At 39.4% G+C, this 64,822-nt stretch overlaps 5 protein-coding genes across 8 annotated transcripts in view; 4 read left to right on the top strand and 1 right to left on the bottom strand.

The window, feature by feature from the left end:
• The first annotated feature begins 4,568 nt into the window (after positions 1-4,568).
• On the top strand, positions 4,569-26,878 carry LOC116330050 (extracellular calcium-sensing receptor-like). 4 transcript variants are annotated; one of them, XM_039622216.1, is made up of 15 exons: positions 4,569-4,600; positions 5,146-5,185; positions 5,326-5,372; positions 5,669-5,713; positions 6,563-6,592; positions 7,038-7,106; positions 7,314-7,388; positions 7,784-7,890; positions 15,054-15,144; positions 16,158-16,283; positions 16,428-16,713; positions 16,884-17,708; positions 17,804-18,025; positions 18,156-18,279; positions 18,511-20,924. In XM_039622216.1, exons 10-15 carry the CDS (start codon positions 16,165-16,167, stop codon positions 19,413-19,415), a joined length of 2,481 nt encoding a protein of 826 aa, XP_039478150.1. In that variant the 5' UTR covers positions 4,569-4,600; positions 5,146-5,185; positions 5,326-5,372; positions 5,669-5,713; positions 6,563-6,592; positions 7,038-7,106; positions 7,314-7,388; positions 7,784-7,890; positions 15,054-15,144; positions 16,158-16,164; the 3' UTR covers positions 19,416-20,924. The 4 variants fall into 4 exon arrangements, with proteins under 4 accessions (XP_039478150.1, XP_039478149.1, XP_039478151.1 ...); XM_039622215.1 differs by lacking the exons at positions 4,569-4,600; positions 15,054-15,144; positions 16,158-16,283; ... (3 more) ...; positions 18,156-18,279; positions 18,511-20,924 and adding exons at positions 23,485-23,537; positions 23,673-23,958; positions 24,069-24,893; ... (1 more) ...; positions 25,338-25,461; positions 25,692-26,878 and having other exon boundaries at positions 5,072-5,185; XM_039622217.1 differs by lacking the exons at positions 4,569-4,600; positions 5,146-5,185; positions 5,326-5,372; ... (3 more) ...; positions 7,314-7,388; positions 15,054-15,144 and having other exon boundaries at positions 7,870-7,890.
• Positions 26,879-31,816: 4,938 nt separating this feature from the next.
• Positions 31,817-35,141, top strand: LOC116330095 (extracellular calcium-sensing receptor-like). The gene is made up of 6 exons (XM_031752291.2): positions 31,817-31,950; positions 32,090-32,375; positions 32,478-33,050; positions 33,408-33,530; positions 33,742-33,865; positions 34,073-35,141. The coding sequence occupies exons 1-6, from the start codon at positions 31,832-31,834 to the stop codon at positions 34,975-34,977; spliced, it is 2,130 nt and encodes a 709-aa protein (XP_031608151.2). The 5' UTR covers positions 31,817-31,831; the 3' UTR covers positions 34,978-35,141.
• A 5,312-nt stretch (positions 35,142-40,453) lies between these two features.
• LOC116330073 (extracellular calcium-sensing receptor-like) lies at positions 40,454-44,972 on the bottom strand. The gene is made up of 8 exons (XM_039622367.1): positions 44,878-44,972; positions 44,393-44,738; positions 43,846-44,133; positions 43,085-43,636; positions 42,770-42,988; positions 41,537-41,660; positions 40,960-41,432; positions 40,454-40,876 (listed from the first exon to the last, which is right to left on the bottom strand). Exons 1-8 carry the CDS (start codon positions 44,886-44,888, stop codon positions 40,454-40,456), a joined length of 2,436 nt encoding a protein of 811 aa, XP_039478301.1. The 5' UTR covers positions 44,889-44,972.
• Positions 44,973-47,100: 2,128 nt separating this feature from the next.
• Positions 47,101-52,321, top strand: LOC116330094 (extracellular calcium-sensing receptor-like). Its single transcript, XM_039598226.1, has 9 exons — positions 47,101-47,469; positions 47,805-48,093; positions 48,187-48,273; positions 48,660-48,851; positions 49,577-49,846; positions 49,907-50,110; positions 50,208-50,427; positions 51,195-51,311; positions 51,420-52,321. Exons 1-9 carry the CDS (start codon positions 47,210-47,212, stop codon positions 52,319-52,321), a joined length of 2,541 nt encoding a protein of 846 aa, XP_039454160.1. The 5' UTR covers positions 47,101-47,209.
• An 11,607-nt stretch (positions 52,322-63,928) lies between these two features.
• LOC120432879 (extracellular calcium-sensing receptor-like) overlaps positions 63,929-64,822 on the top strand; it is a 4,895-nt gene continuing 4,001 nt past the window's right edge. The window contains exons 1-4 of the mRNA XM_039598217.1: positions 63,929-63,984; positions 64,319-64,373; positions 64,458-64,607; positions 64,696-64,782. Of these exons, the coding sequence (XP_039454151.1) occupies positions 63,935-63,984; positions 64,319-64,373; positions 64,458-64,607; positions 64,696-64,782 (342 nt within the window). The 5' untranslated portion in view covers positions 63,929-63,934. The remainder of the gene's footprint in view (positions 63,985-64,318; positions 64,374-64,457; positions 64,608-64,695; positions 64,783-64,822) is intronic.

The following is a 64,822-nucleotide window of genomic DNA, read 5'->3' as shown; positions in this document are numbered from 1 at the left end:
TTATCCATGAATTTTAAAAATTTCCTGTTTTACAAAAAAAACATAGTAGAAAACAGTTTCATTCCGAGCAGAAAAAGTAGTTGACTAACTCTTTCCTGACTTCTCAGGGAAGTTCAGTGTGCTATCTCTGATTTGCATATAAGAAATTATGAATTCAGCTTGTTATTTGCCTACATTATGATTTTTACTTTTAAACAAGTTTTTGAAAGACTTCTAAAATATTTATGTTTTCTTGTTGTTATGATAGGTGGTCTAATTAATTTCTAAAGCACTGTATATATAGAAGCAAAAGCAAACTGTAGCCTGCCCCAAATAGCTATAAAACGACGGTGGGCAAGGTAAAGCATTCGGAGTAAAGGTGGGCAGTGTTGGGAAGGTTACTTTTAAAATGTATTCCATTACAGAATACTGAATACATGCCCCAAAATGTATTCTGTAACGTATTCCGTTACGTTACTCAATGAGAGTAACGTATTCTGAATACTTTGGATTACTTAATATATTATCATGTTGTTTACAACTACGTGAATGTACTATTGCTGTGATTTATTACTGTTACTGAAGGTCCGCGGCTCCGAACCGTAGTAAAGGGACCTCTGGCTAATACGGTGGGTTCCGTGTCGGGCTGGTAGCCGAAAAATAGCTTTACTTTGTTGTCTTGGTCAACTTTGCTTGCCAGAGACAGAGAGAGGCGTTGAAAGGCTGCTCCAACGGAACTTATTTTTTCCGGAGGAAAACACGAACACAGTGTACAGTCCAGTCTTAATAGCTTACTTACAAATGGGCTCGTCAGGCACTCTTCTTGGCTGCAGTGGTTATTATTATATTTACATGCTTCCAGCTCCCGTTTTTGCTCCGTGACAGCTCGGACTTTTCCTTTCTCTCCCTCCCTCGCTCACAGACACATAACGTGTATGGCAGTCCATTCTCGCTGCAGCACGGACTACACTGCCCATGAGGCTACATTCTTTAGGGCCATGCCTGTAGTATTCTGCCTTTTAGCTTAGCACAACAACAACAACAACAACAACAAAAAAGCGCTCTCTCACCCAGGAAACACGCAGAGAGAGAGAGCGCGTCACCCTGTAACCATGGCAACCCATACGGTAAAAAATACATTTTTCCTGGCCAAAATATATTTCAAATATATGGTAAATATATTTTGTATTTGTGATGCTCCACAAAAATATATTTTTGAAATTGAAAATATATTTCTTTCAAACCAAAATACATTTCAAAACATATTTTAGGGTGAAGAAAATACATTTCCAACCTTACAGTAGAATGTATATCAAAGTATCCTTTATTTAAAATGTATTTAGTGCAATAATGATTATAATGATAATAATACTAAAAGTAACATGTTTTATGCACATCTGCAAAAAACAGTTGGATTCAAACAAAACAGAGTCAAAGGTCTATCACGAATTAGGTTGTTTATTCATTTGCTTACAGTATTTCACATTACACAATATCTCACTATAATGTAGCGCTCATTGACTTTGAAATTATCTGTCAGTGATACAGTAAACAAGATACAACAACTGCTATGTACACTTTAGTTTTTGACAATATATACAGTATAGTACTTAAATGAACACACTCCACTTTTTTTGGAAATAGGCTCATTCTCCATCTCCCTCAGAGTTAAAAATGCAGCATCTTCTTTCTAGATCCGTACGTTATTAGGACTCTGGAGCGTGATCTTACGGGATGGGGCGTAGCCAGGATTTTTGGTCGAGGTGCCATATTAGCAGGCCAAACAAATGCTTGCTGTGTGGTCGGTTGTAATGTTAGATTGCACTACCGGCAAAGGAATAAGCTTGAAAACAGGCTCTCTTTTCATTGTTTCCTCACCTGGAAGCATCATGAGGGAGCTTATGTGTTGGATGTTACCAAAAGAAGGCGTCTAGCCTGGATAGCAGCTGTGAGACGAGCTGATATTCAGTTCTCTACCATCCCCAGATATCTGTTGGTGTGCTTCAGTATTTTCATTCAGGTAAGTTCTGAATAAGTTCATATTATTCTTTATAGCCTGTTAGTTTTATTTTCAATGCGCTCTAAGATCATAGCACAAACTTAGAACAAACATGCAGAACTACCTTCTATTTATAGAGTTGCTAATTATTTGGCATTATTGCAGCAAACCAGCCTATGAAATGAAAGAAACAAATCCTGACTGGGTTCCAACACTACACGTGGGGCACTACGAAATCCCTGCTTCAAACTACATGCTACATACCACCATACCAATCAGATTACTTCTTCCATGTGTGGGTAAAAAGGTAACCCTCCTGGATAAAATGGCAAAGGTTTGCTGCGTTTTGGTGAACATGTGCCCCAGTGTGGTAGTAAAACCAGGGAAAAATGCTCTTGTTAAATACTCTTAAGTCTTGTGCTGTTTATGTAGTGATAAGTTTTCAAAAGAGACATTAAATTACAGAATGGTAGTAGTGGGTGATATTATTTAAATGCTGTCATGATTTTATGTAAACATTTTGTCATTTGTAAACTATACATGACATTGATTCTACATGGTAACTGATTTGATGTTCTACAAAGTGCTTTTAATTAAAAATAGGCAAACATTTCTTTGTTTCTTTATTCAACTTTTGAACAGTGGTACTTAGTAAGTACATATTCAGTAAATGCAAAGTATTTACATGGCCCCCTAAATTAAAACATTTTGGGTTATTCAGAACAGAACTATGCTTGGAAAAATATTGTCCCATCAGTTGATCCAACTCCTCCACAGTAGCAGGTGGAACCTTTCTTTTCTGAGGATGGCTTCTTTTACCTGTCACAACGAATGGTCTGTTTATGTTTTGATCAAGAACCTTTTTTTGGGCAGCTGAAGAGGAGAAGTCTATCTTATGGCCAACCTCTGGCTGTATCTTGGTCATATTACCCAGCAAAACCCAGTATGCAGGTTCATCTGTAAAAGTCCTTGTACCACAGAGCCGCACTGTTGCTTCTACATTAAACAGAAGAGCAGCGACATGGCTGCAGGTCTCCACGACTCCGGCCATACAGGTGCAGTGGGCGGCTTCAACCTTCCCTGTGATGCTCACAATGACCTGTGGCTGCAATGCTGCAATTCAGTCTTTAAGAGTGCAGTACCTGAAACACACACAGACAAAGTTCATTTAAAGACAAGAACTTTAATAAGCCAAGGCCGACACAAATGTGTTTTATCTACTTTCAAATCCATTTATAATAAATGTAACAAATAAAGTGTTTTTATGTATCCATCTATAGAACGCTGCATGTTATATTCTAAATCTGCCTGTTTCTTTTTAGAAACCTAGCAGCAAAAAATGAACCTAAAGTATGTAATGCAAGGATGTAATCACTTTCAAGAGGGAAAAAGCATAAAGTTTGACTTTAAGTGACAATTATGGACACCTAATATGATAAGGAGATTCTGCAGGTCATTAATCAATGTATAAAACTAAAGCAGAATGTATTTTTAGTGACACAGGACACAAACAAGGAAGCAAGATGTGTAATTAGGATTAGTTATAATAAATATGAATTAATTAGGGCAATTTCTTTAACCATAAAGAATAACTAAATCCTTCAGGACAATATCACATCAGTGCACTGAACTCACTATGTTATCGCTCTAACAGAGCCTCTACATGTTCTCACTGTAATTTCCCCTCATGAATGAATTTATGCTTGCACTAATCTGAATGTTCGGGGGAATCAAACGCATTTTACTCGCAGTACTCAAGCTGACTTACCTTTGCTTGAATGACAGCGTACTCACAACGTGGAGGCTTAAAAATAGCCAAATCTTATACCCAGTCCTTGGTGAATTGGATGTGCGCCTCCAGAGATTTATAATTGCGAAATTGGTGCGCCGTGTATGCGCTGACTCCACAGACAAGGTACCAGAGTAGATCATGCTAAGTCAATAGCGGTTTGGTCTTCAGGGTTTCTACTCCACGGCTATATTTCATACGGGTCCACATTTCAACAATCAAGTACCGTCTCTTTGCATCTGGACACAATCTGTCTCTATACCGTCATTTTTTTTGAGCTACGTTTCAGAATGGTTCTAGCAATCTTGTTTCGATTCGTGGCCTGCCAAGATGGTGCTGCGCTCCCACAATGCATTGCGACATTACGTCAACTCCAAAGCCCTTTGCGTGCAGGAGAGTATGCGCATGCGCATTGCCATGGTGGTTTAAAAAATAAAGATATAATGAAAAGTAATTAATAAAAATTTAATATTTAAACATTCCCACAAATGTGCAATGAACGTGCACAAACACTGTTTATTAGTTGTTGCGGTTTCTTTCTTTGTTCCTTTTTTTTTTTTTTTTGAAAAATACGACGTCTCTGAGGCGCCGAATTCCGACAGTGAGAGGAATGGCGGATACGGGAGACGGAAGAAACAAGCCGATTATGTTCGCGTTAATTCTGTGGTTGGAAGATGTAAAATTCTCAATTCTGCCAACTGAACATATACGAGATTTTAATGAGTATGAATAATTAGCCGGCATGGAGGAAACGGACCTTTATTTGGTGGAGTGGCGACAAGAAGCCAAAAGGCGGGTGGCGGTCTATGAAGCCTCCATCATCAAGCTAGCAGGTGCCTTTTCTCATATAATATTACTTTAATCTCGCTTTTTGGCACGGAGCGTGAGAGCTGCCGCCCAGGCAAAAGAAAATATAAGTATATCACGTTATAACGTGAAAGGTTTATCGTTCTAACAATATACTATCATGTTAGTACAATATACTTTTCATGTTTGAACAACATGTTTGAACAACATTGTACGAGCAATGTACATAATTATCACGTCCGTACAATATTGTGCGAACGTGATAATTATGTATATTGTAATAACGTGATATTATATTATACAAACATGAAAAGCATAATGTTAGAACAATAAACTTTTCACGTTATAACGTGATATAGCTCTATTTTTCTTTTGCCTGGGTGGCAGCTCCACGCTTCCATAATTTGGTAATCAAAATATGTAACTTAATTAATTATATTGTGACATACTTTTGCCTTTTCCTATTATTCTGCCTTCTCAGAAAGGGAAAAAAAATACAAATAAAACTGTTTTACACTTGTTATATACAATAACTATCAAAACCTATTCACATTTAATTTGGCTTTCACAGAAATCCCACCTGTCCTTCTGGCTACAGAGTACTTACCAAGGTTAGAAACAAAGCACAGTTATGCTTTATTAATGTTCGCTAATTACAATGTTCCACATTTCCTTGCTTTTTAAGTCATTTTTAGGCTTTTTAGAGTTTTTGTTTTTTTTTAGCAGTAATGTTTCTGCCTATTTATTTCAGCCCATGAAATCGAATGCAGATCTTCATGATGTGAGATTTACATAAATGTAAGTAATTTTGTTTGTCATTGTCTTTAATGTTGTTGCTTTTGTTGTTTTTGTGCAGTTTGCAATCATATAAACCTAGCAAGCACCAGTCAGCACAGTGACTAACCTAAACTGATTCTTGCTTTATTCACATATATTATATGTAATTATATATACCTGCACATTGTACCTAGGGTTGCAGCCACTTGGCCCCACCCCATTGTTGTGACAGCCCTGATTGTACTTATACACTGCATCTGCCACATTAATGTATTTTTAAGTGATTTGTTTGTAATACATGAATTTGTTTCTTACAGATGTCAAAGTCTCAACCTCATGCTGCCCTCCCCCATCCTTCTAAAGTAAGTATTTGTTGTTGTAGTTTTTATGCAGTGTCTGTGTCACATGCTAATCATAATTATTGAAATAACTGTTTTTTCTAACAGATTTTCCAAAACACTAGTTATGTTTGTTGTCATTCAGACTAATACTACTGCTTAGACATTGCTTAGTGGTCATGCATGTTTGACAAGCTTGTTATGATACCAAAACAGTAGGCCTGTCACAATAACCGATATATCGACTTAACACACAATACATGTACATGACCTCAATAATTGTTAATGATGCAATTTATCTGCCATTATATTTACAAAAATAAAATATAATAATAACAACACAATAACATTAAATAACATTGTTTTCTATTTGTTAGAAAATTTACTATTTATTCAAGTTTTTATGGTATCTAATATTTTGATACCTAATTTCCATGATCTAAATATTTTTAGAACTAGATGTTGGTTTGTCAATTGAAAATGTGTAGATCTTGCATTATTATGGTGTTATATTATGATTATACATTCAAAGACATAAAATGGTCTTAAAATGACAATGACATAACTTGTCGCAATTGTTTATGGGGCAATATACCGACCAACAAAAAGTTGTTATCGTAACAGGCCTTCAAAACAGACGGTTTTATGATTGATAAATTCAAAAATAAATACATTTAATTTCTCTGAGATTCTCTAATATTCAGTTACAGTTCACAACACAGCTACCTGTACATGCAGTATTATACTGTCAATATAAATCTCTGCATTTAGCATCCGACTAGAAGAGTCACAGTTACTGCCTCTTTTTTTTTTTTTTTTTTTTTTTTACAAATACCTGTACTATTACTAACACATTTACTGTTTTACTTTTAGCCTGTGGATACAAATGCAAATTTCCTTAATGTAAGTTGTGCATTTTAATTACATCATGTTATTTTTATTATTATTTATTTATTTATTTATCTATTTTATTTTACATTCAAATATGATTGCTAGTAGGTAAAGAATAGTTCACCTATAATTGATATTCCCAATTAATTTCTCACCTCTGATTGAATGCCTTTGTTTGTTTGCCTTTTTTGACTATAACAAAACATTTTTGCAGGATATATATGGTGAATTTATATGCATAGATACAGTCATAGTGCTTGACACATGCACACAGCAGTAGATGTACTAAAAAGGAAATAATTACAATCATGATGATGATTGCTGATGTCAGTATATATATTTTAGGGGAATGTTTTGTTTTTCACCCAAAATAAACTATATTGCTTCGGAAGAGATTTATTATCCTACCTGACTCTTATATATTGTTCTGTTTTTTGTTTGATTTTGTTATTTTCAGGTTCAATGGTGCGCGTTCTTCTAATGGCCGCCTTCCCACTGGAGGTTTTGATCCACAGCAATTTAAAAGGTAAACAGCGTTGAAAGTCAGTTCAAATGGTTAGCTAATAGTATTCTAAAAAGCCTACAACTCTGTCACCAGTTTCTTTACCAAAAAGTACCCATAAAAGTATCTCTCAATAGCATATCATTGTAGCTCAAATGTTTAGTTGTACAAATGTCAGATTTTTGGAAATCTAAAACTAGTCAAACACTCAAATGTTCATGCTTTTTATAGGAGGACAAATCAAAACGGACATCGGCGCAGAGTGAAGAACTGCCCTTCATAAGGACACTATGACAGCCATATATAGTAAGTGAAGACTTTCTGTGTATCTAAAATTGCATACAGCACAAGTAACTTACTTTGCAACCATTAAAATAGGTTGTAAAGTAAGTTACCAATACAAATAGGTGATGATGCATTGTAGTGGTTGGTCTCAGACAAAGAAGGTCAACAGATTTATGAATGCTGGAGGGTAAGGAGAGACAACCAAAAGGGGTGTTAGCATTACTGTAATGTGAACTGGATAGACTTTCCATCTGGGGAAAAAAAGGGGTAAAATTATGCGTAAAATATATCTGTATTAATATCTGTATCTATATAAACAGAAATATCTGTTTGCTAAATGAAGCCAGCTAACATAAATCATATTTTTATTTTAACTCTGATAAAAGTAATAGAACTGTGACTTTTGTTTGTTACAGTGGCCGTAAGGAAGAGGTTTCCCAATGTGTCCAGAAGGGCTTTGAGGATTGCAGTGAAAGCTGGGGGAACTGAGATTGCTGGAAAAGGAAAAGAAATTACATTTAAAGTATGTTGACTTATGTTCATACAGTCACACACACATATACACATACACACACACACATATGTGTACACAAAAAAAAAACACCCAGCACGCCCCTGCGGGCGGTTTATCCTTCAAGCTCGGGTCCTCTACCAGAGGCCTGGGAGCTTGAGGGTCCTGCGCAGTATCTTAGCTGTTCCCAGGACTGCGCTCTTCTGGACAGAGATCTCCGATGTTGTTCCCGGGATCTGCTGGAGCCACTCGCCTAGCTTGGGAGTCACCGCACCTAGTGCTCCGATTACCACGGGGACCACCGTTACCTTCACCCTCCACATCCTCTCGAGCTCTTCTCTGAGCCCTTGGTATTTCTCCAGCTTCTCGTGTTCCTTCTTCCTGATGTTGCTGTCATTCGAACCGCTACATCGATCACTACGGCCGTCTTCTTCTGTTTGTCTACCACCACTATGTCCGGTTGGTTAGCCACCACCATTTTGTCCGTCTATATCTGGAAGTCCCACAGGATCTTAGCTCGGTCATTCTCCACCACCCTTGGGGGCATCTCCCATTTTGACCTCGGGACTTCCAGGTTATACTCGGCACAGATGTTCCTGTACACTATGCCGGCCACTTGGTTATGGCGTTCCATGTATGCCTTGCCTGCTAGCATCTTGCACCCTGCTGTTATGTGCTGGATTGTCTCTGGGGCATCTTTACACAGCCTGCACCTGGGGTCTTGCCTGGTGTGATAGACCCCAGCCTCTATGGATCTTGTACTCAGAGCTTGTTCTTGTGCTGCCATGATTAGTGCCTCTGTGCTGTCTTTCAGTCCAGCTTTGTCCAGCCACTGGTAGGATTTCTGTATATCAGCCACCTCCTCTATCTGCCGGTGGTACATACCGTGCAGGGGCCTGTCCTTCCATGATGGTTCCTCGCCTTCCTCCTCTTTCTTGGGTTTCTGCTGCCTGAGGTATTCACTGAGCACACTGTCAGTTGGGGCCATCTTCGTGATGTATTCGTGGATGTTTCTTGTCTCATCCTGGACTGTGGTGCTGACACTCACCAGTCCCCGGCCCCTTCCTTCCGCTTAGCGTACAACCTCAGGGTGCTAGACTTGGGGTGAAACCCTCCATGCATGGTAAGGAGCTTTCTTGTCTTGATGTCAGTGGCTTCTATCTCCTCCTTTGGCCAGCCTATTACCCCAGCAGGGTACCTGATCACGGGCAGGGCGTGGGTGTTGATGGCCCGGATCTTGTTCTTACCGCTTCAGCTGACTCCTCAGGACTTGCCTGACCCTCTGCAGGTACTTGGTGGTTGCAGCTTTCCTAGCGGCCTCTTCATCGCTCCCATTCGCCTGTGGGATCCCCAGGTACTTGTAACTGTCCTCTATGTCTGCAATGTTGCCTTCTGGTAGTTCAATCCCCTCAGTTCTGACTACCTTCCCTCTCTTTGTTACCATCCGACTACACTTCTCCAGCCCGAATGACATTCCAATGTCATTGCTGTATAGCCTGGTAGTGTGTATCAGTGAATCGATGTCTCGTTCACTCTTGGCATAAAGCTTGATGTCACCCATGTACAGGAGGTGGCTGACAACCGCTCCGTTCCGTAGTCGGTATCCGTAGCCAGTCTTGTTAATGATCTCACTGAGGGGTTCAGGCCTATGCAGAACAGCAGTGGGGACAGAGCATCTCCTTGGTAGATCCCGCACTTGATGGTGACTTGTGCTATGGGCTTGGAGTTGGCCTCTAGTGTTGTGTGCCACATTCCCATTGAGTTACTGATGAAGGCTCTTAGGGTCCTGTTGATCTTGTACAGTTCTAGGCATTCCAGTATCCAGCTGTGGGGCATTGAGTCATAGGCCTTCTTGTAATCAATCCAGGCTGTGCACAGGTTGGTCAGTCTGGTCTTGCAGTCTCGGCTGACTGTTCTGTCTACCAGTAGCTGGTGTTTTGCGCCTGGTATTCTTGCCAATCCCTTTCTGTGCCCGCTCATGTATTGACCCATGTGCCTGTTCATCTTAGCCGATATGATGCCTGACAGGAGCTTCCATGTAGTACTGAGGCAGGTTATTGGTCGGTAGTTGGATGGGACCGGTCCTTCTTGGGGTCCTTGGGGATCAGGACCGTCCGACCTTCGGTTAGCCATTCGGGTGTCTCTCGTTAACTAGCAGCTGGTTCATTTGTGCTGCCAGACGCTCGTGGAGTGCAGTCAGCTTCTTCAGCCAGTAGGCGTGAACCATGTCGGGCCCTGGTGCTGTCCAACTCTTCATACTGGAGACCCTTTCTTGGATGTCTGCCACTGTGATGGTTACTGGACCCTGTTCAGGAGGTCGCTATGGTCTGCCCTCAGATCCACTAGCCACTGAGCATTGCCGTTATGGGTTGCGTCCTTCTCCCATATGCTCTTCCAGTATTGCTCCGTCTCCAGCCTAGGTGGTGCTGTTCTGTTATTGTTCCTTGCCACTGAGAGTACACCTTTGCTGGTTCTGTGGAGAACAGCTGGTTTATTCTCCTGCCTTCTATCTCTCTGGTGTACCTCCTCAAGCGGCTGGCCAAGGCTGTGAGTCTTTGCTTGGCAGTTTCCAAGGCCTCAGGTATGGACAGCTTGCTGTATTTCTTATGCACCTTCTTTGTCGCGCCTTTCTGCAACTCCGTTAGTTGGCTAACCTCCCTTCGTGCTACTTTGATCTTGCCCTCTAGCCTCCTTCTCCATGGAGGGTACTGCCCCTTGTGGCTGTTCAACTTGTAGCCAAGCATCTCACTGATCACTGCTGCCGTAGTGTAGATCAGCTTGTTAGTGTCGGTAATCGTGGTTGTAGGTATCATCCGTAGTGCTGCATTAACATCATCTAGCAGACCTTCTGAGGGTACTTCACGTAATCTTGGTAACCGGCTAGGGGGGTCCAGGTTTCAAGCTTGGCCATGATCCTATCTTTCAGGTCAGTTCCTCTCGCACTCAACGATCCTTCTCCTATCGCACTTGGGGCTATGTACCCAATCTCGGGTGGGGGTGATGATATCTCCCCTGACCTGGCGTCCTGACTCCTCCTTGCCGTAGCATTTTTATGTTGTACCTCGTCAATCTCTAGCTGTGAGAGCAGTCCTTCTTTCGAATGTTGGAACACTGAGCTACTAGTTGTTTCGCCGTCATTGTGGATGTTGGGTATCGAAGAATCCATAGGTCCCTCATCCTATTCATGTAACCCCTTCCGCCAGGGTTACTTGCGTAGTAGCATTCCAACAACGCCCTGTTTTCATCTCTTGCCCACCAATGCCTTCTTGTTCCAGTATATTTCAATATATATAAATATATTTTAAAATGTATTTTTGCACATATATTTTTTGGCCATTTTTTTGTATATTTTGAAATATATTTCAAAATGTATTTTAAAATATATTTTTTTACCGTATAGGAACCGTAACGCTGCCGCCTGGAACAACAGAACGTAGCTGTCAAACAAAACCCAAACAGTCCTGACCCGTGACAATATGAAACAGGGAAGTACCGCCGTGTAATCCATTTATTTCACCAAAGTAACTGTATTCTGAATACCACCTTTTTAAACGGTAACTGTAACGGAATACAGTTACTCATATTTTGTATTCTAAATACGTAACGGCGGTACATGTATTCCGTTACTCCCCAACACTGAAGGTGGGCTCCATGGAGGGAATACACATGGCACCTTATGAGATGAAAAAAGAATAACTCACAACTTTAGGCTAGATTAATCCGCTTATATGCCCTGCTGCAGCTATTGTGTCACTTCTAGTTAGAAGTTAATTTACTCCGGCAAAACTAAGAATTACATTATGCACTATTTGTGTGCGCACCTTCTTCTGACATGCCAAATGAATAAAGTAGAGAAAACTTTCCCTCCTATATAAGATTTTATAAGACGTTGTCCAGTGCAAAAGTAATTGTTTCAATTTCCACTGGATGATTTCATCTTTGAGTTTTAGCTGGCATGTTAAGGTGGCTTTCAGCAGGCCGGCTTTCAATTATGTAGACACCTTTTCATAATTATATTTAACTAAATATTCATAACAATAATTGGAGTTGTAGGAAGAGGTCTTTAAAAACTCTTAATTAATGGCAAAATGTATTAAAAATGTTATTAGATCCAATCTATTGTGCAAAAGTAAACTTTTTCTCATTAATTTACATTTTATTTTCACACAACATTTATGGAGCTTCAGTTGGAAGTTTACACAGTTTAAATAATTATGGCTGGCAGAAGGAACTTTAGTGACTTTTCTGTTTTACTTTTCCAGTGGCAATTACAGGCATATCTAACTATTTTAATAGGCAGAGATCATTTGGAAGAACTAAACATGTATTATTGTAGGGTCTACCTTGAGGTGTTGTTATGATTCGGCACTGTACACCGTAATTTTTGGACCATAAGGCGCACCGGATTATAAGGCGCACTGTCGATGAACGGGTCTGTTTTCATACATAAGGTGCATCGGCCCATTAAGCGAAACAAAACAGTCAGATAAATCAAATTTTACTCGACTCATTCTTATTGCTTCCTCCACTTCCGTACCATTGATTTGAATTTTCTCGCAGCTGCTCTATTCCCATGTTGTTGCAGTATATTAATGACCAACCTCGTATTGTGGATGGATTATCTCAGTTGTTCTCGTGACTGACGTTTGGTCCGTTTACAGCATCCTGCCATGCGATTGCATTTGTCCCTCACCATCTGGAACACTCACATTAACTTTTATCGAGTGGAAAAAAGTTAGGATTCATCCTCCACCTTTACTGTGTTTATGTTATGCTAACATAGCTGTGTCGCTAGCGATCACATAGCACATCATTATATACCAGCTAGTCCAACTTCAGTAACCGTACAAATGTCACTGCTGTTTAGTTTTCTGTCTTCATTTATGTTGGAAGTGATAGCAGAGCTGTACCTTCTAATTTCTCGGTCAGAACATGGTATATCATGATTAGGTTGAAGCTGGCGACCTAACTTCCTGCTAACTTCTAACTTAAATTTAATAAATTCTGTTTTCATGGATGCCTGGATGTTAAACTTAATTGTTACACCTGGCAAAGCAGCAACGCTGATCATTTTATCAAAGATGAAAGAATTTAGGCAGTTTTTAACTCTCAGTGATGCCGCAGTGTACGTTTGACTTTGGGACCTGAAGCGGATGGAGTTTTGGACCCAGATTACTCCGCGAGGCTCTTGACTACGGTAGACGTAATGCTCCGACAATCCATCAAGCGGTGCAGCTTCGTAGCTTACCAAAATCGTACTAAAACATTTTTTGACAGATTTTTGAGCGCCGTGTACCACATAAAATCAGTTCGAGATCAGTAAGCACAACCAGAATTCATACATAAGGTGCACCGGATTATAAGGCGCACTGTCAATTTTTGAAAAAAATTAAAGGATTTTAAGTGTGCCCTATAGTGCGGAAAATACAGTAAATAAAATTGAACTGAATTGAAGTTTATTGAAATTAATTAATGAATTAGGTGATTAGACTCAGATGACCCATCGTGGCAGAAGTAAATTAAAGTAAGTAAAATAAAATTTTATTTATATAGCACCTTTCTAGATAAAAAGATCACAAAGTGCTTCACAAAGGGATGACAGAATATAAAACAGAAACAGACAAAAGTTAACAAAATGCAATTCTAAAAAGATGCGTTTTTAGTTGTTTTTTAAATGAGATCACTGAGTCCACAGATCTTAAACTCAGACGAAGAGAGTTCCACAGTCTGGGGGCCACAGTGGCAAAAGCTCTATCTCCCTTGGTTCTCAGCCTTGTATTCTGAATAACAAGTAGGCCCTGATCACATGATCTCAGGGACCTCCTAGGGACATAGGGCTGTAAAAGTTTAGTAATGTAGGCTGGTGATTGTCCATGAAGCGCTTTAAACGTCAGAACCAGAATCTTAAAATGGATTCTGAATTCAACGGGGAGCCAATGGAGCTGTATTAGCAACGGTGTCACATGAGAGTACTAAGATGTTTTGGTCAGAAGCCTTTCTGCAGCATTCTGGACAATTTGCAGACGCTCCAGAGAGCCCTTGCTTAGACAAGTGAACAATGAATTACTGTAGTCCAAACTAGTGCAAACTGAAATGAATGAATATGCAATAACAATCCAGTTCAGAACGAGATACAATAGGGCTTAATTTAGAAATGTTTCTTAAATGATAGAAGCAGGACCGAACCAGAGATTTGACGTGAAGATCCAAAGTAAGAGCAGAGTCACAAATTACCCCTAGGTTCCTGATAGATGATTTCACAAATGTTGAAAGAGGACCAAGAGCATTCATTATCATACCTACATGTCTGTCAGGACCACATACAAGGACTTCAGTCTTTTCTTCATCAAGCTGGAGGAAGTTGTCAGCCATCCAACCTTTGATGGATTCTAAGCACTCATTTAGAATCTGCAGCTTTGACGCATCTTGGGGTTTAACAGAACAGAATCCCAGCAGCAATAGGATATAGGGCATGATCTCCTGGAGTTTGAACACTGGTGATGGTAAAGATGTAGACTTGATGGAGCTCTGAATGACTCAGTTGAGGTGGAGATGGGAAAGGGGTGGGTTGCAAGAATGAGAGTCTGAAAAGGAGAATGACAGAGCACTGACATAGCCATCCCATCATATTAGCTTCTTCTTCATTAGCCATCTTCTTGATGGGACCTGCAAAATGACTAAAAGCCCCAACTTACAACGTATAAAATACAAAACTCTCCATAAACACTATACAGGACAAAGCATGTTCCAAATGGGGGTTACACACTCAAACACATGCATCCACTGCACAGGCTACTCTGCTAAGTACTATATGCATGCTATCTGGTCTTGTATGCATGTTCAGGGATTCATGCAGAGGATATGTGGAAAAATATCCACATGGTTTAATTGCTGTATCCTATCCTATCCTCACCCAAATTATGGAATTTAGGTGGCATAAGTGAATTACCTATGGAAGTGAACTAATTACAGATAGTTCTTATTGCCTTATACATTGCTAAGAAAACAATCCTCATTCATTCGAAATCAAAAAATTATTTGTATGTTAGACAATTCAATTACTTAGTGGGGTGGTCAGCTGTGGCCTCGTCTGTCCATAGAGTAATTATGTAACGTAATGCGTTTATTTAAGAAAGATGGTCTGTGTAACATGTGTATTAATTACTTTTTTTCAGTAATGACCCCAGAGTGATCACAACAAAGAAGGGAAATACCAACGGCATGCACAAATGTTTGACGCACAGAATGCATTTAATTTGTAACAAGGTAATTATATGCATGTTAGCTAGTTAGTTAGTTGAGTCTCAAAGCAAAGCCAATGAGAATCAATAAGAGAATTGATAAGGAATCCAGCTGACAAATGATATCAATAATGTAATCAGAAACACTAAATTCTAATCAATTCCCATCCCTATTAATGTATCATGATGTCTCTAAAAGTGATCAAAATTTTCTAAAGAAGGGTAGATCTAACAAACAAGTAAGGCCGCACAACACAGCCTTGTGCCGTACCGTAAAAATTAAAATTAGAAATGAGTTTTTTCAAAGTTTTTTCAGCACCCAACACAAACAACAAGAGTGTAGAAATGAAAAGTATTGTATGACACAGTCAAGAATATAAACAAATGCAGACCTTCTTGCAATGGAATGACATGCGTGGCTACACTCATCAACACGATCATCTTGTTAAAAAAATTCAGGGTACTACATAATAATTTTAGCATGCCTGTTTTTAAAGTAATGAATATGCATCAATAGTTTAATCATGCTTGCAGTGTTATGCAGCAATTAATATCTTAATTACTCAAAAGCCAGTGCTTTGCAGGCATTTCACATCAATAGCTTCCACAATAAACTGTTGTGGAAGTCACTTTCTTGAGGAAACACAACATATATTATTCTCACCAACCACAAATGTATACTGTAGTACTAAACACAAAACTCTTGATATCGAACTCTTGGTCATCTACAGGTTATATGTGGAAGTCTCTGTAGAAGAAATATGATTTTTTACTGACAACAGACAAAATAGATTACTGACATTTGAAAATATATAATGAGTAGAGCAATTATTTTCCTTGTTGTTTCAAGCTTACCAATCTGAAATCACTGTGCCCTTTGGGAAATAAGAGAATGTCTGACTACATCTGATACTGTCGTTATAAGAACTGTGCTCTCATGCATATATGATAATAGAGTGCAAACATGAAAAGAGGTATCCTCTTATTCCTCTGTGTTCTTAGCATTAACACAGTATCTGGCTGTGAACTGTTTGGCAGGTTTGATATGCCAAGTTTGTTTAAGGAAGGTGACATAATGATCGGAGGAATCTTCCCAATTTTAAACAAAGAAATACTCAGCACTTCAACATTTGATAAGGAGCCGCCTAAAGTGCAGTGTGAAGGGTATGATTTAACACAAACTTTTTTTTTCATTTGTCATGCATGCATGTTTATTTGTGTTTTAATTCTTGACATTGTAGTGTATATACATGTAAAGCAAAAGCTTGGTAACTTTATGACTTGTATCAATCACTAAAATGTCTTTAGGTTTGACCTGAGAGTTTTTCGATGGACCCAGGCAATGATATTTGCCATTGAAGAAATCAACAATGATCCTGCTCTGCTTCCAAACATATCTCTTGGCTATAGGATACTTAACTCTTGTGCATCTCCAACAAATGCTTTACGTGCTGCACTAACACTGGCTAGTGGAGCAGAGGAGGTAGATGTATCTTCTCATTGCCCTCCAGCTATATCTGCTCTCATAGCAGAATCTGGGTCATCTCAGTCAATAGGTGTGGCTGGAATTCTTGGACCATTTCATATGCCAATAGTAAGAGATAACTAGACAACAAGAGACAATTATATGTTTTATCATGATGAGTGCCAATAGTAAAAGAGATAAAACTGTATGTTTTATGCCATGTGATATATGTGATGTTTTGGCATTGTATGATGAATCGTTGCATGCACACTATTTCAGTGTTCTTTTCTCTTTTATAGATCAGCTACTTCTCAACATGTGCTTGTCTGAGTGACAGAACTAAATATCCTACATTTTTTAGAACAATCCCCAGCGACTATTTCCAGGCAAAAGCGTTGGCTGCACTGGTCAAACATTTTGGATGGCAGTGGATTGGAGCCATGCAGTCAGATAATGATTATGGACGTAATGGAATTCTTGCTTTTAAGGAGGAGGTTGAAAAGTTTGGGATTTGCATTGCTTTTGTGGGTACAATTCTACGTACATACACTAAAGACAGATTTTTGAAAGTTATGGAAATAATAAAACAGTCAACTGTCAAAGTAATTTTGGCTTTTGTACCTGAAGGTGACTTTTATCCTTTGATGAAAGAAATTGTGAACCAGAACATTACAGGAATTCAGTGGATCGCAAGTGAGGCCTGGATAACAGCATCTCGACCATCCACACCTGAAATATACACAGGTTTTGGTGGCGCCCTCGGATTTGTTGTGCAGAAAATGGCTATTCCAAATTTCAAACACTTTCTTACAAGTATTAGTCCTTATACAGATCCACATGTACCTTTTGTCAGGGATTTCTGGCAGATTATGGTGGGTTGTATGCCCGTTTTAACAGGAGCACGCACAAGTACTGATGACACAACCAAAAGATGTACAGGCAATGAAACATTAATGAATTCCGATGATGTTTTTTTCAACGTCACAGAGCTCAGAGTGACCTATAATGTGTATAAAGCAGTTTATGCTATTGCACATGCTCTGCATCAGCTGGTATTCTGCCAACCAGTTGGAGCAAAAACAGTAAATCCATGTTTGAATCTTTCAGAAATTCAGCCCAAGGAGGTGAGAAATGGTGCAATTGAAAGTTACAATTATTCTGACTGAAGAAGAAGCTCAAGCATTTATAAAAATCTGATAAATAATCTCTTCTTTTCTAGCTCATTAAAAGCTTACAAAGGGTGAATTTCACAAATCAGTTTGGGGATGAGGTGTTTTTTGATGAGAATGGCGATCCTCCTGCTTCTTATGATATCATTAACTGGCAGTTGATAAATGGAAAAGTGCAACATGTGACACTTGGTCATTTTGCATCTGCTGCAAATGGCAATTACAAACTCAATGTCCAGGAGGAGAAGATCGTGTGGAGGACAGGAAAAACAGTAAGTCTGATGTCTCCTTTTTTTCCATGCAATACACTTAGTATCTCAACTTTATTTGAATGGTGGCAGTAAGATCATTTCAGCACCTATTTATCATTGCTACAATATTTAAACATTTCTTTTGCCACAGGTTCCCACATCACTGTGTTCTAATGTTTGCCCATCTGGAACCAGAAAAGCTCAAATTAATGGAAAACCAATTTGTTGTTTTCACTGTGTACCCTGTGCTGATGGAACTATTGCCAACTCAACAGGTAGACAAGTAGACCAATATAAGAAGTGTATATGTCTTATCAAATCAAGCACACTCAGTATAATATCACATATTTAGTGTATACATATAAGTAATATTTAAAATATTAATGTGGTAGGGCATCATCTTGATTTTTAATTAATTTCACTGCTTTTTTCTGTCAAGGAAGTTTAATCTTTGGCTAACACGGTCTCGCAATTCATTATTCACCCTTTCTGTTTATCCTCAACAGGTGCAGCAGACTGCACACCTTGTCCAAAGGAATACTGGTCCAATGACAGGAAAGATGAGTGCATTCCTAGAACAATTGAGTTTCTGAAATATCATGAGCCCATGGGAATAGCTCTAACACTTGTATCCCTGTTAGGGGCCTCTCTCTCCCTGGCCACAATGGTGGTTTTTATCAACTACAGAGAAACTCCCATGATAAAAGCCAGCAACTTTGAGCTGAGCTCTTTCTTATTGTTTTCTCTTTTTCTGTGTTTTCTCTGTCCTCTCACTTTCATTGGTATGCCAACAGTCTGGATATGTATGCTGCGCCACACCGCTTTTGGTGTGACATTTGCCCTTTGCATTTCCTGTGTCTTGGGAAAAACCATTGTTGTTGTCACAGCCTTCAAAGCCACGTTTCCTGGCAATAAAATTACTGGACAGTTTGGTTATGCACAACAAAGAATCATTGTTTGCTCCTGCACTTTGATTCAAATAATAACATGTGTGTTGTGGCTGACTTTAAACCCACCTTACCCACATACGTTGTTCACATACAGCAATAGGACAATTGTTCTGGAATGTAACACAGGATCTGAGTTTGCTTTTTATGCAGTGTTGGGATACATAGGGATCCTTGCAATCATCTGTTTGATCCTGGCATTTATGGCAAGAAAACTTCCTGATAATTTTAATGAAGCCAAATTGATCACATTCAGCATGCTGATATTCTGTGCTGTGTGGATTACCTTCATCCCAGCGTACGTCAGTTCTCCTGGAAAGTTCACTGTAGCTGTAGAAATATTTGCAATTTTGTCTTCAGCATTTGGCTTATTAATTTGTATTTTTGCACCCAAGTGCTACATAATATTTCTTAAGCCAGAAAAAAATACCAAGAAATGGGTTATGGGAAAAATTATAAAGTAAAGAAACATGATATTGTTCTATGTTAAACCTTTATAACCCAAGTATCATACAGGCCGCCTGGAGTTGTCTTCTAATTTTGGGTGTAAAATTACAAAATAATTCAGAGCACGGTGGCATGGTGGTTAGCACTGTTGCCTCACAGCAAGAAGGTCCTGAGTTCAGTTCCACCATCAGGACAGGGTGTTTCTGTGTGGAGTTGCATGTTCTCCCCGTGGGTTCTCCCCTTGTACACCGGCTTCCTCCCACAGTCCAAAGACATTCACTTTGTGGGAATAGGTTAATTGAAAAATCTAAATAGCCCATAGGTGTGAATGTGGGAGTAAAAGTGAGTGCGAGTGGTTGTTTATCTCTGTTTGTTGGCCCATGCAACATACTGGCCACCTGTCCAGGGTGTACCTTGCCTCTTGCCCTATGACAGCTGGGATAGGCTCCAGCACCCCCTGTGACCCTGAAAAGGATAAGTGGAAGTGAGTAGATGGATGAATGGATAGCAAAAGTGGTTAACAAGTCATTGTAATGTGAAGCACACATGGTAAAATCTAGGCAGAGCTAATTTTGCTGTCTGTGTTCGGACAACAATACCTTGTGTATGCTTTGTGCTAACACGAAACACCACGTATTTTTTATTAAAAAGCTTGGTTTTTTTTAATGAAATCATTTCAATTTTGTCTCTAGCACAAACAGTAGCAAAGTTACTTCATTTAAAAGCACCTCTAAAAAAATGGAACCACAGCTGGGTCAGTGGTGAAAAAGGGGTCAATGATGTTGCCATTTATGTTTTGATTTACATAATCTATATTTCACTAGTACAGTTATAAGTATTTCAATGTCCTGTAACTTAGTAACACTATCAATGTAGCAATATATGTAACATATATGTTGTATATACAGCCTTTCGTTAAATATATACACTGGGGATATTTTAGACACATCTAGATCATGGCCAGTTTTAAGGAGAAGAAAGATTGATTGAGAGCTCAGACATTGCAATGCATTCTTCATAGTCCCCACCATAACGCACAAATTTCCCCGCCATGGGATCCATAAAGTCTTATCTTATCTTATTGTGCTGTTTTTCGTGTAATATAGACATGCACCCCCTCCACAAACACACTTATGGATGTATATAGATAGATAGATAGATAGATAGATAGATAGGTAGTTCGTGATGGAGAGAAATAGGCTTTTGTGTACAACATTAAAAATGTAATGCAATTTAACTTTGAAAAATCAGATGGAAAAAGAATAAATCATAATTTAAAGCAAGATTAATCCACTTATACCATCAATAATTGTATATCCCCTGTCTGTGACCCTGAAAAGTGAAAAACTGTGGTAATTTAAACACCATGGAGCTAAAGCGTTTTTTTGTTGTTGTTGTTGTTTTTAGGGGTTGTTTTTCCCTGAAATTAAATGAAATTACATTTACTTTTGTATAAGTAAATATTCATTAAAGCCCTGCTGCAGCTATTGTGCGACTTCAAGTTGGTGGTTGAATAAAATTTCCCTAATTACACACCTTCCTCCTTTTTTCCTAAATAAATAAACACAAGTGGATGCTCTTTGAGCATCTGAACAGCAAAATAGGTTTAGGCAGAACCTGAAATATAAGTAAAAGAAAACCTCAAAAACTCTCTCTCTATGTTATTTATTTGATCACAAATTTAGTGCGACCTTCAACTGGTCCATGTAAAATTGCAAATGTGGGCCATTTTTGGAAAGGATGAAGTGACTTTAGTAATGTGTCATCTGGATATCAGGCTAAAGTGGCCCACATGGTGAACTATGAATAATTTGTAGGATTGTTGTAAATTGATCCATAAAAATTGTGCAATTGAATTCTTAGTTATTACATAGTCCTGATCAAAACTTTAAGACCACTTGAAAAATGGCAAAAATTGCTGCCGAGGTGGGCTGCAGTAAGACAGTAATTTGGAATTTCTTAAATGATCCTTAGGGTTATGGAACAAAAATATCAAGTGGAAGACCCAAAAATATTTCACCAGCACTGAGCCGGAGGCTCCAATTGGCTGTCAGCCAAGACGCTGGATGATCCTCAACCGAATTTAAGGCTGTTACTGGTGCCGATTGGAGTCCCATAAACATCAGATGGTACCTGAGACTGAAGGGCTTCAAAAACAAAAAATGTCTTCAAAGGCCTAGTCTCCTTAAACGCCACAGAACTGACCATTTGGGCTTTGCAAGAGAGCATCAAACGTGGGACCTTAAAGGGTGGAAGAAAGTTTTATTCTCTGATGAGAAAAAATGTAACCTTCATGGTCGTGATGGTTTCCAATATTACTGGCATGCCAAGCAGATCCCACCTGACATGTTTTCGACGCGCCACAGTGGAAGCGGTACAATAATGGTCTGGGGTGATTTTTCCTTCAGTGGAACAATGGAGCTTCAGGAGGTGCAGGGGCATCAAAAAGCCACTGTCTATGTCCAGATGGTGCAGAGAGCATCCCTCATGACTGAGGACAGGGTTTTTCAACAGGACAACGCTACGGTACACAATGCCCACAGGACAAGGGACTTCATCCAGGAGAATACCATCACTCTTTAGGACCATCCTGCGTGTTCCCCTAATCTAAATCCAATTGAGAACCTTTGGGGATGGATAGCGAGGGAAGTTCTCTAAAATGGACAACAGTTCCAGACAATAGATGCCCGCCGTGCGGCCGTCTTCACCACTTGGAGAAATGTTCCCACTCACCTCATGAAAATGCTTGCATCAAGCATGCTGCAACAAATTTTATAAAGTGAAAACAATAACGGTGGAGTTACTCATTACTGAGTTCATGTTTGGAACTTTCTGTTTTGGGGGTGGGGGGTGGAGGTGTGAGCCTAAGCTTTTAATAAGCTGTAAAATAACATGTTTCAGTTTAAGTGTTGTTTTCAATAAATTGCATGAGTTTTTGACATTTTTCAAGTGGTTTTAAACATTTGATGGGGACTGTGTTTAACTCTTTTAACTCCTCAGCTGTAACATAATCTGCCCCATTTAAACATCCCATCCACAACGCATTCGGCTCTTCAGTAATTGTTCATCTTTTATGTAATTACACAGTTCCCTATATATATATAAATATACATATATATACATATATGTATGTATGTATATGTTACTCAGATCTAGGTCGTTCTGGCTGATTTTACAGCAGCCTTCATATTAAAAATATGTGTAAATCATGTAATCATGTTACTAAGCAACACATCAAACCTCAAAATTCATTATATGATGAATAATCTCATCTAAAGAAAAAAAAGAACTTTTTTGCTTTGCTGTTTTGCCTGTCCAGTTGCTATTGCTATTATTATTAAATATATCTATTGAAATCTTTTATCGTTGCCCTTAAGATCTGTTATGAGACAAGGAATTGGCACAAAGGTATAGATTACACAAAATTGTAATTTAATAATAAAGCTGCCAATGAATCACGACAGATTTTTTTTCATGCAGTATAGACACACACACACACATATGGTGCGTGCACATATTGGCAATGGCAAGCTACATTGTAGCCACAGCTGCCCTGGGGCGCACTGACAGAGGCGAGGCTGCCGGACACTGGCGCTACCGGGCCCTCTGACCACCACCAGTAGGCAAACATGGGGTTAGCATCTTGCGGAAGGATATTTGGCATGCAGCCAGGAGGCAGCCTGGGATCGAACCATCGACCTTCTAATTAGTGGCTGACCTGCTCTGCCACCTGAGCTACAGCCACCTATAATCTACCTATAGGGGCAATAATTGTATTTACCCTGTCTGTGATCTTGAAAACTGAAAGACTATGGATAACTTATACATTATCTAGCTAAGATCACTGAGCCCTTTGGGAAATTATAGCACATTGACTACATGTAATACTGTTGTTATAAGAACTGTGCTCTCATGCCTATATGGCAATGCAGTGCAAACATGCAAAGAGGTATCCTCCTATTTCTGTGTGTCCTCAACACGAGCACAGTATCTGGCTGTGAACTTTTTGGCAGGTTTGATATGCCAAGTTTGTTTAAGGAAGGTGACATAATGATCGGAGGAATCTTCCCAATTTTGTTCAAACAGATACTCAGCACCTCTACATTTGATAAGGAGCCGCCTAAAGTGCAGTGTGAAGGGTATGATTTAACACAAATGGCTTTTTCATATGTCATGCATGTATGTTTATTTGTGTTTTAATTCTTGACATTGTACTTTATATGCATGTGAAGCAATAGCTGGGTTACTTTGATCAATCACTAAAATGTCTTTAGGTTTGACCTGCGAATTTATCGATGGACCCAGGCAATGATATTTGCCATTGAAGAAATCAACAACGATCCTGCTCTCCTTCCAAACATATCTCTTGGCTATAGGATACTTAACTCTTGCGCATCTCCTACAAATGCTTTACGTGCTGCACTAACACTGGCTAGTGGAGCAGAGGAGGCAAAGGCGACTTCACATTGCCCACCAGCTATATCTGCACTTATTGCAGAGTCTGGATCATCTCAGTCAATAGCTGTGGCTGGAATTCTTGGACCCTTTCATATGCCAATAGTAAGAGATAAAGTTGTTTGTTTTATGTTACTAAGTGATATTTGATTTTATGGCATTGTATGATGTAACATTACATGTACACTCTTTCTGTGTTCTATTCTCTTTCATAGATCAGCTACTTCTCAACGTGTGCTTGTCTGAGTGACAGAACTAAATATCCTACATTTTTTAGAACAATCCCCAGCGACTATTTCCAGGCAAAAGCTTTGGCTGCACTGGTCAAACATTTTGGATGGCAGTGGATTGGAGCCATACAGTCAGATAATGATTATGGACGTAATGGAATTCTTGCTTTTAAGGAGGAGGTTGAAAAGTTTGGGGTTTGTGTTGCTTTTGTTGCATCAGTTCTACGCACGTACACAAGAGATGAATTTCTAGAAGTTGTGGAAATAATTAAACAGTCATCTGTCAAAGTAATTTTAGCTTTTTCTGTTGATGGTGACTTTTATCCTTTGATGCAAGAGATTGTGAACCACAACATTACAGGAATTCAGTGGATTTCTTGTGTGGCTTGGATAACATCATCTCGAACATCAACACCTGAAATGTATAGATCCTTTGGCGGAACAGTGGGATTTGTAATGCAGAAAATGGCTATTCCTAAGCTTAAACCCTTTCTTACAAGTATAAATCCATATACAGATCCAAATGCACCTTTCGTGAGGGATTTCTGGGAGATTATGGTGGGCTGCACACCTGTTTTGCCAGGGGTACATGCAGTTACTGATGACACAAAAAAAAGATGCACAGGCAATGAAACATTAATGAATTCCGAGGATGATTTCTTCAATGTCACACAACTTAGAGTGACCTATAATGTGTATAAAGCAGTTTATGCTATTGCACATGCTCTGCATCAGCTGGTATTTTGCCAACCAGTTGGAGCACAAACAGTAAATCCATGTTTAAACCTGACAGATATTCAACCCAAGGAGGTGAGAAATAGTGCAGCTGAAAGCTACAATCGTTGAAATTGTTTAAACAAAACCAATAATTGAATATTTATATGTATCTAATGCATAATCCTTTACTTTCTAGGTCAGTAAAATATTACAAAGGGTGAATTTCACAAATCAGTTTGGTGATGAGGTGTTTTTTGATGAGAATGGTGATCCTCCTGCTTCTTATGATGTTATTAACTGGCAGTTGATAAATGGAAAAGTGCAACATGTGACACTTGGTCATTTGTCATTTGCTGCAAATGGTGATTACAAGCTCAGCATCGAGGACGAAAAGATTGTGTGGAGGACAGGGAAAACAGTAATCCTGATGTCTCTCTTTTTTACATGTAGTACACTTTTAGTATCTCATCTTTAGTATTCTCTTGATAACACATAATCATTTACAGCTACAATATTTAAACATTTCTTTTGTCACAGGTTCCCACATCAGTGTGTTCTAATGTTTGCCCAGTTGGAACCAGAAAAGCTCAAATTCAGGGAAAACCTATATGTTGTTTCGACTGTGTACCCTGTGCTGATGGAACTATAGCCAACTCAACAGGTAGACAAGGGATCAATAACAAGAGTGCATGTCCCATATTAAGTTAAATGTGGACAATTTAACATGCTTTTTAGTGTCTTTAGTGTTTTTAGTGTGTTTAGTGTCTACATATAACTAATATTTCAAATATTGTCTTACTCCATGATTTATTACTATTCCAAGTACCATTTTATATTCTATTAAAATGTTATCTATATACATCACTTACCCTTTCTGTTTATCCTTAACAGGTGCAGCAGACTGCACACCTTGTCCAAAGGAATACTGGTCCAATGACAGGAAAGATGAGTGCATTCCTAGAACAATTGAGTTTCTGAAATATCATGAGCCCATGGGAATAGCTCTAACACTTGTGTCCCTGTTAGGGGCCTCTCTCTCCCTGGCCACAATGGTGGTTTTTATCAACTACAGAGAAACTCCTGTGATAAAAGCCAGCAACTTTGAGCTGAGCTCTCTCTTATTATTCTCTCTTTTTCTGTGCTTTCTCTGTCCTCTCACTTTCCTTGGTCGGCCAACAGTCTGGACATGTATGCTGCGCCACACTGCTTTTGGTGTGACATTTGCCCTTTGCATTTCCTGTGTCTTGGGAAAAACCATTGTTGTTGTCACAGCCTTCAAAGCCACATTTCCTGGTAACAAAATTGCTGGAAAGTTTGGTCACGCACAACAAAGAATCATCATTTGCTCCTGCACTTTGATTCAAATAGTAATATGTATATTATGGCTGACTTTAAACCCACCTTACTCACATATGTTGTTCACTTACAGCAATAAGATGATTGTTCTGGAATGTAATACAGGTTCTCAGGCTGCTTTTTATGCAGTTTTGGGATACATAGGGATCCTTGCAATCATTTGTTTGATCCTGGCATTTATGGCAAGAAAACTTCCTGATAATTTCAATGAAGCCAAATTGATCACATTCAGCATGCTGATATTCTGTGCTGTGTGGATTACCTTTGTCCCAGCATACATCAGCTCTCCTGGAAAGTTCACTGTAGCTGTAGAAATATTTGCAATTTTGTCTTCAGCATTTGGCTTATTAATTTGCATTTTTGGACCCAAGTGTTACATAATATTTCTTAAGCCAGAAAAAAATACCAAGAAACATGTTATGGGAAAAATTATAAAATAAAAAAAAAAAAAAAAAAAACATTAACCAATTACATTATTTTGCCATTTTTGTGTTTACATTATGTAGTATTACATTAGTAGACATTACGAGTAACTTAAAATTCTGTGGCACATTAAATAACAGAGTTTTTGAAAAATACATACTTATATGTGATTTTTGACTGATAAAGGATTTATAATTAACTGGGCAGCACGGTGGCATGGTGGTTAGTACTGTTGCCGCATAGGAAGAAGGTCCTCCATCAGGCCGGGGTCTTTCTGTGTGAGGTTTGCATGTTCTCCCTGTGTTTGCATGGGTTCCCTCCGGGTACTCCGGCTTCCTCCCACCATCCAAAGACATGCAGCTTGTAGGGATAGGTTAATTGATTAATCCAAATTGCCCATAGGTGTGAATGCGCGAGTGAATGTGAGCGTGAACGGTTGTCTGTCTCTGTGTGTTAGCCCTGCGACAGACTGGCGACCTGTCCAGGGTGTACCCCGCCTCTCGCCCTATGACAGCTGCGATAGGCTCCAGCACCCCCCGCGACCCTGGAAAGGATAAGCGGAAGCGAATGGATGCATGGATTACAGTATAACTGCAAGATATGTTCTATGCTGCTGAAAGAAATGAATGTATGTGAGTAAATATATTTAAATTTTGTCTAATCATTGACACGCACACACATGTGAAACAATTTAAGAAAAAAACAAACAAACTCTTGCCTCCTTATCACTATAACAACATTATAGGTAGGAGACAGTAAATTCCTTTGAATCATGTTTTCCATGCAGTACACTGAGTGCTATTCATAAATGGGAGAGAGATTTTAATAATCATCTTAATAATCCTCTGAGGAGGATTGGAAAGGAGCCATTAAGATAGCTAGATGTACTTTTGCTTACAACCACTTGCGAAACCCAATACAAAATTTAACATTACCTATATACAGCTCCTAATGTTTTGCATAAGATTACACTTCATGTTTCCCCTTTTTGTACCAAATGTCCAAAAGAAACTGGTACCCTCTTCCATTACTTCTGAAAATGTAAACTAATCAAAAGATTTTTGAGTTCCATATCTCAAGAATTGAGCATGGGGGGGGGGGTTTCCTAAGTTTTTTTTCTTTCTCTCCACTTTTCACCACATGTGTAGTTGTGAATATATGTAATAACTTTAAAGATGACTGCTGTTTGGCAGTGTGTAGTGGCCCATTCCTGGCAATGACATAGTACTTTGTACCATCTAGATTTAATACCTATATATAGTAAATTATGAATAATTTTAGGAATGTTGAAAAGAACACATAAATAAATGTTGTGCAAATAATTTCTTTATATAAATGTCATAGTAATTTTAAATAAAATCATCTGAAATGTTCATGTTGTGGAGGTATGTAAGGATGACACGAGAGATCCCAATATTTTACTCCAACTTTAATCTCGGCGGAACTGGCAAACCAAACAGGGGTTTAGACAGGTTAATGATCGGGCCATGTGCTGCCAGGCACTGAAAAATCTGATGCAGGTGGGACATGTGCTATTCCTCCAAGCTGCTGGCCACCAGGATATAATCTAGATATACAAAATGAAGGACAGCCTGCGCAATACAGAGTCAATCAAACGCTGGAAACGCTCGCAGCCCTCAGCCAGCCTGTCAGAACCACCTGGGGGGAAGAGGCTCTTCTGAGAGCCAGAGTCAACCAGAAAACATTTCTCCAAGTATGAGTCTTCTATGAAGAGCAGCCTTTCCTTATCGCTAGTGGTTGCAGCCGCTACAGAACGCTGGCAGGCTCTAGGCCTTAAAGCTGTAAGGTGGCAGACAATGCCGTGCTTTCGTGCCAAAACACTGATGGTATAAAACTACCTTTTTCTGCGGTGCCGCCATGCGGCAGTCCCAGACACCATCGATGAGTCAGAGGCCCCCAGGAGAATCGATGGGGGCAAGGGAGATGCCGCCGGTGAGTCAGGAACTATGGTCTGGATGCCGAAGCTCCTACCAACCAGGAGAATGTAATCCGCTTCTTCTGCCAGTAAGTTGTACTTCTTCGTGGCCAGCATCGGGGAGTTGGCAAGGCTCGGAGGAAGAGGTGAATGAAGAGGCACGATATTTGGACTTATTTCTATTTGTAATTCTAGCTCTCTGAGCCAGGAAATGTTGAGCAGGTCTTTCCAACCCCTTTGGGTGGAGCTCGGAGCTTTTCCACTCTCTGGCTGGATCTCCTGTGTCTCCTCAACCTCATCATCTCCAATATAAAGGGAAGAGCTGTTCCATCCAGTCTCTGTCAGATTATCTTCCTCTCAAGAGTGGTAACCAGGCTCAGTTTAGTTGTTTCTTTTTCTCCTGCTTCCATGTCTACTAATGTCCTTTCTACCCATTTTCCCAGCGCTCATTCCTCCTTTGGCTGCAAGAATTGGATTCTTGTTCCTTATCACCTCTCTTGCAATAGCTGGTCGTCTCCCTTAATATTCATTAGATACTCACCTCTATAATTTACCTGGTGGCTCATCCTCCAACTATCCCTACTACGTGATATCACACACCAGTGGACATTCTTGTTCCCTTACAGGATTTTTTTCTGAAAGACAACAAGCATAATGGCTCAATCCTCTCTTTGTGCACAAATGTTCTGCACAGTCTATCAAATCTTCAGGTTTCTCTTGATCTTCTAAATTTGTGAAATGCCATTTCCTCTGCAGCTTACTGCTTTAAGCTATGTGTTTGAGAATTATACCAGGGAGTCAAGTACTTCTGATTCAGGAGCTACAGTAAAAAATAAGGCTGTTTTACATAGTGAGGAGGTAAAATTATTAACAAGATAATCGGCCTCTGTTGGCGTAGCGTTCAGGTAGGTGTTCTGCTCTGTGTTGGTACAGGGCATTGAAGATGATAACAGTGGGTGGATTAAATTCTTAAACTTAGTTACAGCACTTTCAGAAAGACATCTACTGTGATTAAATAATAATAATAATACTACATTATATTTGAAAGCGCCTTTCAGAACACTCAAGGACACTGTACATGGTAGAATAATAAGAGCAACATAAAAGCAAGCAGTTTACACAATCATAAAAGCATAAGACATAATACAAATTTAAAATAGCAGAGTGGAGAGGTTATGTGAGGTAAGCTATTTTGAACAAGTGAGTTTTGAGTTGGGACTTGAATTGAATTGAATTGAATTGAATTGAATTAAAAGCCTTTATTGTCATTATACATGGTATAACGAAATTGGAAACAGCTCTATAAAAGTGCACACGTGCTTATAGCACATTATAAAAACTATACAATAATTTAACTATACACTTACTATAAATATAAATACATAATACAGTGCTGACACAGAGACAAACAGGTTCTGATGTGCCCCAAAACCAGTTTCTCAAAGCACTTGGTGATGACAGGGGTTAGTGCAATTGGATGGAAGTCATTGAGACTGGTTATGTGTGACTTTTTGGGGATGGGGATGATTATGGTAGATTTCAGGCAGGGTGGAATGACGGCTTGTTCCAGAGAGAGGTTGAAGATGTCAGTGAAGACCTGTGCTAGCTGCTCGGCACATGCTTTTAAGGCCTTCCCAGGTACTCCATCAGCGCCTGCAGACTTCCTGGGGTTTGCTGCACAGAGTACACGCCTCACATCCTGTGTCTCAAGAGTGAGTGGGGAATTGCTAGAAGCTGGTGTGGGTTGTGGCGGTTGTTGGAGTGGTGTGGCTGAGTGCTGTGTTTGAGACTCAAAACGGGCAAAAAAGCTGTTCAGCTCTTCTGCTAGCCCCGCGTCTGAGCCCCCAGGTGTCACAGAACATCCTTTGTAGTTGGTAATGGTCTGTATGCCTTGCCACACCTGCCTGGCGTCATTGAGATGTTCCTCTATTCTCCTCTTGTATTCTGCTTTGGCGGTCCTGATACCCCTCTTTAGGTTAGCTTGAGCGGTGCTGTACAATGCTCTGTCACCTGACCTGAAGGCTGTATCACGGGCCCGGAGGAGCAAACGGACCTGGCTCCTCATCCAGGGTTTCTGGTTCGGGAACACCCTGATGCACTTTTCCACAGTGACATTCCCAATACAGTACTTGATATAAGACAGTACCGTATCTGTGAATGGTGCCAGATCTTGATTGTAGAAGGCATCCCACTGTGTGTGTTCAAAGCAATCCTGCAATCGTGGGAGGTTGGCCTCAGGCCATGTGGTGATGGTCCTTTTTATGTCTCCAAAAGTTGATTCTGTTCATCTGGACGTAGCGTTTTGTGGGAGAAACGTTTCGTCACTCATCCAAGTGACTTCTTCAGTCTCAGATGACTGCAGGTTTCCCTAAATCTTATAAACTGTTTATAAGTCCGACTATCAGGATAGATGCTGCTATCTTAGGAGAAAATGAGGATTTCTTCTTCAGTGTTCGGTCTCCTTTGCTTATCTACTTGTCAGATGATTTGGCCTAACTGTTGCGAGGGGCCGGTTGTCTTTGGGATGCCTCCAGGTAATTAAGTGAGCACAAAGGATGGGAGTTCACAAGGGACTGGCTAGCTATGGGGTTTTCAAGGGTGCGAAGCGGAGTCTCCAATTCAGTGATCATGGCCTCCAGAGCTAAAAATAGGTTACATTTATTCCAAGTAACATAACTGCTAAAGTTAGGCTGAGGAGTAACTAAACATCTGACACAATGAGCAGGAAAGTGCAGGAGGGACAGGTGAAGAGGCCATGCTGATAGCAAGGTGGCTACCAGCTAAAATAAGCTAGTAAAACCCTAAAGACAAAAAAAAGAAAAGAAAAAAGAAACCCTAAAGACAGTGAGTGAATACTTTGGCTATAAATTAGCAAGTGACTGCAAGGAGAGTGTGCTTCGAATAAAGCACGTGAAGATTACTCCATGAAAAAATAAGTTATCTATAAGTTTTTTAACTAAATTGCTAGGCAGATAAGCTTCACAAAAACACCACTGTGTGTTAGAACAGAAGGTGATACTCTACTGCACAGAGAGCGAACACCAAGTGACAGTGCCACCCAAAGGGGATCTTGAGTATATGACCATAGGTCATATGTAGAGCATTTCAATGTTGTCCTAAGCTTTCCAACCTTCAATCACTATGCCCTTTGGGAAATGATAGATCATCTGAGTTCATCCAATACTGTTATTATAAGAACTGTGCTCTCATGCATATGTGGCAATACAGTGCAAACATGCAAAGAGGTATCCTTCTTTTTCTCTGTGTTCTCAGCATGAACACAGTATCTGGCTGTGAACTGTTAGGCAGGTTTGATATGCCAAGTTTGTTTAAGGAAGGTGACATAATGATCGGAGGAATCTTCCCGATTTTCAACAAAGAAATAATCAGCACTTCTGCATTCGATAAGGAGCCACCTAAAGTGCAGTGTGAAGGGTATGATTTAACACAAGTGGCTTTTTCATTTGTCATGCATGCATGTTTATTTGTGTTTTAATTCTTGTCATTGTACTTTATACGTGAAGCAGTAGCTTGGTTACTTTATGACTGTTATCAATCACTATAATGTTCTTAGGTTTGACTGGAGAGTTTTTCGATGGACCCAGGCAGTTATATTTACTATTGAAGAAATCAACAATGATCCTGCTCTCCTTCCAAACATATCTCTTGGCTATAGGATACTTAACTCTTGTGATTCTCCTACAAATGCTTTACGTGCTGCACTAACACTGGCTAGTGGAGCAGAGGAGGCAGATGTGACTTCTCATTGCCCACCAGCTGTAACTGCAGTCATAGCAGAGGCAGGATCAACTCAGTCAATAGCTGTGGCGGGAATTTTCGGAACATTCCATGTGCCAATAGTAAGAGATACAATTACATGTTTTATGATGCTAATTGAAATTTGATGTTTTGGCATTGTATTGCTGTTGCACACTGTTTCAGTGTAATTTTCTCTTCTATAGGTAAGTCACTTCTCAACGTGTGCTTGTCTGAGTGACAGAACTAAATATCCTACATTTTTTAGAACAATCCCCAGCGACTACTACCTTGCAAAAGCTTTGGCTGCACTGGTCAAACATTTTGGATGGCAGTGGATTGGAGCCATACAGTCAGACAATGATTTTGGACGTAATGGAATTCTTGCTTTTAAGGAGAAGGTTGAAAAGTTTGGCGTTTGCATTGCTTTTGTTGCGTCAGTTCTACACACGTACACAAGAGACAAATTCCTAGAAGTTGTGGAAATAATAAAACAGTCATCTGTCAAAGTAATTTTGGCTTTTGCTGCTGAGGGTGACTTTTATCCTTTGATGCAAGAGATTGTGAACCAGAACATTACAGGAATTCAATGGATTTCTTGTGTGGCCTGGATAACAGCACCTCGACCCTCCACACCTGAAATCTACACAGCTTTTGGTGGAACCCTTGGATTTGTAATGCAAAAGAAGGCTATTCCTAAACTAAAACAGTTTCTTACAAATATAAATCCATATACAGATCCACACGCACCTTTTGTGAGGGATTTCTGGGAGAATATGGTGGGCTGCACACCTATTTTACCTGGAAATACAGGTAATGAGGCCACATTAAAAAGATGCATAGGCAATGAAACATTCATGAATTCCGAGCATGATTTCTTCGATGTCACAGAGCTCAGAGCAACCCATAATGTCTATAAAGCAGTTTATGCTATCGCACATGCCCTGCATCAGCTGGTATTTTGCAAACCCGTTGGAGAAAAACCTGTAAAGCTATGCTTGAATCTTTCAGAAATGCAGCACAAGGAGGTGTGAAATAATGCATCATGTTTAAATTTGAAAAAAAAAAAAATAAAAAATTAATAATTCAGCATTTATATTATTATTGTATCTAATACATAATCTCTTCCTTTCTAGGTCAGTAAAAGCTTACAAAGGGTAAATTTCACAAATCACTTTGGTGCCGAGGTGTATTTTGATGAAAATGGCGATCCTCCTGCTAATTATGAAATTATTAACTGGCAGTTGATAAATGGAAAAGTGCATCATGTGACACTTGGTAATTTGACATTTGCTGCAAATGGTGATTACAAGCTCAGCATTGACGAGGACAAAATAGTGTGGAGGACAGGGAAAACAGTAATTCTCTCTTTTTTAATACTGTACACTTATAGTATCTCACCTTTTTATTCTTTTGTTAACATATAGTCTGCCATTGATACAAATTACTTCAAAGTTTCTTTTGTCACAGGTGCCCACATCAGTGTGTTCTAATGTTTGCCCAGCAGGAACCAGAAAAGCTCAAATTCAGGCAAAACCTCTATGTTGTTTTGACTGTGTACCCTGTGCTGAGGGAACTATAGCCAACTCAACAGGTAGGTAAAGTGTTTATGCATTTCTCTTGCACACAATGTAATACCACAAATTCAGTGTCTCCATATATATAATATTTACAATATCAGTGTTTTACTGCGTCTTTTTTCAACTGATTTTTAAATTATAATTTTAATATATTATAATTTCCTATTCTCCTAGAATGGCATCTAGATCCGTCATTCATGTGTTCTGTTTATCCTTAACAGGTGCTGCAGACTGCACACCTTGTCCAAAGGAATACTGGTCCAATGAGAGAAAAGATAAGTGCATTCCTAGAACAATTGAGTTCCTGAAATATCACGAGCCCATGGGAATAGCTCTAACATTTGTATCCCTGTTAGGGGCCTCAGTATCTCTGGCCACAATGGTGGTTTTTGTCCACAACAAAGAAACTCCTGTGATAAAAGCCAGCAACTTTGAGCTGAGCTCTCTCTTATTATTCTCTCTTTTTCTGTGCTTTCTCTGTCCTCTCACTTTCCTAGGTAAGCCAACAGTCTGGTCATGCATGCTGCGCCACACCGCTTTTGGTGTGACATTTGCCCTTTGCATTTCCTGTGTCTTGGGAAAAACCATTGTTGTTGTCACAGCCTTCAAAGCCACATTTCCTGGTAACAAAGTTGCTGGACAGTTTGGTCACGCACAACAAAGAATCATTGTTTGCTCCTGCACTTTCTTTCAAGTGGTAATATGCGCATTATGGCTGACTTCAAACCCACCTTACCCACATATGTTGTTCACATCCAGCAACAACATGATTGTTCTGGAATGCAACACAGGCTCTGAGTTTGCTTTTTATGTAGTGATGGGAAACATTGGGATCCTTGCGATCATTTGTTTGATCCTGGCATTTATGGCAAGAAAACTTCCTGATAATTTCAATGAAGCCAAATTGATCACATTCAGCATGCTGATATTCTGTGCTGTGTGGATTACCTTTATCCCAGCATACATCAGCTCTCCTGGAAAGTTCACTGTAGCTGTAGAAATATTTGCAATTTTGTCCTCAGCTTTTGGCCTATTAAGTAGCATTTTTGCACCCAAGTGTTACATAATATTTCTTAAGCCAGAAAGAAATACCAAGAAACATGTTATGGGAAAAACTATAAACTAAAAGATTAAAAAACATTAACAATTTAAAGTTATGTCTTTTTTTTGTTTACATGTATATTACTTTAGTAAACATTCCGAGTCACTTAAAAGTCTGCAACACCGTAGTTTTTCCTGACAATTCTCATTAGGACTGTTGAGAGAGATTTTCAGGCTTAGGCCCAGCATTCACCACCTTAAATCAAACTCTGCAAGAGCAGAAAATGAATTTTTTGACCGAAACTCACTAATATAAGACATCAACTTCGTGGCGAGTATTTTGGTTTTGCAATACTAACAATCTTAGACTAGTTTGAATCTCAGTAACCTCAGATAAAGTTTTCTGAAAATATTGTGAATACCAAACTCTAGAAGGAAGTTGTCCAGAATTTTCAAATTGATACCCTAGTTGCATCTACTAAAATCTTGGACACGTTTGAATCATGGTAACATTCACCTCAAGGTTATTGAGGTTATTATCTTAGATTTCTTTTTATTTGTAATTCTAGCTCTCTAAGTTAGAAAACTTTGACCAGGCCTTCCCAACCCCTTTGGGTGGAGCTCAGAGCCTTCCCATTCCCTGGGTGGATCACCTGTGTCTTATCAACCTCATCATCTGCAGTATAAATGGTCTAGCTCATCAATCCAGTCTCTGCCAGATTATCTGCCCTTAAGAGTGGTAACCAGGCTCAGTTCAGTTGCTTCTTGTGCTCCTTGCTTCCCTGTCTACTAATGTCATCTCTATCTGTTTTCCCAGCGCTCATTCCTCCTTTGCAATAAAGCTGCATTTTGAGTTCAGTCCCATCTCTGAGAGTCCTACATTTTGGATCCAATACTGCTGGTTTCAGTTCCATGACAAATGATCATGACCACAAAATGTCAGTGAATGTCAGAAAAGTCTTTCCACTCGTATACTTTCATGAGTTCTTAGTGATAATGAAATATTGTTATTTTAGCATTAAATTCATATATTTGTCTTCCATATTGTATGTATGTATCGGTTAATATCTTAATTATTGGTAAGTCCTTGTGTTGTACAAGGCAAGTCACATTCCTGTAAAAGGCAAATTTTCACAACTAACTTTTCTCTGTAAGAAAACCCGAATGCTAACTCTTGCTCCTCTGCGGTTTCTATTTCCAATAGTGGTCCAAAAATAAATCTAAAATGACATCATAAAGATCATGAGCTCATCTTATATGTCTGTGGGAGCAAATAGGACTGTGAACTTTTTTGTAAAGCTGACTTAAGAAGGATTGAAGGTGGTGTTTTTGAGCTGCATAAAGAGAAACATTTCTATTCAATCCAATTCAATTTTATTTATACGGTGCCAAATCACAAAAACAGTCACCTCAAGGCGCGTTATATTGTAAGTTAAACCCTACAATAATAGATACAGAGAAAACCCAACAAGTGACCCCCCATGAGCAAGCTCTTTGGTGACAGTGGGAAGGGAAAACTCCCTTTTAACAGGAAGAAACCTCCGGCAGAACCAGGCTCAGGGAGGGGCGGCCATCTGCCGTGACCGGTTGGGGTGAGAGAAGGAAGACAGGATAGAAGACATGCTGTGGAAGAACTACGATTCAATGCAGAGAGGTCTATTAACAACATAGTGAGTGAGAAAGGTGACTGGAAAGAAAAAAATCAATGCATCATGGGAGTCCCCCAGCAGCCTAACTAAGGGAGGATTCAGGGTGACCTGGTCCAGCCCTAACTATATGCTTTAGCAAAAAGGAAAGCTTCAAGCCTAATCTTAAAAGCAGAGATAGTGTCTGTCTCCCAAATTCAAACTGAAAGCTGGTTCCACAGAAGAGGGGCCTGAAAACTGAAGGCCCTCCCTCCCATTCTACTTTTAAATACTCTAGGAACAACAAGTAGGCCTGCAGTGGGAGAGCGAAGTGCGCTAATGGGTGTGATATGGTAAAAGACCTTGTATGTGAGGAGCAGGATTTTGAATTCAATTCTGGATTTAACAGGAAGCCAGTGAAGGGAAGCCAATACAGGAGAAATATGCTCTCTCTTTCTAGTCCCTGTCAGGAATCTTGCTGCAGCATTTTGGATTAACTGACGGCTTTTCAGGGGGTTTTAAGGACTTCCTGATATTAATGAATTACAGTAGCCCAGCCTAGAAGTAATAAATGCATGAACTAGTTTTTCAGTGTCACTCTAAGACAGGATATTTCTAATTTTAGAGATGTTACTCAAATGGAAGAAAGCAGTCCTACATATTTGTTTAATATGTGTATTGAAGGACATATCCTGGTCAAAAATGACTCCAAGTTTCCTCACAGTGTTACTGGAGGCCAAGGTAATGCCATCCAGAGTAATAATCTGGTTAGATACCATATTTTTAAGATTTTCAGGGATGAGTACAATAACCTCAGTTTTATCTGAATTAAGAAGCAGAAAGTTAGCAGCCATCCAGGTCTTAATGTCTTTAAGACATTCCTGCAGTTTAACTAATTGGTGTGTGTTACCTGGCTTCATGGATAGATAGAGCTGGGTGTCATCTGCATAGCAGTGAAAATGTATGCCATGCCTTCTGATTATACTGCCTAAGGGAAGCATGTATAATGGAAACAGAATTGGTCCTAGCACTGAACCCTGTGGAACACCATAGTTGACCTTAGTGTGTGAAGAGGACTCTCTATTTACATGAACAAATTAGGGTCTATTAGATAGATATGGTACAAACCACTGCAGTGCAGTACCTGTAATACCTACAGCATGTTCGAATCGCTCTAATAGGATATTATGGTCAACAGTATCAAACGCTGCACTGAGGTCTAGCAGGACAAGCACAGAGATGAGTCCACTGTCAGAGGCCATAAGAAGATCATTTGTAACCTTCACTAAAGCTGTTTCTGTGCTGTGATGAGCTCTGAAACCTGACTGAAACTCTTCAAATAAGCCATTCCTCTGCAGATGATCTGTTAGCTGTTTGACAACTACTCTTTCAAGGATTTTTGAAATGAAAGGAAGGTTGGAGATTGGCCTATAATTAGCTAAGACAGCTGGGTCTAGAGATGGCTTTTTAAGTAAAGGTTTAACTACTGCCAGTTTGAAGGCCTGTAGTACATAGCCAGTTATTAGAGATAGGTTGATCAGATTTAAGATTGAAGCATTAATTAATGGCAGGACTTCTTTGAGCAGTTTTGTAGGAATGGGGTCTAAAAGACACGTTGATGGTTTGGCGGAATTAATTATTGAAGTTAACTCAGAAAGATCAATTGGAGAAAAAGAGTCTAAAGGAATATTAATGGCACTAAAGGTAGCTGTAGATAATATCATATCTGTGAGATGATTATTGGTCATTTTTTCTTTAATGATTAAAATTTTATTTGTGAAGAAGTTCATGAAGTCATTACTAGTTAACGTTAAAGGGATGGTTGGCTCAACAGTTGGGAATTCGCCTTGTAATCGGAAGGTTGCAGGTTCGAGCCCCGGCTTGGACAGTCTTGGTCGTTGTGTCCTTGGGCAAGACACTTCACCTGTTGCCTACTGGTGGTGGCCAGATGGCCCGGTGGCGCCAGTGTTCGGCAGCCTCGCGTCTGTCAGTGCGCCCCAGGGTGGCTGTGGCTACATGTAGCTTGCCATCACCAGTCTGTGAATGTGTGCGTGAATGGGTGGATGACTGGATGTGTAAAGCGCTTTGGGATCCTTAGGGACTAGTAAAGCGCTATACAAATACAGGCCATTTACCATTTTACCATTTAATCTGACTTTTTGTCAGCCTGGCTACAGTGCTGAAGAGAAACCTGGGGTTGTTCTTATTTTCTTCAATCAGTGACAAATAGTAAGATGTTCTAGCTTTAAGGAGGGCTTTCTTATAAAGCAACAAACTATTTCTCCAGGCTAAATGATCTTCTAAATTTGTGACACACTATTTCCTCTCCAGCTTACAAGTTATCTGCTTTAGGCTACATGTTTGAGAATTATACCACAGAGTCAAATACTTCTGATTTGAGGCCTTATTTTTCACAGGAGCAACAGTATCCAGAGTTGTACGTAGTGAGGAGGTAAAATTATTAACAAGATAATCGACCGCTGTTGGAGCAGCGTTCTGGTAGCTGCTCTGCTCTGTGTTGGTACAGGGCATTGAAGATGATAACAGTGGGTGGATTATATTCTTAAACTTAGTTACAGAACTTTCAGAAAGACATCTACTGTGATGAAGTCTATTCCCCACTGCTGTGTACTCAATTATTGTAAATATAAATGTTATTAGAAAATGATCAGACTGGAGAGGGTTTTCAGGAAACACTGTTAAATGTTCAGTTTCTATGCCATATGTTAAAACAAAATCTAGAGTGTGATTAAAGTGATGGGTGGGTTCTTTAACATTTTGAGAGAAGCCAATTGAGTCTAATAACAGATTAAAAGCCATGTTGAGGCTGTCATTTTCAACATCTACATGGATGTTAAAATCACCCACAATAATTATTTTATCTGAGCTGAGCACTAAATCAGATAAAAAGTACAAGGCTAGGCATCAGGCTTTCAAATTAATTAAAAGTCTGTCTTGGTCTTTGGTCTTTCTCTTGCATTTCAAAGCTAAGTAATAACAAACTGGCTATATGCCCTGTGCAATGGTCATTGATCAATGGTGGGTGATCAGTGGCCATGAGAATTTGCATATTAATGATCAAGGATGTGACCTCACAGCCCATCGCTCATTCAGTGGGCTAGTTCAGTCATGAACTAGCTGACCTGCAGTCAGCTGAGACTGGAGAAGTCACTTGGATGAGTAAACGAATCGTTTCTCCCTCTAAAAAAAAACACTATGTCCAGATGAACAGAATCAACTGTTTTTGGAATTGTTTCTGTTGTTTACAAAGTACTTATATGAGAACACACTTCAGCAATAAAATGTAAAAACTAACATGACTACCCTTACATTTTACATTAGATTTTGTAATTTTGTTTACAATCTACCATATCATCTATCTACCATATTGTTATGAATATATTCATATTTTTCCTTGATTATTGCTTTGGTAATTGAATTTAATGGCCTATTATTAAAATATTTTTTACCAAATTACCAAGCTGTAATGGGAAGTTCTTCCAAAACTGTCTCATTATCATTTTACAATAAAACATATTTTCTATATTTATTCTTCCAGGTTATTCAGTGTGACATAGAAAATTAAAGATATGATCTCCTCAGAGTACTTCCGGTAGAAATAATTCATAAGGAGACAGAGGCAGTGAAAAGTAGATATAAATTTATTATGGACTATCACTTGACAATCAGAGAGAAGATGTTACAACAAGCATGTACCCAGGTCTATTGACTCTCCAAATAAGAAAGTTCTTACAGGTCAGCGATTGTAGGTTGTATAATTGTTGCATGCTGTTCATATGACGCAAGATAATTTCAAGTTGTTTAGTTTTTTCGTTTTTTTAATTTAAATTCCAGGTTTAGCAACACAAGCGTAGGTTTATGTATTTAAAATCTCTTTCTTATTTATTACACTTTTTATCACCAAAAAATGTAGTTTCATCTTTGCATCATTTTTTTTTTGCAGTTTTTTTCTGGTCTTAGCAATATAATGTAGCACTTTGGAACAAAAATGCAAAAAAGAAGTGCAAAAGCTGAAGCTAAAATGGCAAAAATGTGAACCGCTACTGTATATTTTCCAGCTGTGCTCACATAGACTGGGATAAAAGTAATCCACACTGCAAAAAATATTAACATGCTGAAAGCAATGCACTTTGCCTCATTAAAATTATCAGGCAGCTTTCGAGCTAAAAAAGCCATTAGAAGGCACCCACAAGCCAGGATGCCAATGTATCCAAGAACAGACCAGAAGCCGACCTCTGAACCGGGGACACACTCCTTGATGATGGTAGCCCCGTGGTAATCTGTATTATTGTTGGCATGAGGTGGACTAGTGAGCAGCCAGAAAAAACAGATTTTTACCTGATAGAATGCAAAAATAACAGGAGAATGGTCATTTTTAAGTGACACAATGAATAGATATTGATAGCGGACAAGATTTCTACCTGGACAGCTGTTCCTAAAAGCACACTTGCTCTCTGCTGGTTAGATCCAAACCATTTCATAACATTACTTCTTGGTAGTGTGGATCTAAACGCCATCAGAACCACTGCTGTCTTGGCGAGGAGGCATGATATGCAGAGGGCGAAACTGATCCCAAATGCTGGGTACCTAATACGGCAAAGCCAGTCTGAAGGCTCACCAATAAACAGCAAGCCAACAAGGAAACAAATGGCAAGGAACGCCAAGAGGAGAAAGCTCAGTTCCATGTTGTTGGCCCGAACCAATGGTGTGTCTTTATATGAAATGAATATGGTGATGATAAAAAGGGAAAGACAGGCTCCAAAAACAGATGCAACACATAATAGAATACCCATAAACTCATAGTAAGATAAATATTCAGTAGTCCTTGGTATACAGAGGTTCCTGGCTGTATTGGACCATGTGTCTGCTGAACAGCGTGAGCACTCCAAAGAATCTGGTGATAAACAGAGAACATAACTTTTACTTTATTGAAGCCAAATTTTAAATGCCAACATAAAAATATATGTTTGGATTAAAAATAAAGAAGGATAAACATACCAGTCTTATTACTAACTTCTCCCTCAGTACAGGGGACACAGTCATAACAGCAGATGGGTTCCCCCTTTCTCCTGACGACGCGAGTACCTGGTGGACAGCTGCTGCTGCATACAGACTGGATAGCCTGATAGAGAGTTTAATCACTCAGAAACTATAGAGTCTAGTTTTAGTTTTATACACAAATCCAAAAGTAACTTGTTCTATATGAGAATAAATATGCATTATAGATTTACAAAGTAAACCCAAGTCAAGCTTACAGGTATTATGGAAAAAGCTGACTAATAAAGTTTTTACAAAATTTCAAGCAACGAATAAAAGGGTACCAATTATACTTTTTATTATGAGCGCTATATGTTTGTTTGTTTTGTTTTTTTTAGCTATATTATGTTTTTTAAAAAAAGAAAAGATCAGCATACTCATGAATTACATTAAAGTGAAATAAAGTGAAATGCTAACTTTGTAAATAATTTGTGGTGTTCACAAATGTATATATATTACTATGGCATATGCATTCAACTGCAACTTATGGTCATTAATATGAGGTCATCAAGAAGGTTTAAGTCAGCATTAATAACTTCAATGCATTCATTATTGCAAACATACAATGGTGAAAGTTTGTCACAGCCTACATTCTCAGCCCCTGGCTCTCTTTGAGTGTCCATACTGGTCAGCTGAGTCTGCAGCGCTTCACTGCTTCAGCTATGCTCCTCTGGCCTGAAACCTGTCTGATTTGGCTCTTGTGGTCTCTGATTAGTGCTCTACACTCTGGACTCTGCTCAATTCAGCTATGGCTCCTCTGTTGCTCAGCCAACAACCCACCCAACTCGAAAACCCATCCTTTTATCTAATAAAAGTCCCTGATATAGTTATCTGTCAATCAGATCTAGCTAGCCTTGGCTCATGTTATTGCAGCCTTCATATTTAAATGTCTGTAAATAAAATATGCTGCTAGGCAACTCAGCATTCAGGGTTGTTGTTTTACATATTTCTATAGTGTCAAGTTCCAGATATAAGTGATCATAATTTATTTATTTTATTATCCCACACATCCAGTAATAAATCAACTTGAGGAAAAGTCACCAAATGCGAGAAGATGACCCCTTGATAGTTCTAGTGTTAACAACAAAATACGCTGCACACTAATAAGAACAAATTAGTTGATGTTTTGATCAACAGTGCATACAACAGTCTAAGAGGTGAACATGGTCTCAGGCCTGTTTTCGGAGAACACACCTTCTTCCCTAGAGGCCACTGGATCACTGAGTCATTAATAACTAGGCTGTGTCCAGGTAATGAGGCATCATAGAAGCCGACTTTCATCAAATTAAGAGAGCCATCAGGCGCCCTCTGCCAGTTCATTAGATCATAATAAGCAATGGGGTCACCATTTTGATCAAAATTGACTTTCTCCCCCAGTGCTGAGAAATTTGCACGTTTCATATAGTGAATGAGCTGTAACCAAAAGAAATAAAATGTTATTTAAAGAAAATATATGGGACATTTGACTTCAGTATTTTAAGATAACACTGAACCCATAATTTGACTCACCTGCCACGGTTTAAAATTTTTGGGGTCTGCACAGGTGCCATTAAGAAAAGGCCCCTTTCCTACTTTGCAATTACTCAAATCTTGTAGGGCATAGGCAATTAGGTACACAGCCTTGTAGATATTATATGACACTCTTAGCTGTGTCACATCAGAATAAGGAGAGTAAACATCATTTAAATCCTCTGTTCCTTTACATGGCTGTCTGTCAAAGAAATTGTCAGAGCCATGAGAATGGGTATTCACTGACCCATTTAGTCGACAGTCAAAAGTTTCTTCCCAAAATTCTGCCAGGAAAGCTGATTTATGAAGAGAGGATGCTGTGAGACTGTTGAGATGTTGTTTAAGCCCAGGAATTGTGGCAGCTCTCCTGATCGCAAATCCTAATGTTCCCATCAGAAGATCTCCAGAGTTTTCCCAGAGTGACTTGGCAGTGGCCCATGCCTCACTTGCAATCCACTGCAGGCCAGTCATGTTCCGACGCATGATCTCTCTCAGAATACTCTGCATCTCCGACTCACCAGAAAAGTTAATGATGACCTTTGAGGATGAAAACTAATAATGGAAAATTTAGATATATTTAATATTTAATTAATTGTAACAATCCTAAATAATGGATCGTATGTAGGAACTAGGTCCTCCTTAAATATTCTTCTTTCTTAAAGTTAATATTTTAAATATAATAAATATGAAACAAGTCATTTTTATTACTAATTCTACAAATATAGAGATATAAAAATATATTAACATAGATGCAGAGGTACCTGAATGACATTCAGTAGGTCATCTAGAGCCTGCTGACTGACCACTACAGGGTAGAAATGTGTGTAGGCAGCACACACACCATAGTGCACTGACTCCTGAAGGAAGAGCTGGATGGCAAAACGGGCATAATCAGATTCCACACCAATCACTCCCACCCAGGTCCAGCCAAAATAACTAACCAGTCGAGCCAGAGCTCTAATCTGGAAGGTGTCACTAGGCATGGTGCGCATAAAGGTAGGGAACTCCCTTTGGTTACTCAGACAGCTGCAGGATGCAAAATAGCTCACCTAGATTTACAGCAAACATTAGTTAACCATTAGCTTGATGAGTTGCTGAAAGGGCTGTGAAACAAGCATCAACAATGTAATACCACTGCCTTCATAATGATCCACTGATATAGAAAATGAAAATGTTTTACATTTGAATGTATTTATATATTTCTGAAAATATAATTAGTTAATCTACACTGCAAACCTGATAAAGGTGTAATTACAAACACAGCAGTATTACATTCAGCACTAGCAGATGCAGGTCAAACTGTCTCACCAGAGGGATATGGAAACAACCCAGACTTCGAAGCAGTGCCATAGACACCCCAGAGCCAGCATCTCCTATGATTACTGAAGACACAGTTCGGCGAACAGCATCACAGCCTAAATTAGAGCCATTGTTTTTTAGAACTTTGTCTCTGTAGAAACTCTCAGCTCTGAAGCCTCTGTCTGGCTGCCCATTAACCAACAACAAAGAAGCTCTCAGAGACACAGGTATGTCATCACAACTGTCATGGATGTGAAAACCTAGCTTTAGGTGTGGCAGGAGATCACTGCGGCCATTGATTTCTTTAATTGTGAAAGTCATGGTCTGCATCCACCGCAAGGCACGAGAGCTGAAACTATACAGAAGTGTAGAAACAATTAATCATATGATACACATCACACAAACACACACATGTAAACCGTAAACAGACATAAATGAGTTTGTGTGTTACAGTAGCAAATGTGTGTTCACTACTGTGAATAATAATCACTTACTACTTATACATATTAGTTGTTGGTTTTTCTTTATAGGTTGGACGAGAAAACACAGGACTGTAATGTAAAGGAAATAAGCCCCCTATAACTACATCTCCATCCTCGTAAAGACTATTTTTATCCTCTTCTCCCAAAAAAACACAGTTATCCAAAACAGCAGCTGAGCCATGTTTGTTGTTCATAAGATAAAGAAATATAAAAAGCCATGCAATCAACAATGTCATAGCTAACTCAGGTTTGAAGGAATGCTGTAAAACCTTAATGATAGAAAATACATAAAAAGAAAACAAGACGTATGATATTTACAGACACAGTTTACTTATATACTGTGGGACACAGATCTGAGAGGACTGCCCACAAAGGGGCTGTAACATCACTTAAGGTAACCAGTAGGTAATTTAGAGCATGCTATTGGGTGAAATACACACACACACACACACACACGCACGCACGCACGCACGGACGCACACACACACACACACACACACACACACACACATTAATAATATTAATTTGACTGACATCCCATAGCTTTAATATGATATTGTCCCACTCTATACAACTAAAACAGCTTCAACTCTTCTGGGAAGACTTTTCACAAGGTTTGTGTTTATTGGGAATTTTCGATCATTCTTCCAGAAGCACATTTGTGAGGTAAGACACTGATGTTGTATGAGAAGGCCTGGTTTCCAGTCTCCACTTTAAGTCATCCTGTAAGTATTATATTAGATTGAAGTCAGGACCCAGTCCAGTTCTTCCATACCAAACTTGGTCATTCACATCTTTACGGACCTTGCCTTGTGCACTGGTGCTCAGCCACATTGGAACAGGAAAGGACCTTCGCCAAACTGTATCTACAAAGTTGGGAGACTGAAATTGTCCAAAATGTGTTAGTATGCTGAAGCACTAAGATTTATTTTCACAGGAACTGAAAAAACAATGACAATAATAGCACGCCAAACTTTACACTTGACACAACTCAATCAGACAAGTACTGTTTGCCTAGCAAAAGCCAAACTTAGACTCATCCATAAACTGCAAGAGAGAGAAGCATGATTTGTCATTCCAGAGAACATGTCTCCAATGCTCTTGGGTTCACTGGCGGAATACTTTACACCATTGAACTGAAATGAATTGAAGTGGATTTAATTTAACTGGACTGAATTTAACTGAATTGAGGTGAATTGGATACATATCCCTCTCACCCCCTTGGGTTGTGTCTGTGTCTTATTTTCAAGCTTGGTCCTCTACCAGAGGGTTTCAGGGTTTTGCATTTTATCTTCAGGACAGAGACCGCTAATGTTTTGCTTTGAATACGCTGGATATGCTATCCATCTTGGCCATTAATGCTCCTGTTATCACTGAGACACTTTGGACTTTACCATTGGAAGTCAGGGATTACTAATCCATATGCATCACCAATTTTCCTGTATGCAATCCAAGCTCTTTGGTTGTGCTTTTCAGGGTGTGTGCCCCACCTTGCATCTCATATCTTACTGCTGCTGAATACACTCTGGGGCACTTTTGCACAGTTGTTGAAGAAATTACTTGAACCAAATTAAATTTGTTTATTTTTGCATTTTAATCAAATTCCAAAGGAATGTTTTCTTGAATATACAAACAAAGTTGTGTAAAGGACCAAAACTACTTACATATTGCAGTTTATGGATCCTTTCCATGATTAGAAATTGTTATTCCAGCATTAGAAATGACCCAGAGGCACACCTTTGTTTTTGTTTATCACTTTGCTATGTAAGTCTTCTCTGACATGTGAGAAAACAAAAGATATTCTGTTCCAATGCAAACACTTACGGTAACTCACTTTTCAAAACAAATGAGCATAACACACTCTAATTATACTACTAAAATTTCCCTGCAAAGGGCAGGGAAATATTCAGTTAAACAAGAACCACTCCTAGATTGCAAACCTCCTCCAAGGTCAAAAAGTTTTACCTTTTTGACCTTGAAGAAGAGGTCAGAGATCCAACATAATGTGATATTTAGAATTCCCATATATCATTCTCTGTATGCCTATATGTTGTTAATACAAACAATGGCAGTAGGAAGCATAGTTTTAAATCACTCTATATAGCATTATAATCGCTAATAGACCTTGGGATATGTTGTCATGCTGGATATGTTAACATGACCTCACCCCTACAAAGATTTATGGAAATTCAATCAAAACTTTTCAAGCTATTGTGTTTACAGACAACATGACACAGCCACGCACACTCTAGCTCTGGATTGGATACTGATAATGGGAGGGCCATATACTGACTTTAGATACGGTATATAACCTTGTCTAAAAACTTTTCCTGTTTTTGTGGGAATGTGTAACACTATGCATCTACTTACCTTTCTTCCTTTGCTTTATCGTGTTGGTATACTTACCTTAGCTTACACACAAACCTCTAATTTTACCTCTTCAGCCACATCTGCAGGAAAAGTGTGCATTCTTCAAAACAGCTTTGAGCCAGGCTTTATAGCTGAGGGGGACTACATTATTGCAGGAATCTTTCCCCTTCATTATAACCAAGAAATGCCAGACCTTAACTGTACCTACAAACCGCCGCCAGTGAAGTGTAATGGGTGAGCATAGTACACTGTTTCTGTCTATCTATTATTTATTGAATAATGTGTCATTTTGTTGCACTGCCTGTGGACTGTATTATTATATGGAGTATTTATACATGCTATTTACTACAATTCAGTGTTAATGTTATCTAAAGTTTTAGACAATATGCCTAACTTGCTGTAAGAAAGAGAGAGTAAGAAAACAGGGGAAAGGTAATCTACTGTGCTAATGCACAAGACAGCTATAAATCAAATTACTACTAATTTTAAATCAGAACACCGCTTTTCAGTGTTTCTCCACTCTTGTTGTGTGTAATGTGTATTGTATTTTTCTGTCTTCTGAGCCACAGATTTGATCCCAGGGCTTTCCGCTGGGCTCAAACGATGAGGCTGGCAGTTGAGGAGGTAAACCAGAATCTGGAGCTTTTGCCCAATTACACCCTGGGGTACAAAATCTTTGATTCATGTGCATATCCACTGACTGGCCAGAGAGCTGCTATGGCTATAGTAAATGGGATGAGTGAAGATGACTCTCCCATGTGTAGCGGTGCTTCTCCACTCCTTGCTGTAATTGGCGAATCTGGTTCTGCTGAGTCCATTGTGGTGTCAAGAATCCTCCAGCCATTCCGAATCCCAATGGTAATAATGTCTCTTTTAGTTCTAAATCCTCCAAACCTGCATGTCATCATTATGATCTGTTATACTCTCCTCTCCTTCTTTTGCTTTACACAGATCAGTTACTTTTCTTCGTGTGCATGTTTCACTGACAGAACAAAATACCCTACCTTTTTCAGGGTAATCCCTAATGATGATTATCAGGTAAGGGCTGAAAACAAAACAAACAGAATGATTTGTCAGTGCGCTATCATTTAAAATAAAGATGTTGAATCTTTATGTATTTTCAGTTGTTCCCTTACTAAAATAACCAAAATGTATAACGAATGTAGTGATTTACAAACCATGGCATTTTGTAGTGTAGTTTTGAAACTACACTGCACTGCAGGTAATCACTACACTGAATATTAAGTAAATAAGTAAGATTTAAAATATTCAGACTAAATACCAGTAATGTAATTACATATATCTTTTGATTTGGTCTTCCACTGATATACTACATCAGAGTCTAAATAGCATATTAAGACTTAATAAAATTATTAAAATATGCCAGTGAACTGATTAAGCTGAATTTATTCGGTTGAACCCAGGTGAAAGCAATTGCTCAGCTGCTGGTACGCTTTAACTGGACTTGGGTGGGGGTGGTGCGAGGAGATCATGAATATGGCCGTTTTGCTGTGCAAGGCTTAATGAGAGAACTACAGGGTACCAGCGTGTGTGTGGCATACCAAGAAATGATTCCTCTGCTCTACAATCAACAGAGGGCACTGGAGATCATGCAGGTAGGTACAGACCAGCCCTGATATGACTTTTATTAGAAAGCTGTTTTTCCTTTTTCACTTGAAAACTTCTGAATTCCTAATGCTGAAAGAGGTTTGCAAATATAATGTAGTTTGATCATTTAAAGTAAAAAGAGGGTTTAAACTACTCAGTTTGATTCAAAATACCCGTATTGTAAAGGAAAAAAATCAGTAGACAGAGCCAAGGTTCGGGCACTACACTAGTTACATTTTTGTATACTACTGATACATGAATGCTTCTACCAGCAGCACAACTTCATCAGGCACAAAATAAGAATTTTTTCTGTCTTAAATTTAACTAAGAAATATGCAAACATCACACTGGTGTGATATGTTTACATACTTGCGACAGCAAATTTTGCACTCTGAAAGAGAATTGCTTAAAAAAGAATATGCCATGAGGCCAGCCATTAAAAAAATAGCCCTGTCTGTGATTTTCAGTTACCAAAATAACATTGACTTGTAGTATATCAGGAACAAAAATCCTTACAAAAGCTGCTTTTTAATTTAATCCCAAAATAGTGTTTTTAGACTGGCACAGGCCTTTAGTCAATCTAACCCCAAATGCCAACAGATGAGATTATTACAAAAATCTAAAATCTTATCAATGTGCCTTTTCCTGTCGCCATGTTTTAAAATGAGGTATTTTGCCTTCCCTCTTCCTTGCAAACTCCTTCCTTCTTCCTCATGCATTACCTTTATAAAAGGTAATACGTAGCTCTTTGGCAAGAGTGGTGGTGGTATTTTCAGCTGAGGGGGAAATGACGCCTTTCTTGAGAGACTACATGAAACAGAACATCACTGGAATCCAGTGGGTGGCTAGTGAGGCCTGGGTCACAGCATCTGTCTTTACAGGGAAAGAGTATTACCCCTATCTGGGAGGTACAGTCGGGTTTGGCATCAGAAAAGGTTATATCTCAAGACTCAGCAACTACTTGGAAACAGTAAACCCACAGAGGTATCCCAATAATATGCTGGTAAAGGAGCTGTGGGAGGCTCTGTATGGCTGTAGTCCTTCACTGTCTTCTGCCTCCCAGTTGCCACCTTGCTCAGGGCAAGAGTCACCACTGAAGCAGCATTCAGCCTACTTGAATACATCAAGCCCTAGAGTGGCCTATAATGTATATAAGGCTGTATATGCAATTGCTCATTCCCTGCACAACCTTCTCATGTGTCAACCAGGCAGTGGGCCTTTTAAGAACCAGTCATGTGCACAAAGTGACAATGTACTGCCTTGGCAGGTACAGTCCAGAATACTTACCATTAGTTAATACCACTTAAAGTCTTGTCTGCTGCATGTCTGTTTAAGTGTTTCATGTTATGTAATGGTTTTTCAAGCTCCAGTACTACCTGCAGGAAGTGAAATTTATCATTGCTGGGGAAGAGGTAAACTTTGACTTGAAGGGTGACTCTACACCCTATTATGATATTATCAACTGGCAGAGAGGCACAAGCGGGAACACTGAATTTGTCAACGTGGGGCTGTTTGATGGAACCAAACCTGCTGGAGAGGAGCTGGTGATCCAGGAGGACATGATAATGTGGGCAGGGGATCAGAGTGAGGCAAGCTGCTCACACTGTGTTTTTACCTTCAGATGTCAACTGTTGAAGTTCTGTAGGTTAAGATTGAGGTAAGTCAGGTGGGCAGGACAGTTTGGATCTGATGTCCGACCCTTTGCATACATGGATAGTAAACAGTCAGTATTCAAAACGAGACATAAGGCTAAGGTATGTGTGATGCTCAATCCTCTCTGTAATCCTTATGGCACAAGTCATCAAAGGCATTTGTAATTCTACATTCAAATTCCATCATGACTCTTTTAAAGCAGCTACAGTTAAATACCCTGAAGCCACAATAACTTTTTTCAGTTTTGATGATAGATGCATAAATATTGCAGGGAATAAATTTGTAGGTAGTAACTCCTTTCTCTGTGGGCAAATGACAGCAAAGCCTTTTTTCATTATTTTTTTCCTGGTTACATTGACTAAATGAATAAAGGGGGGAAAAAGTATGGTTCTATTATTTAATAAGTGAGAAGGGAGAAAATATTGAGCATAGTTTTCCAGGGGTTAAACTGACACAAATTATAATCTACATTAACCTACATTATAAAATCCAGGCATTTATTTACACTGACTTTAAACAGAACAATTTGAGGAATACATATTTTGATTCTTATTTGATTAAGCAATTGGCCTTTATTTAATTGTTTGTATGATCAGTGGCCCAAGCAAATAATTCAGTAACTAACTATTATATTCATAGGACATTCTTTCACCCATCAGAGTTGGGAGTCATATGCTTTCTACATCTCCAGGTGCCAGTGTCTGTATGCAGTGCCAGCTGTCTTCCAGGGTCCCGGAAGGCTGTCCGTCGTGGGGAGCCTGTCTGCTGCTTTGACTGTGTACCATGTGATAATGGCAAAATTAGCAATCAGACAAGTGAGTTTAAATCTAAGTATTACAAGTTGCAGCATTTTAAATGTGATGTTCTAATACAATTCAGCAATATTTAAATGAACTCCTGCTTTTTGACTCTCTGTCTTTCAGATGCAATAGAATGCACATTTTGTCCTGAGGACTTCTGGTCAAACAAAGACAGAACAGCCTGTATCTCCAAAAAAGTAGAGTTTTTGGCCTATGATTCCTTGGGTATAGCCCTGACAGTCATTTCTGTGGTGGGGGCTTGTCTCACTATAGTTGTTTTAGCAGTGTTCTTTTACCACAGAAACACAGCCATTGTCCGTATCAATAACTCAGAACTTAGTTTCTTTATCTTATTTGCTTTAACATTGTGTTTCCTTTGTTCTCTGGTTTTCATTGGAGAGCCAACATTTTGGTCCTGCATGCTGCGTCACACTGCCTTTAGCATTACATTTTCACTTTGCATCTCCTGCATCCTGGGAAAGACACTGGTGGTGCTGGCTGCTTTCACTGCCACCCGTCCAGGGGAAAACATCATGAAGTGGCTGGGACCCAAGCAGCAGAGGGCCATTATCTTCAGCTGCACTCTTGTTCAAGTAGTTATTTGTGGTGCTTGGCTCATTGATGCACACCCTTATCCTTCACGAAATACTAAATACGAACGCTCAAAGATCATATTGGAGTGTAGTGTAGGATCAACCCTTGCATTCTGGTGTGTTTTAGGATATATTGGTCTCCAAGCCTGTCTCTGCTTTGTACTGGCATTTCTGGCACGGAAGTTGCCAGGCAACTTCAATGAGGCCAAGTTTATCACTTTTAGCATGCTGATCTTCTGTGCTGTGTGGCTGGCATTTATTCCTGCTTATATCAGCTCCCCTGGAAATTATGCAGATGCAGTTGAATCATTTGCCATTTTGGCTTCTAGCTTTGGTTTGCTATTCTGTCTGTTTGCTCCAAAGTGTTACATAATTTTATTAAAGCCAGAAAAAAATACAAAACAGCACCTAATGGGAAAAGAAAAGAAGTAATCAGTTAACCATTTTGAAGTTGTTTGATTTGAAATTTCTATTCACTGTGTAATATTATTTCTTGACCAATTCTAATGTACAAACCTATTTCCCAAAAAGTCGTGATCAGGCTGGAGAAGAAAGTGGTACTGAAAAAAAGGAGGAGGAACATTTTGCAACTAGTTAGGTTAACTGGCAGCAGGTTAGTAACCTGATTAGCTATAAAAAGAACATCTTAGAGAGACAGAGTTTCTCAGAACTATAGATGATCAGCGGTATGGCAAACTGCCAAATTCTGCATCTACACTTGTTGAACAATTTAAGAATAATATTCCTCAACATTAAGTTTTGTGGAATTTGAATATGTCACCTGTCATGTAATTAATATATCCTTAGTGCGTATTTTCTTATTATATTGTTTTATGTACTTTAATAATGAAGGTTTGTAAGGCAAGGCCACTTTTGACTCATAAACTAAGTGCTCAGCCAGACTGAAAAACAGGAAGTTAGTGTAGAGCTATACAAGTATATTAATAAATACAGGAAGCCAGACAGAAAAGAGGAACTTCTACAATATAAGGAATGTTGGTATCGAAACTGTGTGACGTGTAAAGTACCAAAATAATACCTATATGAGACACAGTTTATGATTCTAATGTTAGAGATCCTGCAACTGGCGTTTGGCCTGTGCAGGGGTCTCTCTCTTCCGGAAGATGATTGAAATAAAAGAAATATAAATGTTTTAACACACTATGAGTCGGTTTTCTCTGTTCTATCATGGGGACAAAAGAATCGGGGTTTAATACACCTATAATACATGTTCAATGTATGCAATATAATCAAAAGTCTTCTCAGAGAACACAGTTTCCCATATTATCCACAAATGTGAGTTAAAGCTCTATCTTGCAAGAAGAAACTATATGTTAGTATGATTGGGCCAAACACAAGTTAAAATCCCAGCAACTGGTCTCCTCAGTTCCCAGATGTTTACACATTGCTGTTGGAAGAAGAGGGGATGCTACACAGTAGTAAACATGGGCCTGTCCCAACTTATTTGGGATGGGTTGCTTCCATCAAAAATTAGTTGATATATATTTTTTCAACAGTGCATTTTCTCAATTTAAACATTTGTTATGTTTTTCTGTGTTATATTGGGAATAAAACAGAGATTGACAAATTATTGCATTTTGTTTATTTATAATTTACACAAGATCCCAATTTTTTCTGGATTTGGTTTGGATTATTAGATTAATAGATTAGATTATTAGAACAGAAATATAGTGTAGTAGACTGTAGAAGAAAACAAACATGTATATATATATTTAAAAAAAAAAAATCTTATATTAGCGTTAAAGAAATTTGATAATATGTTGGGGGAAGACAACATTGTCTGTGGGAGGACTGTGGGAGGACTGTGGGAGCGTCTCTTCATTGCCCACCTGGCTGTGTCCTCAGAGTTCCTGCCCTGGTCTGTGTGATTCTGGTTCCCCAAACCTGCTGAACATCTTCTACACCAGTGAGTCCAAAGTGTTCTTGGTCTTCTGATCAGGCCACTTAATAAAACAGGCCACAGATTCGAAAACTTAATGCTTTCCTGTCTTGGTACTGGCTCTCTCTGCCCCCTTTGTAGCACCCCATCACAACCCCGTAAAGCAGGGGTGGCTCCAATCTGGCCACACAAATAGCTATGGAAAACTGTTATTTTATAAATTTTACAACTTGTCATGCTGATAAAGACCTCACCCATTCATACTACAGTAAAGTAATAGATGAAAAATTACATGACTGAAAAGAACCAGTTTTTTCACTTTGTACAATATATGTGTTTTCTAGAGTGTGTCCACAGTAAAATAAATAATAAAAATAGTACATTTTCTATGAATTAACAAAAACGTTCTACTTCATAATTACAGGACAGTCTGGGCAATACGCTACCAGAATTGTCTGTCAGTTTTTACATATATTTCTTACAGTTTTAGCAAAAAGATTTGTGCTGACAGGTTTCTTTCATTTACTAAAAAATTGTTAATTTATTATATGGAACAACTGAGACCTGCTGTTGAAAGTAATCCTCTTTTTGTTATAATGTGATATCTCATTAAATGTGTAGGTACCTGGCCAATGTTCCCTCTGAGCTGCACATGTGCGCAATTGTGCACTGCTGGCACGGTCTCTGCGCACAGAAAAAAATCTAACCTGAATTGAAATTAAAATTAAAACTTTAACAATTCTGTTTTGCAGTGGTAGTCAGTAAGGGACTGGCTGCTCCCGTTTGGGATTAGAATGATGCCACCTTATCCTATAGTCCAGCCAATAATGCGATTCACATTCGTATATACACAGCTAATCAACGTCACTGACAGGCTATGACAGCATTCTTATGTGCCGTCACCGGTGTTTTAGCTAGCACAGCGGCGTGGCTAATGTGGAGTGAAGCCACGTTAATGACAACGTGCACAACCATTGGAGAGGTGAGCAGGACAGACGGAACAATTGATGGAAAAAGTGTGGACTTTATACCAGTTTTTAAATTGTGTTGATAGGCCACGTAAAGCCAGAGTTATGATAGAAATATATGCAATGTTTGGTTTTCTTCCTGAATACTATCATTGCTTATATTTACTGCGGGAAGAAACGGTAAAAACTGCATTTCATAAGGAAAATGCTCAAAAGCACTCTCCGCCTGTGAGCAAAAACAAAACCAAAAAACCCCACCCTTTCCTATTTGTCGAAAAAAGTACTGTGTCGACCAATCAAAAAATGATATGGCAACATGGCATTTAGTTGTTTAGGAAGGGGGGAAGTTTTAGGAGTGACGGCAGTGTTTTGAGATGTGAGAGATTTGCGACGTTTAGCGCAAATCTTGTGTAGTTAGTGTGTAGTGTAGTCAATAGTTTTCTTGTGTGCGTCAGAGCAATGAGGCGACTGCTGAATGTTACAGGTGTTACAGGAGTGATACATCTTCTGTTGTCAGGCCTGCAGGTATCAGGCTTGTGATGTTCTCCTTTATCTTATAGTGGACAGAAATTATTTTTTGGAGTTGCACAAATAATTTGTGTGGCATCAGATTTGATGCAGAACAGCTGATTGTTCCGCAAATAGTTTGAAAGGTTTATTTAAAAAAACGCCTTGTCTGCATTTTTAGGTAAACAGCCGCAAAAAACTTTGTTGTTTGCATAACTCAGTTACTTTTTTGAAGAAGTAACTATATAATTAATTGCCCAACACTGGTCATTATATACTGTATTTTCCAGACAGAGAGTTACAGGACTCTCTCCCAGACCACAGACTCATACTCATAATACAAGTCAGAGCTTTATAAAAGAGAAAGAAAGAAAGAAAGTTGTGTTTATAAATTGGAGTTCAAGTTATTTTTACTTCCAATAGAGCTAACATACTACACAGGTCATGAACAAGATTTCTTTAAATTTTCATTGTAAGTGGGCTAAAGCAGTTAATTAAAAGTAGTCTAACATAAATGTAAATGCTGTAATTTGATTACTTTACTAAACCATGTGACTTGGATGGATTCGATGCTGGCGTGACCACAGTGCACACGTCTGATGTCGCTCACAGTGGTCCAAGGGACCGCTCAGGGAGTTTGTGTGTTCGCTCAGACAGATGAAAAATTAGAGGGAACATTGTAACTGGACCACTTATTGTATGTGACCCATGATGTAAAATTAGTTTATATTGTAAAGCATCAAACACAGACCTTTGTGGTTTGAGACAGTCACCTACAGGCAGTCACCTAACATACTAGTTGATCCTAATATATTCATATATATATTAATATGTTATCCTTCCAAGTCTGAAGACTATGGGACAAAGTATCAGTCAGTATCAGTATCAAATTTTTTTGTGATGGTAAACTGTGCTTTTTATTAGAGACGTTATTGGTCTTTATAAACTGTGATGCAGTTTCAAATGGCAACTAATTGTAGTTTCTTCAGTAGCTGGTCAGTAGCTTACAATACAAGAAGTAAGTTAGGTAATTAAAATATTTTTAAAGATGCACTGTGTAACAACCCTTATTGGCCTTGGCCTCCAGTAATGCTGTGAGGAACCTTGGAGTCATTTTTGACCAGGACATGTCCTTTAACGCACATATTAAACAAATATGTAAGACTGCCTTCTTCCATTTGCGCAACATCTCTAAAATTAGAAATATCCTGTCTCAGAGTGATGCTGAAAAACTAGTTCATGCCTTCATTACTTCCAGGCTGGACTACTGTAATTCTTTATTATCAGGATGTCCTAAAACTCCTGAAAAGTCTTCAGCTAATCCAAAATGCTGCAGCAAGAGTACTGACAGGGACTAGGAAGAGAGAACATATTTCTCCTGTTTTGGCTTCCTTCATTGGCTTCCTGTTAAATCCAGAATTGAATTCAAAATCCTGCTCCTCACATACAAGGTCTTAAATAATCAGGCCCCATCTTATCTTAATGACCTTGTAGTACCATATCACCCTATTAGAGCACTTAGCTCTCGCTCTGCAGGCCTACTTGTTGTTCCTAGAGTATTTAAAAGTAGAATGGGAGGAGAGCCTTCAGTTTTCAGGCCCCTCTTCTGTGGAACCAGCTTCCAGTTTGGATTCGGAGACAGACACTATCTCTACTTTCAAGATTAGGCTTAAAACTTTCCTTTTTGCTAAAGCATATAGTTAGGGCTGGACCAGGTGACCCTGAATCCTCCCTTAGTTATGCTGCAATAGACGTAGGCTGCCGGGGATTCCCATGATGCATTGAGTTTTTCCTTTCCAGCCACTCACTATGTGTTAATAGACCTCTCTGCATCAAATCATATCTGTTATTAATTTCTGTCTCTCTTCCACAGCATGTCTTTCATCCTGTTTTCCTTCTTCACCCCAACCGGTCGCAGCAGATGGCCCCCCCTCCTGAGCCTGGTTCTGCGGAGGTTTCTTCCTGTTAAAGGGAGTTTTTCCTTCCCACTGTCGCCAAAGTGCTTGCTCATAGGGGTCATATGATATGATTGTTGGGGTTTTCTCTGTATTTATTATTGTGCGATCTATTGTACAATATAAAGCGCCTTGAGGCGACTTTTGTTGTGATTTGGCGCTATATAAATAAAATTGAATTGAATTGAATTGAATTGAATTGTGTTATAGCACTACTAGGGGGGAGGTTGTCCCACTATTGTAGTATTTGGGGGGAGTCTCCTAGGGGGTGTCCAAATTCATAGGCTGCATCCTCCTGAGGCCGCATTTGTAAGCCGATTACGTCAACGGCAATGTGACGAAGGCTGTCCATATTCACAGACTCTTCCAAATGCAGCCGTCAAATGCGTCCTCCTTTTCCCCAGATTTGAAGGATGGGTCAGGTGTATCCTTCGTGGCCCACCATATCCCAGAATTCATAGCGCAACCCAACCAATTCCAGTTTCCAACAATGGCAGCAGCTGCTTAGTTTTAATATTACTCATATTACTATTTCTGGATCACAAAATAAACTTTTAAGATATTTTCAGGCGAGAATGTAATTGTGTAAACTTCAAATATCTGCTCTGTTGATCAAGACATCACATATTTGCAAAAGTGCTCTGATGTTTTCAGAGACATCTGTTACCCACTAGCCTGATAGCTAACTGGAAGGTTGAGGCTCACTAAAGCCGGCGAGAACACTGGACTCCCGGCACATTGTTTGCAGACCCCGTGTGGTCTTTCGCCACTCTGGTTAAACATGATATACAAGTCACTTAGAATAAACGTCAAACAGAAAACTTATTAAACAGTAGTGTGAGATGATCGAGAATTTACGCCACTGTCCTGTTATATTTTAGATAGCAAGGAGCAGACGGCTGAGTTTATTAAACTCCACCGAGACAGCTGGTGATGCAAATTTGAAGGCTAGACCGTCCAATTCCACAACCACTCACTTCCGGCCTACCTGGCCTTCGGAGGACCCGGCCCGCGTAGACCGCGAAGGCCGAGTCCTCAGGAGGATGCAGCCTATGAATTTGGACACGGCTCTAGTTTGTGTGTGAGTATAGTGGCAGCTCTTACATGTTGCTCGCGTGGCTGTCCATAGAGAGACCTCATCATTGTAACGGACTGGGGCTGGTGACTACCGATCTCCGCACATCTATGTACGCACAGAGTAGAGCCGTGGAGACCTGGCTTGTATGATTTTATGTTGCTAACAAGGAATAATGGTCTGTTGTTCGATATAACTGACTGGTGTTGCGAAATCAGTTTCACCCCGGTTCTTTTATTCCTCAAGGCATCCAGAGATGGCACCGGAACTCAGTAGTTATTTCACAAAACCTTTATTCATCTTTATTCATCTTCATTTAAGCATGCACCGTCTAGAAGGGAAGACGAGGCCGGTGTCCCTCTGCAAAATCTTCACCCCTTTGTTAGTTACAGCCAGCTTTATAGAAGCGACCCCATCATAAAACCCCCATGGTGTGCTGCAAACTCTGTGTGTCTGTGTGTGTATGCACGAGCACGTGAGTGCCTGTGTGTGCGCGTACCTGTGTGTATGTGAGTGCACGTGAGTGAGTGTGCATGTGGATGTATGAGTGTAACAGTTTAAGCACTGTGTGTGTGTGTGTGTCTCTCTGCGTATGTGACTTCCTGGGGGTCATAAAAGTCCATCTCCCTTCCAGACCACAGTTATCCAGTTACAAATGTTGAGACCCCCACCCAGGTATCTTCTGGGGAATTTCCACTCAGCATTAACTCCTCTTTGTCTTACTTTCACAGTTCAAACTGGGGGAGGGTCTCCTAAAATCTACTACTAAATTCATGACACAGTCAGGCCTTTATTACATCCAGGGCAGTGTCATTTCTCTACAACAATTCTACATGCTATCTACACATTTTAAACCTCACAAATAAGCTACGCATATCTTCAATTGCTTTGAGTTATCCGGCTAACCTCCACACCAAATGCCCGCTGGACCTGCTAGGCGCTCCTTCGTTGCCAGACTGCCGTTACAACTGTTAAGGGATTTACTAATCCACCTGTGCAGTCAAAAGTTTCTTCCCAAAATTCTGCCAGGAAAGCTGATTTATGAAGAGAGGATGCTGTAAGACCGGTGAGATGTTGTTTAAGCCCAGGAATTGTGGCAGCTCTCCTGATCGCAAATCCTAATGTTCCCATCAGAAGATCTCCAGAGTTTTCCCAGAGTGACTTGGCAGTGGCCCATGCCTCACTTGCAATCCACTGCAGGCCAGTCATGTTCCGACGCATGATCTCTCTCAGAATACTCTGCATCTCCGACTCACCAGAAAAGTTAATGATGACCTTTGAGGATGAAAACTAATAATGGAAAATTTAGATATATTTAATATTTAATTAATTGTAAAAATCCCAAATAATGGATTGTATGTAGAAACTAGGTCCTCTTTAAATATTCTTCTTTCTTAAAGTTAATATTTTAAATATAATAAATATGAAACAAGTCATTTTTATTACTAATTCTACAAATATAGAGATATAAAAATATATTAACATAGATGCAGAGGTACCTGAATGACATTCAGTAGGTCATCTAGAGCCTGCTGACTGACCACTACAGGGTAGAAATGTGTGTAGGCAGCACACACACCATAGTGCACTGACTCCTGAAGGAAGAGCTGGATGGCAAAACGGGCATAATCAGATTCCACACCAATCACTCCCACCCAGGTCCAGCCAAAATAACTAACCAGTCGAGCCAGAGCTCTAATCTGGAAGGTGTCACTAGGCATGGTGCGCATAAAGGTAGGGAACTCCCTTTGGTTACTCAGACAGCTGCAGGATGCAAAATAGCTCACCTAGATTTACAGCAAACATTAGTTAACCATTAGCTTGATGAGTTGCTGAAAGGGCTGTGAAACAAGCATCAACAATGTAATACCACTGCCTTCATAATGATCCACTGATATAGAAAATGAAAATGTTTTTACATTTGAATGTATTTATATATTTCTGAAAATATAATTAGTTAATCTACACTGCAAACCTGATAAAGGTGTAATTACAAACACAGCAGTATTACATTCAGCACTAGCAGATGCAGGTCAGACTGTCTCACCAAAGGGATATGGAAACAACCCAGACTTCGAAGCAGTGCCATAGACACCCCAGAGCCAGCATCTCCTATGATTACTGAAGACACAGTTCGGCGAACAGCATCACAGCCTAAATTAGAGCCATTGTTTTTTAGAACTTTGTCTCTGTAGAAACTCTCAGCTCTGAAGCCTCTGTCTGGCTGCCCATTAACCAACAACAAAGAAGCTCTCAGAGACACAGGTATGTCATCACAACTGTCATGGATGTGAAAACCTAGTGTTATGGCCCGTCTAGGCGCGGCCAGACCACAACATAAAGGGTGATCCATCCCCGTCCAACCCCAAGCAGCACGTCACACACTTAATATTTTGTGACAGTGATTTATTTACAATGAGTGCAGTTAAACAAAGGAAGGGAGCATATCATAACTTCAGGGTGAACCCAAGGCCAAAACAACAAACAAAAGGTAGCCTATCTCAGGAACAAACACACCTTACCTACTCAAAAGAACTAAACCAAACGACAATCACTTTCCTCCCTGCCTTACAAGAACAGGAGAAAACTGATCATTAGCCAACATAGTACCATAGTGACACAGTGAACGGTCTGCCGGTTGGGTTGGGCCGAGGATGAATGACATGGCAGTCCCTGGCGGTCTCTTCTTATCCGCTGCCTCCCGGTCCTCAGCCAATCGGTGCGAGCCATCCACCCTGGATGCACCAACCACGGAGGAGCACCTGCACACTCAAATTTACATGTGATTACGATCCCAGTCGTAACACTAGCTTTAGGTGTGGCAGGAGATCACTGCGGCCATTGATTTCTTTAATTGTGAAAGTCATGGTCTGCATCCACCGCAAGGCACGAGAGCTGAAAGTGTAGAAACAATTAATCATATGATACACATCACACAAACACACACATGTAAACCGTAAACAGACATAAATGAGTTTGTGTGTTACAGTAGCAAATGTGTGTTCACTACTGTGAATAATAATCACTTACTACTTATACATATTAGTTGTTGGTTTTTCTTTATAGGTTGGACGAGAAAACACAGGACTGTAATGTAAAGGAAATAAGCCCCCTATAACTACATCTCCATCCTCGTAAAGACTATTTTTATCCTCTTCTCCCAAAAAAACACAGTTATCCAAAACAGCAGCTGAGCCATGTTTGTTGTTCATAAGATAAAGAAATATAAAAAGCCATGCAATCAACAATGTCATAGCTAACTCAGGTTTGAAGGAATGCTGTAAAACCTTAATGATAGAAAATACATAAAAAGAAAACAAGACGTATGATATTTACAGACACAGTTTACTTATATACTGTGGGACACAGATCTGAGAGGACTGCCCACAAAGGGGCTGTAACATCACTTAAGGTAACCAGTAGGTAATTTAGAGCATGCTATTGGGTGAAATACACACGCACAAACACACACACACACACACACACACACACACACACACACGCACGCACGCACGCACGCACGCACGCACGCACGCACGCACGCACGCACGCACGGACGCACACACACACACACACACACACACACACACACACACACATTAATAATATTAATTTGACTGACATCCCATAGCTTTAATATGATATTGTCCCACTCTATACAACTAAAACAGCTTCAACTCTTCTGGGAAGACTTTTCACAAGGTTTGTGTTTATTGGGAATTTTCGATCATTCTTCCAGAAGCACATTTGTGAGGTAAGACACTGATGTTGTATGAGAAGGCCTGGTTTCCAGTCTCCACTTTAAGTCATCCTGTAAGTATTATATTAGATTGAAGTCAGGACCCAGTCCAGTTCTTCCATACCAAACTTGGTCATTCACATCTTTACGGACCTTGCCTTGTGCACTGGTGCTCAGCCACATTGGAACAGGAAAGGACCTTCGCCAAACTGTATCTACAAAGTTGGGAGACTGAAATTGTCCAAAATGTGTTAGTATGCTGAAGCACTAAGATTTATTTTCACAGGAACTGAAAAAACAATGACAATAATAGCACGCCAAACTTTACACTTGACACAACTCAATCAGACAAGTACTGTTTGCCTAGCAAAAGCCAAACTTAGACTCATCCATAAACTGCAAGAGAGAGAAGCATGATTTGTCATTCCAGAGAACATGTCTCCAATGCTCTTGGGTTCACTGGCGGAATACTTTACACCATTGAACTGAAATGAATTGAAGTGGATTTAATTTAACTGGACTGAATTTAACTGAATTGAGGTGAATTGGATACATATCCTCTCACCCCTTGGGTTGTGTCTGTGTCTTATTTTCAAGCTTGGTCCTCTACCAGAGGGTTTCAGGGTTTTGCATTTTATCTTCAGGACAGAGACCGCTAATGTTTTGCTTTGAATACGCTGGATATGCTATCCATCTTGGCCATTAATGCTCCTGTTATCACTGAGACACTTTGGACTTTACCATTGGAAGTCAGGGATTACTAATCCATATGCATCACCAATTTTCCTGTATGCAATCCAAGCTCTTTGGTTGTGCTTTTCAGGGTGTGTGCCCCACCTTGCATCTCATATCTTACTGCTGCTGAATACACTCTGAGGCACCTTTGCACAGTTGTTGAAGAAATTACTTGAACCAAATTAAATTTGTTTATTTTTGCATTTTAATCAAATTCCAAAGGAATGTTTTCTTGAATATACAAACAAAGTTGTGTAAAGGACCAAAACTACTTACATATTGCAGTTTATGGATCCTTTCCGCATTAGAAATTGTTATTCCAGCATTAGAAATGACCCAGAGGCATACCTTTGTTTTTGTTTATCACTTTGCTATGTAAGTCTTCTCTGACATGTGAGAAAACAAAAGATATTCTGTTCCAATGCAAACACTTACGGTAACTCACTTTTCAAAACAAATGAGCATAACACACTCTAATTATACTACTAAAATTTCCCTGCAAAAGGGCAGGGAAATATTCAGTTAAACAAGAACCACTCCTAGATTGCAAACCTCCTCCAAGGTCAAAAAAGTTTTACCTTTTTTGACCTTGAAGAAGAGGTCAGAGATCCAACATAATGTGATATTTAGAATTCCCATATATCATTCTCTGTATGCCTATATGTTGTTAATACAAACAATGGCAGTAGGAAGCATAGTTTTAAATCACTCTATATAGCATTATAATCGCTAATAGACCTTGGGATATGTTGTCATGCTGGATATGTTAACATGACCTCACCCCTACAAAGATTTATGGAAATTCAATCAAAACTTTTCAAGCTATTGTGTTTACAGACAACATGACACAGCCACGCACACTCTAGCTCTGGATTGGATACTGATAATGGGAGGGCCATATACTGACTTTAGATACGGTATATAACCTTGTCTAAAAACTTTTCCTGTTTTTGTGGGAATGTGTAACACTATGCATCTACTTACCTTTCTTCCTTTGCTTTATCGTGTTGGTATACTTACCTTAGCTTACACACAAACCTCTAATTTTACCTCTTCAGCCACATCTGCAGGAAAAGTGTGCATTCTTCAAAACAGCTTTGAGCCAGGCTTTATAGCTGAGGGGACTACATTATTGCAGGAATCTTTCCCTTCATTATAACCAAGAAATGCCAGACCTTAACTGTACCTACAAACCGCCGCCAGTGAAGTGTAATGGGTGAGCATAGTACACTGTTTCTGTCTATCTATTATTTATTGAATAATGTGTCATTTTGTTGCACTGCCTGTGGACTGTATTATTATATGGAGTATTTATACATGCTATTTACTACAATTCAGTGTTAATGTTATCTAAAGTTTTAGACAATATGCCTAACTTGCTGTAAGAAAGAGAGAGTAAGAAAACAGGGAAAGGTAATCTACTGTGCTAATGCACAAGACAGCTATAAATCAAATTACTACTAATTTTAAATCAGAACACCGCTTTTCAGTGTTTCTCCACTCTTGTTGTGTGTAATGTGTATTGTACTTTTCTGTCTTCTGAGCCACAGATTTGATCCCAGGGCTTTCCGCTGGGCTCAAACGATGAGGCTGGCAGTTGAGGAGGTAAACCAGAATCTGGAGCTTTTGCCCAATTACACCCTGGGGTACAAAATCTTTGATTCATGTGCATATCCACTGACTGGCCAGAGAGCTGCTATGGCTGTACTAAACGGGATGAGTGAAGATGACTCTCCCATGTGTAGCGGTGCTTCTCCACTCCTTGCTGTAATTGGCGAATCTGGTTCTGCTCAGTCCATTGTGGTGTCAAGAATCCTCCAGCCATTCCGAATCCCAATGGTAATAATGTCTCTTTTAGTTCTAAATCCTCCAAACCTGCATGTCATCATTATGATCTGTTATACTCTCCTTCTTTTGCTTTACACAGATCAGTTACTTTTCTTCGTGTGCATGTTTCACTGACAGAACAAAATACCCTACCTTTTTCAGGGTAATCCCTAATGATGATTATCAGGTAAGGGCTGAAAACAAAACAAACAGAATGATTTGTCAGT

This window comes from Oreochromis aureus, linkage group 14, assembly GCF_013358895.1.
Source record: "Oreochromis aureus strain Israel breed Guangdong linkage group 14, ZZ_aureus, whole genome shotgun sequence".
NCBI lineage: Eukaryota > Metazoa > Chordata > Actinopteri > Cichliformes > Cichlidae > Oreochromis > Oreochromis aureus.
Note: the sequence above shows the minus strand (reverse complement) of the source record. Positions and strands in the feature narration are given on the sequence as shown.

What these genes read in the sequence shown, in the direction of transcription:
- LOC116330050 (XM_039622214.1), top strand. Translation starts at nt 16,084, where the DNA reads ATGAAAAGAGGTATCCTCTTATTCCTCTGTGTTCTTAGCATTAACACA. An exon ending in CCTAAAGTGCAGTGTGAAGG is followed by an intron (nt 16,284 to 16,427) that starts GTATGATTTAAC and finishes AAATGTCTTTAG; the next exon opens with GTTTGACCTGAGAGTTTTTC. An exon ending in GACCATTTCATATGCCAATA is followed by an intron (nt 16,714 to 16,883) that starts GTAAGAGATAAC and finishes TCTCTTTTATAG; the next exon opens with ATCAGCTACTTCTCAACATG.
- LOC116330095 (XM_031752291.2), top strand. Translation starts at nt 31,832, where the DNA reads ATGCCAAGTTTGTTTAAGGAAGGTGACATAATGATCGGAGGAATCTTC. An exon ending in CCTAAAGTGCAGTGTGAAGG is followed by an intron (nt 31,951 to 32,089) that starts GTATGATTTAAC and finishes TAATGTTCTTAG; the next exon opens with GTTTGACTGGAGAGTTTTTC. An exon ending in AACTATAGCCAACTCAACAG is followed by an intron (nt 33,866 to 34,072) that starts GTAGGTAAAGTG and finishes TATCCTTAACAG; the next exon opens with GTGCTGCAGACTGCACACCT.
- LOC116330073 (XM_039622367.1), bottom strand. An exon ending in AGAAGTTAGTAATAAGACTG is followed by an intron (nt 41,433 to 41,536) that starts GTATGTTTATCC and finishes GTTTATCACCAG; the next exon opens with ATTCTTTGGAGTGCTCACGC. An exon ending in TTTTAGGAACAGCTGTCCAG is followed by an intron (nt 40,877 to 40,959) that starts GTAGAAATCTTG and finishes GCATTCTATCAG; the next exon opens with GTAAAAATCTGTTTTTTCTG.
- LOC116330094 (XM_039598226.1), top strand. Translation starts at nt 47,210, where the DNA reads ATGTGTAACACTATGCATCTACTTACCTTTCTTCCTTTGCTTTATCGT. An exon ending in AATGTGGGCAGGGGATCAGA is followed by an intron (nt 50,428 to 51,194) that starts GTGAGGCAAGCT and finishes TCCAGGTGCCAG; the next exon opens with TGTCTGTATGCAGTGCCAGC. An exon ending in CAAAATTAGCAATCAGACAA is followed by an intron (nt 51,312 to 51,419) that starts GTGAGTTTAAAT and finishes TCTGTCTTTCAG; the next exon opens with ATGCAATAGAATGCACATTT.